Raw genomic sequence first — 71,199 nt, forward strand, 5'->3', positions numbered from 1 at the left:
TTCATTCTGGTCCAAGTGTTCAAGGCGGAATCGACTCATCATGAAGCTCGCCGTGTCCGTCCTCTTGTTGGCCGCTACCGTGGCCGTTATCCTCGGCTTCCACGGGTCCCAAGCCGCAGATGGCCCTACGGTAAGAATGCAGGTTGAGCCGTGTAGCGGAGAGGCTTGATTGGGTGAATGGGATTGCTTTTCAGGTGACGGATGTGGTTTTCTTTGATATGACGATCGGGGGTGAGCCCGTGGGTCGGATTGAGATCGGTTTGTTCGGCGGAAGCGTGCCCAAGACGGTGGAGAACTTCAAGCAATTGGCCATTGGACACAAGGAGGGACATTATAATGGATCCAAGTTCCATCGCGTCATCAAGGACTTTATGATCCAAGGCGGAGATTTCACGCGCGGCGATGGTAAGACCCTCGTGGACCACTTCTTAGCATTCATATTCTCTCGTTCGTTAGGCAGCATCAAGTCCTCAAGTTTACTCGGAATCTTGACTGGGTGTTTGTTTCAAGCAAGCATTTGTGATTAGCTTCAGTTCTGGAATCTAGAAGAGATGCTCAAGCCATGTTCCAAGAGAAACATACGCGAGACCAGCGTAGACGTTATTATTTGCTGATTAGTTTGTACAGATCTAAACCAAGAGATGTAAAACTAGCTCTCGCATCGTTTTGAAAACCGTACTACACAAACATGATGTTTTAAGATAAAGATATATTCCTGTTCAAACTAACTTGGCTCCCAAAACAGATGTGAGATTCGTCACCATTAATTGTTCGGTCAAAGATCTGGAACTTGACTAATTAGGTTGTCGTTTGTCCCACAACGTTTTAAGAGTTTTATTCAATGTATTACTTTTCATAGGGGTTGATTAGGCTAGCCCAAGTTTACAGCATAAGACCCGTTGAAGAATCGGGTCATACCATTAAAGTCTACATACAATCCCAGCACTCAACCGGAGACGGTTTGTGTCCCATTTTCAATGCTTGAGACTCACCGCTGTCGGTGATCAGCTGTAAAAAATTTCAAATACCGCTTACGTAATGCCAGGGAAGAAATCTTGGGTTGGGGTCAATCACCTCCCCTCTCAGTTGTCTAGATCTGTATGAAAGAACTGGATATAGGCTAAGTGTAACTAGACGGACCGGTTTGGGACTGTTGTTACCTGGGCCCGTCGCATTCATCCAGTTTCTCCTCTTGGATCTGCTTTAGGCACCGGTGGTCGATCCATCTATGGTGAGCGATTCGCCGACGAGAACTTCAAGCTCAAGCACAATGGCGCCGGATGGTTGTCCATGGCCAATGCCGGCAAGGATACCAATGGATCTCAATTCTTCATCACCACGGTTAAGACTCCCTGGTTGGACGGCCGTCACGTCGTGTTTGGCAAAGTGATCAAGGTAGGCAACATTGTCCGCATACTTTCACCCACTTGAACAACTTTCTTGTTTCTGTGACAGAGGCCTGATTTCTTTGGCATTCATTGCCTAGAAACAGGTCTTTGACTCGTGAGCTCTTTGAGGTCGGTTCAACATGATTTGGCATGAGGGTTGGTTACTACATGGTCTAGCAGTCTCTTTCCACCATCCTTGCTTTAAATCTTCGATTTCCGAGAGTTGATGCCAAAGCTTTGGCCCCTTTAACGGTTTTTAATTCAAAGAGTTGTGTCCTTGACACTTTTTGTATTCAAGTTTACTTGTGCAAGCAGTACGTTTAGGAAGCAACGAACCGAAAGGAAGAAGTTTATTCTTATTCTAATAAAAGAGCCACCAACTTTCGAAATTTGTCTTTTGAAAGACAAATTTCTTACCGAAGCATCTTTTGGTACGGGAGCATTATGCATACCTTAGATAATGTCAATTTCAACAAGGCAAAAATAGAACCACACCACAGTAAACTCCTGTACACACATTTACCAAGGTTCTTGCACCTTCTATACAATCGGTATAACAAAATCTAGTCAAACTCACTGTGATAACACTCGAGTCAACTATTTTGTCAGTCTTGACCATTTTCTTCTTTTATCAGTTGATTTTTGTATGATATTTATATAAACAGTTTTATACATTTTACAATCTGACATGACCAAGAGTCGCAATAAAGTTTGGTTATTTATTTAAAATTTGACGAAAGTGGTTTAAAATTGGTCATCATTGTAATTAAGTTGCAGTCTCCCATGCCACATGTAGACTTGTAATTGAGCTAAAGGGGGTCTTCCTGGAGGTGTTCAAGAGACGCTGAAAGGCCACGTCGCAATTTATTACATGCGGGAGTCTTTCCTGAAGGCCTAGACAAGGATGGATGAATGTTTCCGCTTGATAAAGTTAGTATAAGGCTCCCAGTAAACTTTCCCACTTTCTGTGTCAGGTCTGGCGACAGATCTATTTGAATACCGTATATCCATACAACTACCACCAACAAGAAGTTACATCTCCATTTCAGGGTATGGATGTCGTGAGAAAGATTGAAAACACACCCAAGGTTTCCGGAAAAGACACCCCTGCCTCTGATGTGGTGATTGCCGATTCCGGCACTTTGGATGTGCCAGAGCCTTTTGCTGTGACAAAGGACGACGCCAAGGAATAAGCCGACAACAACTCGCCCTTATTTGAAATTCAAATGTCTCATGAATTTTTCCAACCTTTTTTATGGTCAAATAAACAGGAGTTGGTTTTTTAACTTTATTCATTGGTCGTTTTGTTCATTTTCTACATCTTTACGCCTCAAGCGGCTCACCACTTCAAGTTCAAATTCATCCATTGGCTTGATATGATCCACCAGATCTTTGTGAGACAAGTTCCTCACAAGTTTCCCGTTGACTTTCTCGATCATGTCTCCTTGGCGCAATCCTCCCTTCTCAGCCGGTGAACCTGCAGACACTGCGTCCACGAAATGCCCGCGCAGACTGTTCATTGAGGCCACGTCAAAGCCCAAACTTCGATCGTCGCTCTCTTTCTCGGTGGGCCTCTTAATGGTGCATGTTCTCGTCGGTCCGGAAATGTACTCTTGGGTTTTATACTTCACACTCTCCGAGAGGTCGCCAATGTACCTGTTTATCATTAAGTTAGGTTATTTTTGATTTTGTTCATTGGTCAGCCCCTCCCAACCCGAAAAAAGTGATTTAAGCACGGGCAAACAAAGGACATCTGGAATAGAGCTGTTCAGAGGTTTTAGCAGCGCCCTCTGAAAAGATCGGAGGGCAGTAAAGGACTCTGGCATTTTAGTCTTTATGTTATTGGTGATTTGAATTTGCAATGGTTCCATAGGGTTTCTAAAACCGTGCTTGATAGCCATTAATGAACGTGAATGAAAGTTGGATTCAACTTGAAATATCAATCAGTCTTTTTACGCTTAAAAGCATTTTTTGAAAGCTTGCATTCAAACTTTTTTTCCTTTTTCTTAGTCGAAATATAATTAGGTACTATTTCACTGCTTCAGGAGCAATCAGTTCTTGAGATAAGATAAGATAGAGTTCAACAAAAATGGAGCTTTGTAAACCAGTCAATAGTGACACGGAAAGACCACATTTGGATTCTGCAATCTGATGAGTGAATGATGGTCGCAAAAATTTGGCTACGCTATCAAGCAAACAGTATAATATGCCTTGATTAAGTCTTATCAGAATGTTATAAGTGTTAGAAATTTCTCCATAGTAGGATTCGAAACGTTTCCGAGAAGAGTTAGTGACAGTTTCATTGTGTCATAATCCTCAAACAATGAGTTGTTTATCAAAATCACTTTGGTAAAGCCTGGCATGTTGAGTGTTTTTTTTTCTCTTGTTTCTACCTTGGTTTGTCCGGTTTGTCCGGTTTGTCCGCACCTAGATGATGCAGGGGGCGCCACCGCCGCCCAATGAAAGGGACAACAGATACATTCCCTCTCTAGATATAAAATCGTTGATATCAGTCATGACGAAAAGTGCGAAGCTGCTAGAGATAGTGTTTTAAAAAGCAGCGCTTTAATGCTAAAAGGCCTAATGCAGGGACTATCCAACGCCTGCTGAAAGCCGTCTCTAGGGAAGGCATAGAAATTAGAAATAGTGCAGAACATCCAATAACGGGTAGTAAAAGGGGGAATCAATTCTTGAGCATTGAAACCCGTGAATCCGACACCGAAATTCAGGGTTATGAAATGAGCTACAGTCCGATCTTTTGGTCAATGGTCTCCCATCAAACAATGTTTTTGACATCCACAGACCACTTCATACATGACTATGTGACGTCGGTTGGTAAGTTAATTTCCACAATAAAAAAATATTTGTTGCGAATGTTGAGGAATTTGAAGGAGTTAGGCGAGCTTAGGAATGGTGCCATTATGGCATGAAATGCCGGTCGCATATTTTGGCATAAATAATTCAATGACATATTCATAAACGTAGATCAGATGCATGACGGACGATTCAAGAATCTTTCGAAAATGGTTCACAGGAGTTAAGTTTTGAATACATTATTGGTGGAATCTTGAAACGGCCGCTTCCATGTCAATCTTTCAATTGGTTTGAGGGTACCCATCGCTTCTAATGTCTCTCAATAATGCACACAATTGTGCTTATAACCGCCCGAGGGAAAAGAAATATCGTATCAATCCCGCTCTTCTTTTTATAACAAAATCAAAAAGTCAAATTATAGGCAAAATAATGCTGGGCACTGTTAATCAAAAAGCTACCATCAATAATCACCCATTCATTCCGTTGAAAAGTCCACTGCCTCAATCGTTCATCCGTTTCTTTTGACCAAAAATAACATCAGATAATCGTAAATTGGCAATGGTCGATTTGACTCAAAAATCTGGCATCTATACGAACTAGGCAAATGACATTCCGTCATGGCACACTTGAATACAGGATTTTTTTTAAATATAATTCAATATCAGCAAGAAATGCATTAGTGGAAAAAGTGAACAAAAAATGGTTACACCTCAAATTGGAAGCGCTGAGAATCAGACACATATTCTTTACTTTCAAATGGTCAAAAAAAAAACGATTCACGACTAATGCGTAGCGGACCATGAAATCAAATTTCTCGGCTGATCAAAAATATAAGCAACAAGTCCGTAAGCCGTTAACAACATTGTCAACATAATGAATTAACGGTTAACGTTGAACAATTTGACGCCCACCTTTGGAGGAGGTGCGGACAGTGCTTTCCGGCAACAGACAAATTTTTGTTGATGCTCTTGTTACGTTCAATGATGAATTTCCATTTCCAATTTGTATGATACAGTGGTGGTTACACTTCTCACAGTATCTTGAAGAGCAACCTTCAACAAACGGTACAAAACAACAGACCTCTAATTTGCCTCAAGCACAAGAAGAGCAAAGCCCCTAGCCAAAACAAAAGCCATTTATTTGTTGTTGTCTTCATACTCTTTTTTTCAATTTTGGGGATGATTCTCTCGACACCAATGGATCAAAAAGCTCCCTGTTGTGGAAGAAATGTGACTTTATATGTCATGGAAATTGAGTGTTTCAAATGAGCCTAAAGCATTAAAGTCTACTTGAAGCTATTTATTTGATCATATCTTAGTCAGGCTTGTCAAACGCTATTCAACTACAATAAGTGTAGACAATGAATCATTTGCAATTACCTGTAGCTGATAAATTTAGGGATGGCCGCCGGATCGTCCACTTGGACCACGAGTTTATTGGTCATTGTTATTTTTAGAGAATTTCTTTTTGTTATGTGCAAAGACCTAATGAATATGGGATACTAAAACTGTCATGTTTTGAATTGGGCGTTTAAAGAATTCCCAGTGTTGCCGAGATGTCTCCGATGTTTCTTGGTCAATAAAAGTATATTTTTTTGGAACTTTCTCAATGTAAAATGTTCTCTCTTCACTTGCTCAGTGCTTATGTGGTTACTAAAAACCTTATCAAAAGAGATGTTAACATATTCTTTAACATAATCAAACCCAATCCATTACGGCAATCCTCGACCCAGGTTTTGTTCTGTGTTGATTAGAAACTTAAATCATATCACAAGCCTTTATCCTCGCCTCCATCCTCTTAAACCGAGATAAGATAGTAACATCGAGTTCAACCGCAAACAAAAGCCAATGTAATCGGCCTTTGTTTGGAACTACTCATACTCATGCCGCTTTCTATTCAAATCATACTCCCACTCTATTGCATTGTTGCTTGTTACAACAACACGTACGTTCAAGCATGAACACATTTCCTTCTCGATCAAGGATTGGATTTCTTGCATGCTCTTTCGGGAAGTTTCCGAATTCAGGCCGCCAACCACGAGGCCTGATCAAAGAGGCCTGACCGATGTTTGAAGCTGTCCATCAACGCGAGTGCGACCTCAAGTCAAGACATGCACGATATACATATATACACCCGAAAAGGGCCTGAAGGGCCTCCTGAGAGGCGTGTGTTTGTACATACAAAGGTCAGAATGGACGAGAAGGGCATTTCCTGGGTGCATTTAAGGTCCAATTTCCGGGAGGTCAATATCTTGCTCTGGGTCTTCTAGGCACTTGCAAACGTGAAATAGACCGAAACTGGAATGCCAAACGATGGCAAAAGTTGGGTCCGAGACAACTAACCTAGACGTCAAAGTGGGCCCTGAAGTTTGTTTAGGACCATATAATTTTCTGCCCACATTTATGATTTTTGTTTTTCATACTACCAGTTAGACCGAAGAGGAACTTTATTCTCATCAGATTGCGTGCAATGCCCTCACAAAATGCTGTCCAAACTTTCTCCCATGACTCTTGAAAAGGACCAAAGGGAGTGCTGGATAGGTCTGACATTGCTTGTTGAGAGTCGTTGTTTTTTCACTTTTATTGTAACATTCTATACGTCTCAATGGACAAATTTACTTTTATCGCCATTTTTCACCCGAAGATCCGTCTATTTTAGAAAGAAGGAACTTGATTATCGAGCTCTTGGAATTGAACCACCTACTAAATATTGAAAAAAACGGCACCTTCTCTTTGCCAAGTTTGTCAACCAACCATTTACGGACGAATTCATCTTTACCTTGCTAGTGACTTGCTTATCCCTACATTTGACACTCCTTCTGTGAAGGCATGGATAGTTCTGTGCTCGTGCTGGTCAAAACTGCTTATAAAATGCTTAAATGCACTTGATGCAATGGGCAAACTTGAGGTCTCCGCCTAAGGTGACGTAGGAACTATATTTGAAGTGCTAAATAAGTCCTTCATTCTCCATCACCTAGCACTGTTGTTGGCTTTCATTCTTGATGGACTCCAATTCGAATATCATCTATTGTAGAAGCTCGCCAAGGAAGTTTTTGATCGTACCGCTCCAACAACAGAGTCGTCGAAGGGTTTTGAAAGAAATGCAATAATTGATTTTGAAAGAGAATTGATGCCATAAGCGAAAGGTTGGCCAATTCCTAATATTCAGGTTAACTTTTGGTCTCACAAGGTCTCATTCATTTGCCAGAAATCTGCACCCCTACTGTTGTGCACAACTAATGTACCCTCAGTAGTGTGTCATGAAAGGTGTTATCCTTTGGAAATGACACCACCGGTTATAATACATAAAATCAATCATAGATTCATCCAAAAAATAACCATGGCCCCCATTGAAATTACGAGATTTGCATGGTTCCACTTGTCACGGGAGTCTTTGTTGTTATACTTCAAGAATATGTTTTTAGAAACATGAACGGGCCCTAAATATTCATGCAAGTATCTCTTCCGGGCCCTATCAGCTATATTGGAAATTTTTGCAAACCATTGCATATATCAAAATATTGAGAATCATATGCATCGATACGATTTGCCATACCTAATCTCAATGCTTAAATATAGAAAAAAAGCAATATGGGTTTTGAGGCAAAAAGGTTCAATTGGTTGCCCTCTGATATTGGAAGGAAATACATAGACTTTAATTCACTAGAGGCCTCTCATTTAACATAATTTTGGATAAAATTTCCCGCAGCGTTAAAGCATGTGCAAAAAAATCACTTGAAAATAGTTACTCCTCTCCTAGCCCTTTCGTGGAAGTGTCAGTTATTTATTATCTCTCGAGGATGAGTTTGGGAAGTTTCGGTGTAAATCCTAGCTTCACGTCTGCAGAATGGAAGCCAAAGTGTATCCAAAGCACACTTAGCCAATTGTTAGCATAGTAGGTGTGATGCTTTTCTAGGTGCATGAAAAATGATAACTCTCACCACGCATTTATCTATCGTTCTAGAAAAGGCCTGCTTTACTATTTACTACGTAAAGGGTGGAATAATGAGTTTTGGCGAGTTATCTTGACTTGTTCCTGACGCCAGATTGAGGCCCACTACCTGCCTGACAAAATGTATGTTGGGATGTGCATGAAAATGCTGTCAAAGGGCATGAGAAGAAGACAGTCAGTAATAGCTGAGATACAATAGAAGGGAATGCATGTGAGGTGCAAAGAGAACCAGAATCGCGTATCTAAAGAGAAACCCCGTGAAGAGTGTTAGTTTTCCGACGAGAATAGCGTTGACTTGGGCAAATACTTGTCCTTTGTACCCCAAGGTCTTTGATGTCGAGGAACAAATAAACAAACTTCCCCTGGAGGCCAAAGATTCTGCCTAATTCTGCTTTTGGAATCGTTTGATACAAGCATGTGAATCCGAGTGGTGGATGATGAGATTTTCTTTCAAGTGGGGTCGCTGGTTCAAATCCCATTTCCGTACGTTTTCCGAGCCAAATATTACGCTTAGCCTTATGTTTTGACGAGTGAATATTTTTGCATCTACATCTATTCTTATTTATTTCGGCCAGGTAAAATCCCGGTATCATAGGCATATTGATGATTGCAGGTTAGTGATTAGGTGATAAGGAATGAGTTCGAAACATCTCCAAGAAATAGTTATCCATTGCCTCTGAACTCGGAAAACTCTGTCATTGCAATTAATAACCAGGGCTGTTCAAATAGTGCAACTAAAATTGGCAAAAAACGAAAATCAAAATGCAATAGGAAGGGCACAAATGCAATAAAAAAGGTGGTAAAGAGGGAAAAAATGGATGGTTTTAAAGTTATTTACCTTTTTCAAAAGAGATATATTAGAAAAAGATGATGGAAGGGCAAAAAATGATGGGACAAAAGATGCAAAATACCATCAAAAATATTGCACATTCTTTTTCCAACTAGCATAGTTTTTGACTGCATGATTATAAAAGTCATATGTCTTCCCTGAAGTGTGCCAGGCACACAAAGAACTAAGGGTAAAATCTAGCTCATGGATGAAAATATTCATGTGAGCAACGGTGAATCTTTTTAGAATTTCGCTGCTGAACCTAACAAAGTGCTGCTGCTTAAGTAATGCAACAACTATTTTAAGCTAACAAGTATGCTTCCCATAGGAGAGGAAATTTTCCTTATATTTTGGTCATGTACTAGCAGTAGCAAAGTGTTGACAGCACAGCAGTTTGTTTTTGAAGGCTGTTAGGAAGTCAACTTAAAAAGTTGTGCAAAGAGCGAGAGAATCAAGCCGTTCAGGCAACATTGAGAGACAAACAGACAAGACCGGTCAAAGAAATGTCAAATCTGCTTCGACACTTTCACTTTTGAAAAAAAGAAAGGCAACATCGAAAAACCCAATCTTTGAGCCTAAAACAAAAATAGCCGACTACATAGAATACTTTAGAAAAACACCATCTTAGATATATCAATAATAAAAACATTTGGAACGAAGCAACTTCATGGAAACTTGAAACACGACTTTTTTTCCTTCTTTTTCTTTCATCGTTTTAATGCAAATCCCCTAATAATTCATTTAATGTTTCATTGCCTCAAAACCAGAAGTAATTCTTGTTACATGCTCTTGTTACACATAAGTATTCAACTATTTAAGACTCCAATACGTTGAGCACCTTAAGGAAAAATTCTGCAGTTTTTAATTGGTCATTCCTCTGAGTTAAGGCTTGGGCGTTACTCAGAATGAGCATCCGCTCACCACTTTGGCGAGTGTACTTTCATACCGATTAAGGTCCAAGCTCCTACTTCCGAGGAAAAGGACTTTAAAAAAACGGAAAATTACATCATTCATATTTATCACGTTGCTTTCCCAGAAAATCTATTCTGATCAATCGCGGACGTTTTTGTCGTTGGAAGTTTTTGTTTCGGAACTCGCTGCTCGGGCCTCTTTTTGTTATGTATTTTTTGTTCGATCGTTAATATTGGTCTTGAGTGCTCAACTTTCGAGACTTGACCTTTTTCTTAATTTTGTCTGTGATTTTGTCAATTTGGTCAAAAGCTTGTCCTGGGAATGAGGTTGCCTCCAAATTGACAAACCTTGAAGGCCGAACCTAGTTTAAGTGTAATTGAATCACGCTTTGAAAGTAATTGAGATTATAATTATTTTATTATTGAAATTTAAGATCATTTTAATTGGAATATCAGCCATTTAACAACGATCAAGTCCTCGAACGTTGGTTATTACCAGCTGCTACTCATTGGTTTGAAGTCAAACCTTGGACGTGAATAAAAATTATATATTTTTTTGCTTTGATAAAGCTGGGTTGTTTGGATAAATCAAGCTTCAACATTTGCTCGGCATTAAAACAACGATGTTGGAGATCGCCGTGATTTAAGTAACTCTATTACGCAATATGTTGAGAGGTTGAGATGAATTTGTTTGTATCATTCAATTTTAAATGAATGTATCATATGTAAATGACGTTAGGCTCAACCAGCCAATTCGCTTTGTAGGTTATCCAACTACAGGTTCTCCTTCACCGCCACTCACAAAGAAGAAGGCACAAAAAGAAGGCCAACTCAAAAGACCTTCCTCCTCATCTGGCTTGTGGTACCTTCCTGTCATCGTCTTGGCAGAGTTATTATGTGTGAGAGAAGGCAGTACTATCGACTTATTTATTCAGCAAACCTGAGTCTGACCCCTTGACCTTCTACTCAGCAGAAAACGACTCCATTGACAGATCAACTCGATTGTCTGTAGCTGATGGTTTTTAGTGGACCAAATGGTGCCAAGAGGACCTTCAGAGATAACTAAGTTTCGTCGATGTGCTCCTCGTTCAATTCGACACCTGTCGATCAAGATCGACTCACAAGGAGAATATATGAAATTAATAGCTTTTTTGGCCTTGGAATGTGCCCGTCCGAACCCCGAACCCTCGGTTGGAACAATTTTCTGCGTCTTTTGCGCTCCAAGTCAAGTTCGCCTCGCGAACAAAGGCCGCCCCTCGAAAAAAGGGCGAAGGAACGAACGGCTCTTCAGCGGTTTCCTCTCGTTCTCGTTGGTCGACCTCGATGATTGTGGTTTAGAACCTCAGTTGGAACCACTTCAGACAGTGAAAGACAATGGTTGAGTGAACACTTTTTTCTAAGGTGACTCCGGGTTTTGTTACTCAGCAAACATCTTCCCCGTCTTCTTGGCGATCCACATCATTTGCTTCGCCGACAATCTCTCTTGGTAAGCTATTACAAGTCATGTTGGAACATGGGACACGTTTCTTTTTACTTGAAGCTATCTTTTGGGGCGGGGATCTTAGGCTGGTGCCAAAATTCGATGCATTCTTTTTGACAGCGCCTTTAGCAAAAGCTTAAAGCACTTTTGGTGATTACACTTTGAAATAATAACATGACAAAACTCATATTTGGTTGAGAAGTACCATCCAATTTATTCAAATATTTGATTGAATTCCAATGAACTTGAGTACCAGACGAAAAATGTCGGTGTGGCAGACTTCTTTTTCGTAATTGCTTGTTGATTCAACAGCCATTAAGCCCTTGTTTCCCATCAATTGTCTCGTTTCTGATCCTTAAGTAAACTCCAGGAAAAGGCCTTGGAAAAGCTTGGGACCCTTTTATCATTGGTAATAGAATACTCAGGCTCTGTCCAGACTTTGCGTTTAAAGTCTAGCTCATTCCGTAAGTGAAGCTTCCTCTGATTTTCCAAGAATAAGTTTATGAGGTCTGCTTCAGATCATGCACCATAAGGTTCAATAATCGTGGAAATATCACTCCCTACGTGATTGTATTATGATTGGAAAAGAGTTATCCAAGGATCTTCTCCTGGTCCAAAAGGAACTCGAGAGGCAAAAAAGCACCAAGTAAAACGCTGTACCTTTTTGGTATTGAATTTCCATTCATGCTATTGAATTTCAAATGGATCTAGGAAGTGTATGGCTCTGTCCCATACAGAGAAATGTTATCTCATGCCAAAGACTATCATTGTTTGCTCATGGAGATTTGAGAGGTTCTATCATGTTCTTTGAGTGATGAATGTACGCCAAATCAATTCAAATCAAGTTGCTTTGGTTGGGCACAAAACATTCAACTGTCATCAGGATGAGCCATATATTTCGGTCAAGGTCAAGGCAGACGTTCTCAGAAAACCAGAATCTGATCATACGAATTGAATATGTGGATCGAGTTCCAATGAAGGAATCTAGGTATTGGAATCTCTGCTTGGAAGATAAAAATATTTGACCGAACGTAATCGGAGTGCTAAAGCCTGAGGGACAATAATTGTTCGGTGTGATATGATTAAGTTATTTTGTTGATCTTATACCCATAACTGGATCGATGGAACAGGGGAACAGACTTCAGTGTACCAAACTTGGCGTTCGGTACATCGCCGATCTTCTATATATCCCCTCAAAATTCAACATTGCCAAACTTTAAAAATCAGTGGGTCAGATTTGTAAGATTGAGGAAGGTTTCATGCAAGGAATCATTTTTCGTTATCGCTAGCAATTGATTTTGATGGGTTCTTCAGGTTACAAACCTAAAACAATTACCATGCGCATTACTCTGTTGACCAATGAATTTTAACAGTAGTCAAATCAGAAATCAACGAGGAAAATCAGTCTTCTCAACCCATGTCCGTTGTGTAAGACTGGCTGACACAAGCTAAGAACGCTCGCTCAAGTGTATACAAAGTCCGGTATAACTTCTCTACCACTAGTAGCAAGTAACAGCTTCATTATTCGGCAACTAACTAGACACTTTGACTTATTTTGGTTTGTGATTGAAGTGTTGCTAAGAATTTTCAAAAAATGTCACATTCCATCAACCTTACCTATATCAAGTGACAATCCTGTACAAAATATGATGCATCTGGGAAAATGAGGCGAATTATTCCCAGATCAAGATCGTCCTAAGAAGCTCTTAAAAGATGTTTTCAACGGTGAGGAGTGCTTAACAAGGTCATTTTATCGTTAAGTCTGGCTGAACAATTACGAATTCATTCCGTTATAGACACATGCACGGAATACTCCCGTAATCAACTCTTCCATGCCCCCTCATGAGAGTGTCTCCACTGTCTTGGCTTATGATCAGTTGTTGGCACTGAATATTTTGCCGTTTTCATATTTTTTTGACTTATCGAGTAATGATCAGAGTAAGAGCAAACAAAATTTCTTGATTTCAAAATGGTTCCTCATCAAAGTTCATTTATTGGCGAATAATTTGGTAAATCACAGTTAACTCAAAGTTTGGAGGGACTGGAGTTTTTTAATCTTGTCAGTGCCGTCTTAAGAAGTCCAAAGAGAAAAGGCCACCATCCTCTCCTGATCTGAATCTTAAGTAGATTACTATTTGTTCAATTCTCAAGAGGATGGTGGGACACAAAACGAATTGCTTCGTTGAAGTCTTGAAGACTGCACGCTTTGGAGCATGAGATGATATTGATCCTGAATTGATCTGTACAACTTTCGCCTCAGTTCCTGCTTGTTATTGGCAGTCGGAAAGCTTTGGCGGACGTTGTAGAACATAAAACTATTTTCGTGAGGGCTGGGAAGGCAATAAAAGAAAGATGTTTTATGTCACATGCCTCTAACAATTGAATGAGCTATTCCACGAAATCGAGACGTTTTCCTAGTAAGTAAGTATCTAGTAGTTAAAGATTCCCTACTATGTAGTTATTGGCGGTACCACTAGAACATAAAAGATTTTCCTCGAGGACTAGAAAAGCACAAAAAGAATGACAAATTACGTATGTTGCCTGCCTCGCGCAACTGAATGAGCTAAACCATAAAATCGAAACTTTTCCCAACAAAGGCATATTTTGTAGTTAAAGATTCCAATTCGTAATCTTCAAAGGGATATAAATGCTAGCCCTCTCATTCAATCTCAAGAATTTCAAAGTGTTTTTGGGATGATAGTTGGGTGGGGAGAAATGGAATTCCAGCTCTCGACAGCCCAATTCATTTGACGACCTCAAGAATGGCTGGCAATGAATATTTAATTAGACGAGTTTGTGGACCAGTACCCGTAGATGCTGGTATACTGATGTCGCACGACAAACGTCGCATTGTTCGTGATATCGCCTTTTGCTCGGATCTGGGTCAAGCCTTCTCTACCTCCCGATGAAAAAATATGTTTTAGTTTCATTCTAAAGGAGTCAACATAACTTGTCCTTTGCAAGCTATGACAAGGGGCATGAGGATGCCTTCTTTGTAAGAATGGAAGTACTGTTAGCGTTTGGTTATTCAAAGTAGATGTGTCTATCGAAAAAGTCGGACAAAAGGGTATGGATCTCTACAACAGCCTAATGTTGCATAACACACTTAAGCCAAGCCTCAATGTAAACTTTGAAGTAAAAGCCAAGATAGTACTGATGTGATCAAATAAATAATCACGGGAGGTTACGACCAGGGCTACCAATTCAAATTTTCAATGGCATATGGCACTACTGGGTGAATATCGGAAATCTGTTAGCTAGTCAAGTAACCCTGATTTTTCTTCCATCAAACCAGGATTGCTTTCTTGTTTAAAGCTAACCTTTTACTTTATGATGGGAAAGTTGGTGCTTTGAGTTTCCTAGCTTTTTGGCAATCCTGCTTTTGAAAATTCATTTGATCCCATCACTACAAGATACGCCTTCTTACTTGAGAAATGATTTGTCATCCAGTTAAAACTATATCGTCAACGCCCATATTCATTAATTTCTTTACAGTGCTTCAATTATTAACTATTTATATGCAATTCCGTGTCGCTTTTTTCTCTTACCAAACACCCTCCCACGTTTCGTCTGAAGAATATTCAATGATCCGAATGTGTCATTTACAGGCTAATCCATGATTGATCAATCGGGAGAAATGTGTTTCAATCTTACTCTAAATCTTCGAATCTGCATATCGCTTTTTAATAGTGTACAAGGAAAACTATTCAGTCTTGCTCGCTCGCCTGCATTCATTCGTGGAGGTGGCAAATTATCTGTCTATTAAATTGTCTTCGAATACTCTATTAGGCTGTGATTGATCCGATTTGGAAACTTGGAAATGTCTCTTTGGGGTTTCCTTGGATGTACTTTCCCCTCTATGCTGTGTTGATCATTTCCAACAATTCTGCCCTGTTTTTCACTTGTGGAAGCAAATATAGTAAAAGCTGATTGATTTTATCGCTTGATTTCACTCTCTACAAGTTACCAAGGCCTTGGTTTACTTACTTAGATGATCTGAGCAATCACTTCCATTGAATCTCTATGTAAATGATTTCACATCACTCGTCATTATTTTTTACACGACTCTGATTTCTTGGTACGTTTATGTTGAGTTCAAAACAATTTGTACCGTTGGCAACTCTAATTGTAGGAAACAATACCAGTTGAAAAGAATTCTTCTAAAACTAGTATATAAAATAAATTCTGCCATTTCACATGATTTGTTACGCCTAAAGATGAATGAATCTGCCTGACTTGAACAGCGCCATCAAACAAATTGTCAATGACTTATTGGAAGGCTGGTCTTAATGGGTTCTAAATTTTCCCTTGTTCTATTCTGGTACATTTGGCGGCGTCAAATATGTTCCCGGTACATCCGTCCATGGCTCAATGAAGCAAAATATGTACTACATGGTCTAGGATTAAGACCACACTCTGGTCCCATCTTCCTGACAGTAAATCCTCGTGCCTTCACATCGATTGCAAGTACAAGATTGCGTTGTCCCATTTTATGCTTGCACTTCATCCATGTCGCCTAGCATTGACTTGATTAGCGAAGGCTGCGGCAAAGAATAATGGAGCCTCTAATAGAGAATTGTGAGTGAGTGCGTGCGTGCGTGATGGTGTGCGTGACCTTGGCCTTTTCCTTCATCGAGTCCTCCACTCCCAAAGTCTCAAGATGAGACATTGTTAAGGATAATTTTTCACATCGACGTTCTTCACAAAGTGATTAACGGAGGTTGTCTTCGAAACGTGGTGTCTTTTAGCAGGCTTCTAATTGGCGCGGGTCTTCATTAGCGGCTTTTTTATACTTGATTCCAACAAGTGCCAAATAACATCTCGTTTAAAGAAGAACACTTGAGTAAATAATATTTATGTCCGATTGCCGGTGTTTTCGTTGGAAACAAGAGATTATGGCTTTAGTCTTAGGAAATTAAATGCAATTATATGCTACAAAGCAATCAATTCTAGTCATATTTGTTGTGACGTCACGTTCAAGTCAATTGTTTTATGCTTCTGTACATTTCATTCTTTTATTTTTTCATCCGTGTATGATCAATGACCAAGAGTCACAATAAAGGTTTTAAAAAATTGTATAACACCTGTTATTTCAGACTTATTTTGAGCAAGTAAACAAGTAAGTTGAGCTTGAAGTATTTAAGGTCGAGCTAAAACAGGGTTTATGTACGTACCAATAGCATCCCTATTGTGTGAGTTGTAAGGAATTTGTATTCCAGCCCTATTGAAATTTGAATGTTATGGCATTCTTTCTACTGGTGCGTACAGAGCGCAAATACATCCCGATTCTCCATGTTCTAGTGGCGGAAATTTATGCGTGTTGGCATTGCAATAAGATTTGGGAGTGGAATTCTTTGATAAGAACGCTCCCGGAGCGAGAAAAGACAATTTCGTGCCGATCGCTTCTTAAAAATCTAAAAAGAAGGAAAATGCAGGCAAGTGTAAAAAGAACAAAGGACTGAGTAAGAATTGAGCATCACATTTGAAGTAGTAGAGCGTGAAAGAAATCTTGGCTTTAAAGATAGCAACATTTTTCCCAAAAAAGAGTATTATCTCATCTCTAGAATAGAAAAAAATGAACCTGCATAAAACAAAGCACAAACGGCTTTAAAAGAATGTAAGAAAATGGACTCATCATTTCAAAAAAATGATCCCTATGTATGAGCCTGGTCCTAGACAGGATGTTGCAGAAATTAAAAAGACGGTTCCCATTCGAGATTTAAAGGGCAAATCATTGGAGAAAAAGGGACGAGAACACAAGCACTAGATTCGTAAGAGCCTCTTTTATAACACCACAAAATAATACAAGACCTTTAAAACCTAGAAGAACGTTTCGTAGTATCTTGTTCCAAGCGTCCGTTGATCATAGTATCGATTTTTTACAGCCAGCGTACAACTAAATGTCACTTCTATGGTCTGTAGTCAATTTAAAGCGGAGATCAGTTGGTGAAATCGATCCCTTACTTCAAGAAACTGGCTCTTAAGCAAAAACAATTGAGGGAGTCGATGTTTCCGGGACCTTGTCAAAATTCGACAGCTGCTCTTTCTGGTTCCTAAAACAAGAAACGTCAAGCAACAATTCCTATTCTAGGAAAATTGAGAAAGAAACGTGGCTGCCAAAGCATTATTTTCTACTTAACCTTGATACTAGTTCGGTTTCTCTCGTGTTTATTTTTTTATATCCACCATATTGCGTTTGACAACGAATATTGAACAAAATTGAATGTAACAGCAATGGAATAACCATAAAGTTGACAATCATCAATGAGTAATTTGAATTATAGCTAATGCCAAAGAGTTGATCAAATCATGGAGCAAACTCACGATTACATAAATATGGTAAGTACAGATCAAATGGTTGCTCGATTGGTTTGGATTTGCCATGAAAATTGGATCGGTTAGTGTCAAACTGTTTCATTTTATGGTCTTTTTGGTGGTGCTTTTGTATTCCAAAAAACGTCAAGAAACTGCAGAAGCTAAACAAAGTTATTGGTGTCGTGACAAGTTTTCCAATTACTAAGAGTTTTATCGAAACACTTATCGGGGCAATTAAAATCCAAATGCTGTTCCGTTTGGAAGTACCGTGGTACTTTAGTGGCCGACCCAGTATTTTGACAAAATATAGGTCTTCTGATCATCGTCAATTAATATGAAAACCATCTGTTCAGAGTCCTTGATTTAGAAATGGTTTTGAATCCAAAATCTCACATACTTTTCTCGAACACATTCATATCTGGCATTGAACAAAGAATCATTTCCCATAAATTGCCACTTAATGGTGGACCCATTGAATTTGATTTTCGACTTTCTCATTCCATTCTTTACGTCCTTGGCATAAATACAGTCCAGTACAGTCAAAGTTGTTAATCTAGACATCGCACACGTGGGTTTCTACAAGAGAGACCGTTTTGCTTCGACAACGATAATGACACGAGAGGGAATTAGATTGTCTGGGTGTCTTGTCCTCGTATTTTGCTTACGAGCATGGTCACTACTTTACATCGGCGACCAAGATGTATAAAGCCTTTACATTAATCCAAGACAACCATTCCTTGATTGAGCCAGACAAGAGAAATCCAAGTTCTGAGGGATGTGGTGGAAACAGGATAGTCACACCATGTTTTGAATGGCTTTGTTCGACTGTTTATCCAAAGTGATGCGTCTCCTTGTCATACTACAGAGGAACACTTGGTGATGGATCCACGGATGAAATGCTGAAACTATTTGGGCCAGAGACTTCTTTCAAGAGCACATCCCTTGCACAGTCATTTTGAATGCACCAGATATACCACCAGGAATAAACATGGAGACCATCAATCTAGAGTACAGGAAAAAAGGAGCCCAGGGAAATTTTCTCTCTGCCACAATTGGACCAAGAAACAAACGAGCAACCGCACCTTCCAAAGGAACATCTTCATCGAAGGAGAATGTCAGTCTTGTGCAAACCCCGAGGACGGATAACTTTCGGCTACTTATCAATCAATTATGACCAAGAATAATATTTGGCATATGAAAGTAGGCCCAATTTCCTCATTGAATGGAGAAAGAGCGATTAGTTGGTGCGATGGATGCTAGGTTCGGGTTAACGACTAAAAATGCGTCATGCATAGATGAGGCTTTGCTTCAGCTTTTTAATAAGAGGATTGAGCATACCGTGCGCTTTCAAGCGTCTTGAAGATCAATGAAAAAGTTCATTTATCTCCTTAAAGGAGGGAGCGTAATAGATTGAAAGTTTGAAAATAATAAGGACCAGATCCCACCAATGAATAAAGTGGAACCTAACATTTAGTGGAATTCAATTGCAGCAGACTATTATAAAGTGCTCTTTACATAGATTTTGAGAGCTCAAGGATTTTGGACAATAGATTCAAATTGTCTAGATTGCGACGAAATTCGCCAGACATATCTGGTCAATTGATGTCACAAATGTGCATACATAATATCAATATATTAAATATTCTGGTCTCTCAAAGCATCAATTCTTTTGTTTTCAATGGACAACAAATGTTCACGATAAAGAAAAAAGTCTCTGACCATGTTCGTTGTGTTGATCCCAAGGCAATTCAGAGGAAATTGCCCTTTCTCTCTCTGTCAAAGAAGCCTTGGTAAGCTTCCAGAAAGCTTCAAGATGGTATGGGAGTACTTTTACGGGAGTACTTCTCATATTGCAAAGGATGCGGTGGGCAACTCATAATTGCCCTAACACCCAAATCTACACCATCGAATTTGAGACCTGAATATTTCTCTCTTTGCCCATTGATATTCTCATTGTCACAATTTCGTTTGAAGACAAGCTTTGTTCCAAAGTAATTCGAATTCAATGGCAAACTATGGTTTCAAAACTACCCTCGTTACCACGGAGGACCAAGCTCTATTTTGCTTGAATATCAGTTGGTCGTCGAAATTCCACATGTGTGTTGCAAAGTCCTCTCATTTGCATCCCCATCGAAAAAGCCTTAAGTGACCAAAGGGATTCGGTTTCCCAAGATTCAACCAAAAACTGCTGGCGAGGATAGTACCAGACTTTGGTTCGAAAGGCCATTGTCTGAAACAATTAACAGAGAGAATTGTTCTCACACTTACAAGAGCTGCAGTGGTTTCAACTAGCTGGCCCAAAAAAACAGAATGTTTTTTGGCTACAAATGTAACAGTACATCTCATTTTGCAAACCTAGCTCTGATGAGATATGGTTCAAATAATCCATCTTTCCCAAGTTGAAGACAGCTAGTTATAAAGTACTCAATGATTAAAATGCCAGGGAAGGAAGATGCAGATGCTATGGATCTCTCTTGTTCCAAGTTCAAAGAAATTCAATGTCCCTATTTCTCATTTGCCACCTGTACGGTATAGCGTGAGTAGTAAGCAGATGTAGTCAAAGAAGTGGATCCCCTGGCAATAAAGAAGCACTAGGTCGTTTTGACACTTTACTACGTCGTAAGTGATGCATCATGCCTCATTTTCCACAAAGTTTGAGGTATTTAGATCGAAAGAAATTACTCGTGCCAAGCGAGACCTGCAGTTGGATTGGATCCCCTCTCCCTCTTCATGTTATGATGAGGGGAAGAGGGGTCTATTTGGTCGGCAGTCCTGTTCATGTCGTATTGAAGATGGTGGGATTTTTGTGCAGTAATGAGATTGTTCCTCGCTTTATTCCGGATCTGCCGAGCTTCCTGCTTCCACTGAAGACTATGATGAGTGTTTGAGATGGCTCACGAGGCTCGAGACTCGAGACTGAGTCTTTTTTTTGACTCAAGTCTTTAATGAGAAATTTTTAATAGTTTAGATCTTTAACAAGTCCTTTTTTTGCAAAAAAAGTTTGAAATGACTTTAGCTGTACAAGAAAATTTGCCTTCTATTTTGAATCTCTCTTTAATGATGATTTATGGCACCATAAGCAATCTTATAAACGCGGTACATATTTAGTTGTACGAATATACTTGGAGATTTTAATCGTCAATTTCAAATCTAATGAATTATTTCTTTTCCATTTTCCAATAGAAACTTTCTTTCAACCATGTGTTTCTATCGCTTGAAAAGGCTCTTCCGACCCGAGTCACTTTTCCAAGACTCGTTTGCAGCCCTAACCTAGGTGTATTGACGCGTACGCTACATTAATAATGCTTGTTTTCTCATCATTTCGTCTTGGGCTTCCAACCAGATTCAGGGGTTTGGCTTCTATTGGTTTTGTAATTCTTCGGTGTTATTTATGACCTAACTGTTGTAATTTGTGATGTTTTTTGGGTGCATAGCTATGAAAATGATTGCCTGGGAAGCTTAATTGTCACGAGAATGTTTGAGGGCTTTCAGTTCATTCTAATTCCTCAGAAGCGAGGACATTTCGTAAGCATGATTGGGGGAAGTAGAAAGATCCTCATGACATAACATACGTACTTTAAAACAGATGTTAATCGCAGAAGTTGCCGAAATGTTTGACAAAGATGGAGTTACGACCTCCCAATAAGTTCTGTAAGAACTTTTTTACACCCTGTTCAAAATTCATCACACCTCTAGGTAGACAACGAGAGTGGCCAATACTAGATCTCATCAAGATGCCAAGGTTTTTAGAATAGCTATGGACCACGAAAAGCTTTGCCTCAGGGGAGACTACATGATCACAATGCGTCAGACCTCGGGCCCGAGTTGCATTGTCTGCTGAACCCTCTTGATTAATTTTAACTAGAGAGATGATGATGGTTTTTGGCTCTGCATTTGTTGTGGCAAATATTGAGTAATTCTCATCCTTCGAAATCAGTACTAAACGCACTGTAGAGCACAAATATAGTAAAGCAAGGTTCAATATATTGGAACTTCTGGAACTACAATCTTCGAATAATCAATCAACATGGCATCACTGATCGTGTTTAAACAATGGCTGTTGCTTTATTTGGAATGAAATAACATAAATTGTATAAGCTCATGACATTTGAAAGTGCTTGAAGATTCCAAAATCCATTTTTCTGGCTATATCTAAACAAGAAAATGATATCTTTTACGCACAAGTGACTATTTGAAAATAGTTCGGTTCTTCAAAACTCCATTAACTTTGAACAAGTTATGAAGTACTTTATGGGGACGTTTAGGCAAGCTTCCTTTGTTTGCTGGTATCAGTGTCAGCGATGCAAGTTTGGAGCTTCAAACATGTTTTTGAGAAGCTGACCCTTCTTTCACATTACTATATGATGAATGGTCAGTTTCGTTAAAACCAGTTTGAAACGCAAATTTTGCATCATTGGCATTGGCGGGCAAGTTTGTTTGCTGGTACCAGCGCTTGCCTAAATGTCCGAATAGTCGGTAGAAAAGGGACCTCTTTAAAGCAGATTTAGATTTTCCATTGGGGTCTTTCATTTAACGTCTCACTTAGTCTTTTAGGATGATCTTGGTATTCATTGACTTTTAGTACGTCATAGGTCCGATATTTTTTAGGGTTTCCGTAATCCTGGGGATTTCCAAATTTGCAAATGATTATTCGGATATGGGCTACAGTACAGTAGTTTTGAATTTATGCTTTTCTTACAGTAAGTAAGGTACAACCTTTATCGCAATGGAATGGTTGTCATTAGTTCCCAAAAATCGGGTTTTAACGCAAAATCTTATGGAAAGAAACAGAGACCGGACCAAGTTATCTAAAGAAAGATTAAGTCATCGATTTGTCGTTCTTTGAGATTTATGATGTTCAATAAATCAAGGCTGGATTAAGAGAACGTCGTCCTCGGTTCAAATGTCTCGCTTTCAAATAAAACATACGATTGGGATGGACCAAAATTCTATGGAAGCGAATCATCTGTATTCACGTTTTTTTACTTTAATTAAACTGATTTAGAAATTCCTGACCTCAAATGTGAAACGTTTTCCCGAACATACGTGCTCTTTTGATAATGATATTTGATAACACTGGTGATCCAATGAGATTTTGTTCATTACTCATATTTGGAATAAACATACCGCACCTACCTGGTCTGTTTTGACATTTCATAAACCCAAAGCCCCGGATGATCCATCCATTCAAGTCTAGCTTTCTTTTCTGAGCAAACGTTTTTAAAACTCAGGTCCCCAATCAGCCTAAAGATCACTCTGTTTGCCCTTTAATTTGTTAAATGACACAAAAAAGGATCCTAAGGCCAGTTCGTACAACCGAAACATTTTATGTTCAACGTATCCATTACATATACGTTTCTTCTTCTTTATTCTTAAAAGAATTAGCAATTAGGATAATGAAAAAAACTGGTGATAACTACAGAAAAATAGGGGGTTTCTACTTTGTTCCAAAAAAATTAATTTCATCTAATCTCCAACATTGAAATTCCAAATAAAAACAATTGAGCCAAATTCCTGCATTTTAAAACCGGCCTCTAACCACAACCTTAGTTCAGATGTTCCATGTTGGAATAATCCTTTGGAAAAGGGAATGGGCAATCTCAGGACCAGACGGTATAAAGTAGTGTAATCTATACCGTGTGATTGATAGGTCCCTTTAGTCTAGGAATTAGATGAAAGAGTAAAAACCGCAACGAAGCACCCTCAATACGTACCGACCAATAATAAGAACCGACTGGAGATCCTTTGTCTTTGTAAGAGTCTTTTCTTTATCAGATTTAGACCTACCGTTTATGTTGCCCCAAGGCTTTTGTGTCCCATAAAATGTACTACAAGCTATAAATCAAAATACACACTACAGGTTTATAGAGCGTGTTGGTAGTGCAAGTTGATTCTAAAGGCTGTAAAATGGGAAAGAATCGTCCAAACACGCGAATGCCACTGAGGATTCATCTCCATGTTCCAGTTTTATATCGAGATGCAAGTTATTTCAAGAGGCAATATTACTTTTGTCTTCTGGAAAGATTTGGGATCCGCAAAAATGGTCAAATATTCCAAATGCATAACTGTCCCACGTCAACTATGAGCTCGACTTTAGTCTAAGAATGAAGGGTCAATCTACGTAGGTTTAAAGTACGTTCACTTTCTTCTCCTTTTTTGGGTTGCTACGTGACAATATTCATTTTCGTAAGTACCTTTAGACTCAAACTTACTTACGATTTGAAGTTCTCATGCTTAAAAACAAGCCAAAGGAAAAAGCAAAGAGTCTGTTTGTGTCAAATCCCTCCCACTTTGTCACCAAAAGTTTCTTTCGCTTCTTAGGCAAGTTTTAATCGCGAGGAATCCACGATTACTAGACAAAGTTTTATTCAACCGATTTGGAATAATCTCACTAATCGGAGCGAGAGGATTCCGATGCAAATGCCTCGATTCTCACTTCACGTCCTAAGTGTTCTCTTGGTGCTTGAAAGATGCTGGCGGTTGTAAATCTTAGACCCCCATGTCGATCCATTCAGCTGATTAATGGACCCAGAGCAAAGACATTAGTGTCCCAGTTCACTGCAGCAGCAGCATAAACGAGCTTGGGGTATGATCTCCAGACAACCTAGGCAAACACGTTTCAAGGTTTCCCACCACCGAGTTCAACAAATTTTACACCCAATTCATTCCAGTTGATCTATGCTCTCAGGTTCGTGGCCCATGGGTCCTTACCAAGCCAAAAGGAACTGACGGCTCAGAATAGACGACAGACGCTTGCCCTATTCCACAGCTTTTCGAGGAGCTCCATTTTCCCACTTAAAAAGTTCCATTAAATTCTAGGAGATACGCGTAGAAGATGTATAGCTTAGTGTTAGGCGTTTCGCGCTGACTTGTCCCCCCCGCCCGTCTATATGGGCCCAATTGTGCCAACAAATGACAATGTACGCGTAAGAAGAGCCTCTCAACAAATCATTTCTCCGGTCTACGCCAAAAGCGTGTCCGCAAACTCCACTCCATACTTGCGTACAAGCATGGAATTGCTTGAGCGAACTTTTCCCGGAGTGACGATGTTTTAAAGCGTTGGCTGTTTCGTCCCGGAAGTCGCTTTCAAGATATAAATTTTAGGCGTTTGGTTGTTGGTCCCGCTTTCAAGTGGGACGGTTGTTACGTTTTCCGGTCCCAAGCAAGACTCAAATGGTGTCGGTCATCAACAGCCCTGGCCAAATGTGGCCTTGACCGATGCATTGTCGATTTTTTCCGGGATATGGACGTCAAGGGCAGGAACCAGATTAGAGCCTTTTAGGCTCGTTGGGAGACTGATTTATGTGAGTCCCGGTGGGGCGAGTTTTTTTTTAATGGACCGAAGCCTGGAGTAGAATGAATGAATGAAGAATGTGGTCCCAAAGCGGACCAGAATGCACTTCTAAGTCATTAAGTCTGACGTGAGTTTGTCGAAATTGCATATTTGGTTATTGGTACCTTATATAATGGCCAAACTGTTATCTTCATTTGAAACTGAACCATCATTTAAACGCTGGAAAGGACAGGTTTGCGTTGAAATTGAAAAATGCTGATGGCAAGTTCGCCAAATGTGCCTGTTGAAACGTCAACCCAACCATGAGTATTTCCATGTAAGTTCTTTACCCAAACCCTATATTTCAAATGTGCGAATAGACATTCTTGTGTTTTGGGCATCTGGTCTACACTTCCTCTCTGTTTTGACGTTTCACTTCACTACCATTGATTTCTCCACTAATGGAAGTGGCAAAAAAATATTCCCAATGTAACGAGACGAAGTGGCAGGGAGAAAGTTTTCTCCAGCAGAGTGTCGGATTACCCGACCAAATCTCATTGCCCTAGAACTCCCAAGATTCGCAAGGCCATTTCCGGATATTCCCAGAAAATACATCTTGAATCCCTTAACAGAAAGATTCAATGAACGAAAAATGAATGATATGCCCCTAACTAGTTCGTTTGTAGGCTGTTATCAGTGCCAGTAGTGCAAGTTTGGGGTTCCAAATGCATTTTGAGAGGATTACCCTTCTTTCACGGTGGTATAAAGAAAAATCAGCTTCGTTAATAAAAATGATATTAATTTGCATCTTTGGGAGTGGCTGACAAGCACGTTTGTCTATTGGTGATGGAGCTTGCCTAAACATCCGAGTTGACTTGACAGTGTATTTAGAATGTAGTTAGGTAACTTTCAACTATGCCCTCAAGACTTTTAAAGACGGGTTTTGATATCCGTAAATAAAGAAGTATAATTTCTGTTTTGGAATGAAGGTCAGTTGTCGATCAAAAAACTATAAAATGACACTTAAAACACATTTAATGCCATATCAGACTAAAAGCGCAGAAAATAAAAATCATTAGATATGTTAGTTGCACCTTCAGTAGAAATTTCATGGACATACATAAAGCTGCTGCTTAGCTATTACAAGTTGAGTGTTCAATAAAAACTTGGCTGTTTTGAGTCTTATTTGAATTCTAATTGTATTAACATCTTACGACCAATAGCTTTCAAAATTCCTTTTTCCATCCAATTTAGGCAACTGCTCAAATTAACCATGTGAAGGAAAGAAAAATCAAGGGAAAATAAAGTGGGTTAACCAGGTTTGGGGTATTTTATTAAAATATTCATATGTTAAGCCAAGGCATTAGTAGAGTGACAGAACCATCCCAAAACGGACGTCTTTTGAGTTTTGTACCATCATTCCCTCCATACTTTTTTTGTTACAATACTCAACTCAGTCACGTGATGAAAACATTGACCTGGTTTGGCCTCGAATCACAAAATAGAAATGTCAAGCATTGATATTTGAATAATGCTTTATTTCAGCGAGCTAACTTTTTATACCAAAATCCAGCGGGCCATAACGGTTTTGTTCCCGATGCTAAAATTGGTAATGGAGATGCAGCTATGAAGCTCACTCAAGCTTGTGAACATTCAGAAGTCTCGAATAAGTACGCGAAGACATTGAACATTGAAAAGGCTTAGCTGTAGTTCATTGATCCATTGGGATGTTTACTGCGACCAGTCTTAGTAGTAAGGAGGCATTCGAAAACACTGTAAAACCGATGTCATTGGAATTTGATTTCAATTAACCACTGACAAAATTGATCCCACAATGTTAAATAAATAGATTAGTATTAGGCAATGCAAAAACAATGTGTAGCTGCGTTATTGCTGCAAGGACGAACAACAAAAGAGCAGTAGGGCTGCAATTTTATTGAGTTACGACGCAAATTTTCTTGTAAAGTAAAGTAATGAAGGGCCTCCACAATAATAGGCTCAGAAAGATTTAAAATATGAATGTTAGACTTGGGGAAAATCGAATATCTTTTTTTTTCCAAACAATCAGGGTGAATTGAAATAAATGACGAAATCCACGATAGTAGGTAAGGGTTTTCCCGATTGGGGTTCTGGCCAATCTAATGATGAAATGGCGTTGGACGCACCCTCTGATGAGGTCTATATCGACCAGATCGTTTGCAAGCGTTAAGAGTCGGAAATTCATCCATGCGTCTTTATATTGTTTGTTATAACATACTTTAAAAAAGTGTCATTTTAATAGCATGTGTTTTTGAAAGGAGCTGGAGTGATCTGATGTTCTCCTGCGAGTCTCAAAGTAAGTTGAATTGCTGAATAGTGATCAAACGAAATACAAGGTGCCTCTTTAAATACCCGATACTCGTTTCACGATCACGCGACCTTTAATCAATGTTTCTTTAAGTATTCCTTTCCGGTACTGGGAATGGAATCCCCATCACTTCGAGAAGACAAACATGTGTCTTATTTAGATCTAAGTTTGTGCAACAACACATGTGTTTCTATTTGGTTTTATGCTTTTTGTGAGTTGGGTTGGCATAAAGTGTCAGAGTTATATAACATAATTCTATTGAAATAAGTGGCGTGTCTTCACATCACCTTTTCTCAGTAAGAAAAAAAGAACGCAAGGTTTGCCTTACAGAAATGATTAATTGTTGGCATTTCTTCTAGTGTTGCAAGCCTAAATTTGCATTGTATAAGAGCTTTTGGAAGATAAGACAAACCATCACGAAGGGAAAAAAACTCATTTCATCTTTAGTTCTTCCCTTTTCCATCTTCATTACGGAAATGTCAAATTCAGATTTTGGTCCGTTTTGACTTAAAATTTACCTTGCACCATACGGGAATCAAATGCACATTTATAGAAATATATTACTTCAAAGTCGGTCATATATGCAGATTTAGGAAAGTATCTTGCTGTCAAGTTTACTATTCATTTATGTATACTTAATATACATGATTTGCTGTAGCAAATTTTCTTATGCTAATTTTTTTTTAATGCTAAATTTTAATTTGTAAATTGGTCAAGTCGCTAATAATTAGCGAAAATAGTTTGTAGCTAACTATCGTAGATTTATTTCAATAAAGGTTGACAATATTCCAACCCTCGTTTTGAAGGAAGTACACACAGTACACTCGCCTAATGTAAAGCCTTATGTCCCATCAAGTTCCAGTATTAGACCCAATACGCTATTCTAATGACGAAACCTGACACAAGAGAAACGAGAATGTGTCTTCGTCTCGTCTCCTTGACATCCACTGGTTTCTAATAAACCCTGGTAAAAAAAATATCCCATTATTTTGTCTCCAGGAACTTACACACAATAAGTTCGCATTCCTTGAGCAACATTTTCCGTTTTTCCAATCTCCGTGGGTTCTGATGAAAATGACCACGAAGACCAGGAAATTGCTTTACGTCCAAAGCAAATTGGCATTTGGTTCGTCAGATAACGATCCAGGATAATGTTTGACTGTTTTAGTATTATATTTTGTTCCGGGCTGAGATTGAAAAGTTTGGATAGTATTGGGAATTTTTCCTTTGTTGACATTGATCCTGAAAACTCGTGCCAATTCATAGGGGAACCCTCGGGAAACTAAATCGTTGGCTTTCTATTCTGATTTCTAGCTTGATTTAAGTTCGTATTGAAAGGACTTGAAAAGCCCATGTCAAGCTTTCAAGAAACAGCGACTGGCTTAATAGACGATCCTTATCCAGGGGTGAACATTTTGATTCCTCGGATTTGACGTCATCATAAAATCTAGCTCATTTAGTGTGTGCGCTCAATCATGCACTTCCTATTCTAATGTATACCGTTCTGGCTCCATTTTAGGTTCCGTTTCCGCTCCAACGATCATTCAATCATCATGTTCCAAACAGGTGGCAAAGCCTCGAAGAAGGACCCTCGCTCTTGGCCGTTGGAACTTGCAGTACCAGAAGATTCTCTCTCAAAGAGGGGCTTGGAAACCGGTCTGTGCTCAAGATTAGATCTCTTCTAACCTTATTACAAGATGATGGAGAGTCACAGCAGTGGAGCAAAGAAGCACTCAACGGAGGCCAAGAATATTGATCCCAAAATTACCCTGATCCAAAAGTCAGATCCGCTTGAAGCTGAGCCCACTCGATTTCAATCGTTGGTGGTGTACGACGATCCTGATCGCCATCAGAGTCATTTCGGAAGTGGTTTTAGGACCGAAATCCAATTGATTGAGCCTCAAGGGTCCCCACGGGCTAGCGGGATTCACTTGACAGACGTTCCCAATGGAAAGGTTCACCACTCAACGAGCTCCAAAGCGAGTCCTGACAGCACAACGCCCTGCTCACTTGGCCTCCCGAAATGTCTCAAGTTCCAAAAGATGCGCTTCAATGATGAGAGGGTCCCCGCCAATAATCGTCTCTTAGGCCAAACGAGTTGCTCCAAACGCTGCTCGCCGTGCTTGTCACGTTTCGACAACATGAGTGGCTCTCGGCTATTCCTGCTCCAAGCCATTGTGGTCTGGTCGTTATTGTGTTTACCCGGTAATTTGGTCACGATTGTTCTCCATCTTCGTGTGGGGCCCGCGGCATCCAACGACGTGGACATGATTTCAATGACATCCGATGTGGGCTATGCTTCCACCAACTACTCGGCTCTTCCAACCAATGAACTGATTCAACAAGACTATGATGATGGCCAAGACCAAGACTATGAGGTGGAAAACGACTCAGGTGAAGATAATAATCCGCATCCTTGGATGACAGAGGTGAGTACCTATGAGATAAGAACTACTTGGTAGGGAATGGAGAAAGGCTGCAGTATGGACAGTGTGCTTCTTGTTTGAATTTGTCATCTACCGTGGCCTTCTGAGTCTCTTTTTTGATAAGACCTTCTGTTTTGAAGTGCATTGAAATGTCTGAAACCTTCAAAGATATCGTGGCTTTTTATGCATGAGTCGTGAGAAGATGCATGATTGATCAAAGGTTGAGTCAAACATCGAATACATTAATAGGCCTCTTGAGTTTGGAGAAGGTGAACAAATATTGGAGTTGTTTTGAGAAGGCTTGGGTAAATATATGGTAGAAATAGGAAAGGACATGCAAAGGGTATCATTTATTTAATGAGGCAATGTGGCAGCCTGTGGTAAATATTTCAAAAACTGTTTTGTTGGAGTAAAGAGGGAACTGATAGCCAGATATGAGGAAAATGATTACTTGAAATCAAAGCATATCTATCTTATTCCAGGCCGTGAAGCACTTTAAAGCACTATAGGTTTGTCTGAATATCAGCAAAAAAGGGAATTATGACAAAATACGGCCAGAAATCAAGCAACAAAAGGTCTATTTTGTATGTAATGAGGGCATTAAAATCTTTGCATGCTTTTCCACTCCTTGACCTTATACGCAAATGACAATGGAAAGTCTCACCAAAATAAGGCAAAGGAATTGTCGGCCTTTTTAGATGAAACTTTGTGACCTTTGATGTACGTAGAGGTGAAGGCTACTTCATCTCATAAACATGAAGCAAATGCTTCACAGTATTTTTGGACGAAATTCAAGCTAATGTAGTAACCTTTCTTCAATTTTGCCCCAAAATGTCTGGAAAACCCTTTACCTTAACCATTTTGCTAATCATTCACATCAAGCATAAATATCTGTGAAATGGATTTATAATTTATAATTATAATTTATAATTGGTAAAAATCAACCAAGGTCTTTTTATATGGGTTGTTTTTTTGTACACTTTTTCCAACTGCTACTGGGAATTTGATCAAGTACAAGTAAATCAGGACTATGATTGTCCCATTTGTTAAGGCATAAACTTTACATAACACTTGGTCTACCCTCAAGTTTGAGTTGGCAGACTAACCCTAGCCTTTTTGGATGCAGGGTTGATGAGGTTACTAATAAAAATATTAAGGTCTGACCTCAAAGGCAAGATAAGGACGTGCTATGGTAGTACTTGGAATAATGTCTGATGTTACGCCATTCTAAATGACACTTTATCTGAAGAACCTTTGAAATATATCTTTATTTTGTTGGAAACCTTTAATGCCGCTAAAAAAACGCACAAAAACACTGTTTTAGACGGAATAAAAGGAATGAGCACTCATGTAAATTACCTTTTAGGGTTTACCTTTTCCTCTATTTTCGTATTTTTGGGAAAGGACCGTAAAGTGAATTTATCAATAGTTTGTAGAACCATGCAATATAAAGATATCGACATGTACGTAGTTTCGAAAACCTACACAAGTTCTGACTGTAATGCATTGTTATTTAAGATATTGAGGTTGGAGTTGGTCCATTCAATCACAATTCACAACCAGAAAGCACATCAAATGTTTTCCATTAGTTGGTACCATTTATCCGATAACAAGTAGGGGGTTTCTTGATTCATTTGGCCACAATAGCCTCTTATGTGGATGGTTGTTGGATCAAGAGCTCGAATATAGTACCGATTTGTGCGTTGTTCGTTTTTTGGAGGCAAACCACAGTCCTTCTTTTATATGGATTACCTACCATTTGATGATGGGTGTCCCAATGTAGGGATATTTCCGGTCTATATCATAGACATCATTAAATGTGACTCACCCGAGATAAAGACTTCAGGTTCACCCATTCAAAGTGGCAACTTATCTTGCATCCACTTGAATATCACAAAGATTGCAATCCGCTAGAACCATGGATAGCGAAATGGAAAGCGGATGCTCTACCAATACACAACGGTTTTTGCTATATCTATTTTAGAACTGTTAATTGCTCAAAAACTACTTATCTCATCCTGAAAAAAGCAAAAAACAACCAATGCCAGAGAATTCAAAAGGAGGCTATATGCCCGCGTGTAGCGAACTCAAGGACCCTTTCCGCCATCCATTAAATCATAAGAGGTCCGATTTGGTCTGTTAGCCAGAAAATAATTTGCTAGGAATTCGTCGTGGTCGTTCTTTCTCCTTGGCGGAAGTTCGTAATTATTTCGGAACATTAGGTTTCAAAGAAGCCAGCTGTACTCTTTGGAAGATCTAGAATGGTTCCATGCCAACACAAACCATTGGTTCCGTCAAGACCAGATTCCATTGAGGCGATTTCTGATTTGCCCCGATGCTTTGGTCCATTTTGGCCCTCTCTGACGGACAAGGCCACAAGGCTGGCATATCCTCAATTCATTATCAAGGTTCTCATTTACAAAGTTGTTGACTCAAGCGAACGAGCCATTCAATTTCCTGCCTATTTACACACAGACTTTACTTAATGCACTACAAATTATTAATAGAATTGCCTCTCGTTCAGTATATATTGGTTCCTTTTCCAGGTTGGGATATCGGATCCATTCGGAAACCTCACCTTGATGTCGTGGCTCATGTCCGTGGACTCAACTATCCAGAGGAATTTATCTCTTTGCTTGTGCGCAAGCCGATCCCAATTGGGTTCATGCTCGACAAGCTTGCTCAAGATTTTCAAGACCGTCCATTTTGGATCGGACCATGCCCTCTTCTGCACTCGAGTGTCAAAACTTGGCTTTCCAGAGTTGTGTATGGACGACGAGAACGATTATGAGTGGCTCCGCTCTCTGTGTCCGCACTCGATCGGAGATTCGTTTTCCAATGTGAACGTCACGGGTTCGAGCGGGGGTCGATTGCCTTGCTTTGAGCTCCACGCAGAGTACAACTCCTTCCTGGATTCCTCCAAATACTGGCTCGAAGGAGTGGGCATCTGTGTGGTGGGTGTGTTTGGCCTTTGTGGAAATGTCTTGACCATCATCGTCCTACGGAAGTCGGAAACCAACCGACCATTTAACAGGCTTCTCATGTGTCTGGCCATCGCCGACAGCTTATTGATCTTCGTGTCCATTGGTGAGACGGCCATTGTGGGCACGTTTATGACCACCCATCCCACGTGGTACAAACTGTGCTACCCTTACTTGGTCCATCCCCTGAAGGGAATTGTCCAAACAGCGACCATCTTCATGATTGTGGCTGTATCGGCAGAGCGATACAAGGCAGTTTGTCATCCTCTTAGGTAAGGACGATGGGAACATAAAGTACGAATCGTCATTTTTCTTCAACCTAGGTTGACGGTGATTTGAGGCTCAATCTTGTTTTTAGAGAGTAGGGAGAGAGAGACAGGTCCCTCAAGTGGTTTTTTAGATTGGATGCGAGGAGGGAAGGCATTCAATACCGCTTTGAAGTTGGTTCATGTCTTTAAGCTTTTGATCAAGAGGACTACTTAACTTTTTGTCAAAAAGAGGGCAGACATGGTAGTTGGGGCATTTGTTATTGCAACGTCAATTGAAAATGGAGTTTAACTCCTGGTGATTGGGATAGATGTTCCACCCAAAAGTTTTCGATATGCAACCAACAAATACTTGGGCAATACACATCAAAAGATTCCCGAAATTAGGAGTACTTTGAAAGCTAGGCACACACATGTAATAAAGTTTATCAGTGCCGTCATCCAATGTTCAAACTTTTTGATTGTCTCATTGAGTTGGTGAGTTATCCGGAACTTTCCTCCTAAACTCTCGGAAATGAGAGCTCAAACCCTCCTCTTATGGGTGGAGCTCCAAATCGATCTCAAACTATATAATGTGTAGGAATCTCATGGCCGTGACGATTGGATTTTGAATGGGGAATATCTTTTCCCTTGTCACAGTCGGTCTTTGATTCGTCTTTCAGCCACCGCCACGCCCCATTCAAGTTCGTGCTCATGGTCATTTTCACATCCATTGGTCTGGAGTTCCCGCGGTTCTTCCAATTCCGTTTGGTCAACAACGGAACGCACACGGATTTCTGGACCACCAAGCTCATGGAGGATCCCACTTACATTCAATTCAGCAGCTACTGGGACGAGATGATCACGACAGGAGCCGTCCCTTTGGCGGCCTTGATCTATTTCAACCTCTGCATGATCCTCAAAATCAGGGCTTCCAACAAGTTCAGTCATCGGTTTGTGGGTCGCCGGGACTCCCCACAGATCGACACAACCCTGGAGAATACTCAGACCGTGATCGGTGGTCAGGAGTACTTTGAAGGACCCTCGGGCACGGAGATGATGAACATCCGTGATCCTAATGCAATGCCTTCGCCGCGCTTTTTTGCTCAACAAAGACGGTCGGTAATGCGGCGAAGCTTCTTTGGCAAGACCTTGAGCAACTCCAATGAACGCGATCGGAGACCTTCCGTCCAAGGTGATCCGTTCGATAGTGTCAACAATATCCGGAGCTTGAGTGTCCGCAAGAGTCGTCGAACCAACGCACATCACTTCCAGAAGCGGAGGGAGAAGTCCACGATGATCCTCGTGTTGATTGTGCTCATTTTTATCGCTTGCCATTGCTATCGATTGGCATTGAAGGTGTATGAGTTTGTGAACCCGCATAATAACACGGCTGAGCATTTCACGGCCTGTCTCAATCAGCAGCGCTATCACATCCCCATGATCTTTTACGTGCTGGGACACATTCACCATCTAGTTTTGGTCTTGAATTCCTCCACCAATTTTATCATCTACTGTTGTGTGGGAAAGGAATTTAGGACGAGATTGGTGGCACTCTTTTGCTCGCCCAAGCGATAAACTTTCCACGAGGAATTTCTCATCAGACAGAGGATAAAATGTCAAAATGTATTTTACAAGCTCTAAATATACATCTATTGCCGTTGTGTTTCGTAAAGAAAACGTTCATTTCTGACTTGGGCTTTCAGTGGGACTATGTAGGTACTCACTGTGAGGATAAATCATTCATGAACGCTCCAAAACAGGAACTACTTGACCATCGAATATTTATTGCCTATTGCTTTTCTCACATTAGCTTCAGGCTTATCCCCTCAAGCCTCATGCGTAATGGCTGCTTTTCCACCTCTGAAGGTCAAAACTTGGATTGTGGGTCAATCGTCTATAAGGAGAAGAAAGGGAACGTGTACCAATTGGGTACATCTCTGAATACCACTGTATTTTCTCGGGCCTACACCACACAAATGGCATTGAGGGACATTCCCTAAATATTCTAGTAATCAGGACAAAAGACCATCACATACATACATATCAATCAGCCAAACCTGGACAACATTTGTTGAAAGCAAGCAATCACCAATTACCAAGAAGTCGCAGTTTTTGTACATCCTCGATTAGAATCTTGGGCCATGGGTACAAGGGTTAAACAAGATAAGAACGGCAACTGGAGTACTCTATGCTAAGTAATTACGTGACTGCAAAAAAATAAAGGGTTGTGAAGGCATGTCATCGTGTTATGAGCAAAGGAAATCAAGAGCGCAGGCGACTTTGAAGCTCCTGATGGCTTTGTCGACAAGTAACAGGTTCCATTGCTATATATACTGTCAAGAAACATGAAGGTTCGTTGGGTACTTACAGCACATTGCCAAGCCCTGCCACTGCCATGGTGTCAATTGCAATTCTCCAACAGAGGGATTTGATGTATTTGGCATCTGCCTTATTAATGTTCCACGGTAATCGTTGTGCCACCCATAGGGTTATCTTGAGAGTTGCCAAGAGGAAAAGTGTCTTTTTACTGAAATGCTAAGGATATCTAAACGAACCTTTAGTTGCCCTTCCCTATGCATGACCACTACTTATCGATAAGACCGTTGCCTAATGGTCAAAAATGATTTTCCAAGTTTCGTAAAGAAAATCAAAATGTTTGTTCAGGTCTCCTTTTCACGGTTATTTATTGCTTTAGATAATTCACAAGCAGTTGCTTGTATTTGACAGGCTTGCCATCAATTCACTACATTTTTGTGTCCTTTTCATTAAATTTCAAATACTCGCAGAAACACCCCTGTTTTGTTTTTTTTTGAAAAAATAAAACCTATACATTTCCTGATTTACTCAAAAATTATCAAAAAGATATTCAATCCCTTAAAATTCTACATGAGGAAAAAGAGAGGTAAATTCGATGGATTTTACAAAATTGCCAAGATCTAGGTGTCACAAAAAGGTAAAAAAGAGGCAAGATACTAAAGTATCCAGAAACGAAAGCAATACAGATTAAAAGGCAAAGAGAACAGCAAATACTCATAAATGTTAGAATGACATCAACGCGCACAAACCCTGCTTTAAGTTTCAACCTTTTTCTAATGATCACTAACATTCGCCTTAAAAAAGTGTTTTTTCGAACATGAAATGCCGGATCTAAAAATGGAAGTACGTCAGGTAATGTTCATCGACTAATTAGATTATCTTATTATTTACTGCATTTCATCTCAATGAAAATCAAATGAATTACATTTTGCCGTAAGGTACCTAATTTGATTGCTTGGAAATACCCTAAAATTACTTTTAAAAGAACTGAGTGCTAAGATATTATATTCAAAAAAAGATTGCAATGTTGGATATGTTTATTTTACAAAAAAAGATATTTACGTTCCATTTGAAAAGAACGACTCTGTAGGACTTGCATGCTCCAAAGAAATGACTGGAACACTGATTGAAGAGCATGCTACCGCAAAGTGCTTTGTTATCTGATCCTTGTGCAATTTCGACAATTGTCCCAAAAATCAGCCAAAGTTTTTCTCCTCAAAGCTATTGTTGAGGAAAGTCTAGCTAGCATTGATACTGCATTTTCTTCTCGTAATCACTCATGGCATCCTGCACAATATGAATCGAGGGCATTCCCCAAGGTTCTCAAATCCAAGAGGTTTCTAAGCGTTCTAGTCCTTACTTCGTACAGTAAGTACGTGTACGTTCTAGTGCGATAACTAGTTCTCATACATGTATATACGTACACACAGTAAATCGGTGTTCCCATTTTCCATGGCGTGTTCAGACTGGGAAGGACCGAGGACCAGACGTCATGATCGATGTCTTTACTTTTGCGCCATAGTTGGCATGCAACTCTTCTGGTCTTTGGGTCTTTTTGGTGATTGGTGGGACACGACCCAGTCAAGGTGATTGAGTGATACGAGAAACCAAAGCCAACCAGGACGACATTTTTTGTTATGTTGTAGCAAGGTGAAGCAAAAAAGAGTTACATGAATATACAGAGAATAGGAAAATGATTCTTAAGAATTGCTAGTGATGGAGGCTAGTAATATATCATTTACAAATTTGATAAATATAGTTATTATATTACGCCGATTCTTCCGATATGCTTTCATCCTGGAACCTGACAAATTAACTGTGTTGGGGTATTTGCAATGAAGTCATCCTCCATCTTTGCTCCCATTATTAATTTCATTATCGTGCAACAGAACTGTAGTTTTTATGAAACTGTTATAAGATCTGTCGTCTACTAGTCCCGGTTTTGGGCATGAGTTTCAATTTAAAAGTGGGTTTTCAATCCAAGAGTAACATGATTTACTTCTTTTTAGCTTACTCTATGTTTTAGGTTTTTTCAACTAGTGCTAAAAATGACATATTATTCTCTGCCGGTTTCTATGATTAAATATCAACATCTTGAGAATATTCTAAATTTGTTAAAAAACTGGGTCAGAAAGTATCCTTATGTGGTCTTTTAGATTCCTTTTTCTGAATATGTTTTGAATCAAAATTGAAATTTTGCCTTGTGGGTAGGTACGTAATTGATTTTTGATTTGAATGAAATGAGTGCTTCGATTCAAAACACAGGTCAAAATTCATGCTATGGGAGTCCTAAAACGGCAAAAAATACCAAACTTACTACGTAGTCCTAGCCACCTAGGGCTGCTCAAACGAAATATTGAAAATAAGCGGCAAATATCTGCAAATTGAAATTCATATTTGGGCCTTTTCGGTACATGTATAATAAGTTCTTGCATTTTTCATGTGTGAAGCCTTGGGAAAATTTGCATATTTCCCCCAGATCTATCTATAACTTTTTTCCTTAATCTTGAACTGCTTGGGATCTCATTCCTAGGATCGGTGAGGCAGTCCACCAAAAGCAAATTTTGGCAACTTTCAACGCATTTTCATTTGCATAATTGGCTACATCTGTTTGTACCTTTTGCACATCCTTATTCATTAATCCGAGTAATAATTTTCCACGGAAGAAGTTTTAATTACTTTGGAGCTATTGTTCTGTAACGGCAAGTTATACCTCACCAATAAATCTTGAACATTTATATTTCGTCAATTTACAATGTTATCTGACTTTGGTGTTTGATGTTGATGATGCTATGGACTTTGAGCTCCTTAATTGTTGTCAATAATTGGACATGATGTACAACTTTATCTTATCCCACGTTGCATACTTAACTTGGCAAAATTTGAATATAGATTTTATCGATGAATTGCTGCCTTATTAAGATTAGGTTTCATCAGGGCTAATATCTGTATCCAGACAACGTTTTGATATCCATACCTTTTTTTAATATTTTGAACGGCATCATTGTAAATGTCAAAGGAAAAGTTGTGATCGAAATTCAAGCGCAGCACGAGCCTCATTTATTGGAAAGAACCTGGGAATCAGCCGCCAAGTTGTCCACGATAACCAGAACGATCACTGAGGTCGCATGTTAGGTTTCAAAAGAGAACTTAACATTGTCAGGTACATCCCCCACCCTCTTATTGGAAATTAGGTAGTTTGTCCTTCAGTCCGTCATGTTGTCAACCCTAGACAATTTTTCATTAATGAATTGGATGAATTGCTTTCCACACTTTATTTCATTGAGTAAGAACTTGGATCGGGCAAATCATTTGACATTGTTGCATTGATGATGAGCTGAATCTTCTTCCTAGCCCTCGACATGGAGCAAAGGTATTTTATGGTCCTTCGAACATTGGTGTCCTTCACACCTATGGTGACTCTGATTGATTTGTCTTGATTCGACGTTTAAAGGCATTAATCATAGCCAGGATCCACACTGATTTCTCAGCCTTTGAACCTCTTTCTAATATCATTGACAAATTGCCGTTAAAGTCACTCTAATTTGGCCAAAGAGTATGAAAATGTGGTTAAAGAGTTTCTATTGGACCATCTACTCCAAAATAATCAAATCCCAAGCCAACAGTATGGTTTTCAGTCTAAAATGAGTCAGCGACCCAACTCATGGAACACTTGGACAATTTACCTCTAAGCTTATTTGGCAGGTTCACTGGTCATTGAGAAGCATCCGAGATTCTAACTTGAGATCTCGTTCAACATGACGAGAAGGTCATTCAAGAACGAACAAGCACTTACAAAGTTATGAATACAGAAATGAATTTATAAAGGGCGACATCAATTTCCTGATTTTCATTTGAGGAAATAGCAGTTTTGCTCTGCTGATGTTATTATCCTCAGAAAACAGTAGAGAATTGTGGCATTAAATGGCTCAGAACTATGAAGTGACAATGAAAACAATCATATTTATTGTTTTCGATATGAATAGTCAAAACGACCAACGACATGGATTATTTCATTAAACTACGCCTACGTACAATCAGTTTCTGCTGAATCAAATTCTTTTTGTTTGTTTTTTGGAAAATTACATTTGGAAAAGCAACGAGAAATTAGAAAGGAACAAGCAAACAGAACTCAACCCGTATTGTTGTAGGCGTGTGGATCTTCTCTAAACATTTGATCCTGACGCAAAAATGGATATCTTTCAGCAATCAAAACGTTCGCTTAGGACACTTATGGATGGGATTGCAGAGCGGCGTCACGTGTGTAAAAATTTCAGCCTACAGGTTGATCATTTTCTCTGCAGATTGACTTCTTTCCCAGAACAAGCCCTAATTGAAGAAGGCTGTTATTAAGCCTGATATAAAAGGAGGTCCTAGCAAAGATTGTGCGCATACTTACATTGAGATCCAGTGTCAAAGCATCATGATTTGCAACAATCGGCTTTTCGTCGTGGGGGTGTTCCTCCTGGCTTTGTCTATTGAGCAAGGCCATTGTTTCTTTTGGGGTACACGATGGGAGCGAAGTTTCTTTGTTCCGGCGATTGCCACCACCAATGGCGATGATGATTGCCGAGTTGAGGCCACTGGGACCAATGCCCCTACTCGAGTCCAAGGTGATTTCAGACACGATCAAGACTTCCTCTCGGTAAGAGTTTGATGGCTAATGTTGTTGCATTTAGGCCCTAATTAGAAATGCCAACTAACTCTTCCAGAATGTGGGCCTTAACAATACGTTTCGCGTTTGCCAAGTTTTGGAGCGAAGAAGATTCGGATGGTTTGGTGGCAACACACGGACCAGTTACAACTACTTGACCGGAACAGTTGGTTCCCTCCTAAGAGCAATCATTGCCTGAGACCAGACAGTCTGAAGAATTGCCAAGTATTGATTCAAAGACCTATTTGGTCTGCATGGCTTCAACGTTAATTAAAGAAACATTTCCAATGGAGATGAATTGAATGAAATAAAAGGTTGCTGACATCAAAACTCGTCGTATTTTTGTGATTTTAGTGTTTCGTAGTTTGATTCTGTACACCATTTTCGTGTTTTGTTGGTTAATTTTTGTCATGTTTTGTTTAACCTGGATTCTCGAGGGCTTGATGGTGCTCTCAAAATGCACATTAAGCCTCGATGGTCACTAGAATTGACCCTCAATCCTGGGTTGGGACAAACATCTTGGATGCTTTTGAAGGCGTACAGTATCAGATGCCTTTTATACCTTCGCTGAACACTGTACAGTCCCAACTTTTCTAGTCTCTCCCTATATGAGAGCTCTCTCATTCCTGTGATGTTACTAGTGAAACATCTTTGGACTTGCTCGACCTTTTGCAAACCTGCGGAACTCATTGGTGCCCAAATGGGTGAAGCACATTCAAGATTTGGCTGAAAAATCGACTTGCACAGAATTAACATCGTGATGCTATCTCTTGACTTAAACGTGCGATATATCCAACCACACATTTGAAAAGCTTTATCCCCTTCAACTGGATATGCTCATAGAACTTTCCATTATTTTGGAGGAGTACACCTAAATCTTTCATAGATGAGACATGCTCAATATCTTTACCTCTGTTATCTACGAGTGGAGTATTTAAAGGCGTTGACCCAAAGGTCATTGAGCGGACTTGTATTCCATTCAGCCATGTCACTCTCAGTCAGGGCGGCTTTACACAGGGATGGAAAATAAAGATTGAATCCGGTTTGGGTATTGAAGGAGAACTAGTTTATTACTAGAGAACACATGTATGGTATGTCTAAAAATATGAAACGAACAAACAAATTAACTCCATTTGAAACAAAGTGAGTTTTCATTTCAGATTACAGATAAAAACATTTCCCAGAAAAAAAACGAAGAACTGGCTCCAATGAAAACTAAGGTAAAAGACATAGCTTTGTCAATTGGCATGGTTTCTAAGTCTGCGCGTCGTCGTTAATCGTTTCTCAATTATTTTGCGCGGTAGTTTTAGCACTTTTTGTGATCTGCATATTTTGTTGTTTGGTTTAATCACAAGCAAAGGCAATAATTCACTTGTCATTCTGTGCTACCCATTTTCCCTTTGTCCAGTGATTATTGCTTGATGAAGTCCAAGTACCGGAAATGTTTAGAGTGTGAACCATAACGCCTGGGAAACAACTTGAACGGCAGAATTGGTTAATGACGCATGTTTGTCTTGTGAGAATTGGCTGAAATCTGGCGTTGCAATTTAGCATCCAATGCTTTTCATTTGATCTACTTTACAGTGAGTATAAATACCTACAATCTTATTGACACTACCATCAGTTTATCTGCATCCACCAGCAAACCAACACCACCACTGTTATTACTAAAACACATCCTGATCCTTCACCATGAACTCAATGACTTTATTTGCTCTTTTCACTGTGGCCGTCTTGGTCTAATTGAGTTCAAATTGACATTCTTGTTCAGCCAAATCTTGAATATGCCTCTCCCATTTGGGCTCCAACGAGTTCAGCAGGTTTGCGAAAGGTCGAACAAGTCCAACGATGTTTCACTAGGAACATCACAGGAATGAGAGAGCTGTCGTATTGGGAAAGACTAGAAAAGTTGGGACTGTACAGTGTTCAGCGAAGGTACGAAAGGTATCTGATACTGTACGTCTTCAAAAGCATCCATGAGGTTTGTCCCAACCCCGGATTTAGGGTCATTTGTAGTGATCGTAGGGGCTTAACGTGCGTTTGGGGAGCACCTTCAAGCCCTCGAGAATCCAGATTAATAAGAACAATAAAGTCCGCCTCTCTTCTTTCCCGAGCTCCTTCATTGTTCAATTTGCTCCCTTCAAATATGCGTAGGGCTTATGTAGGCGTTGATCCAGTAGCAGGATTTAAGTCAGACTTGGACAAGAAAATTCCTGATCAACCTTATATAATTTCAAGGGTTAGCCAGATCAACCAACACCAAGTCGTTGGTCGATCAAATGATATATATAAATAAATAAATAGCTCATCTTGAACTGCTGGGATTCCAATCCCAGCAGCGGTAAGGAAGTCCGCAAAAAAAGAATCCCATCCATCAGTAACCTTAAAGTTCTGAAATGTGTATATAAAGATTAAAGAAACATACTGTAATGAGTACTGTTATTCGTACAGAAAAGAAAATGTATATTTGAAAACAACGTTTTTAGACTCTTTCTTTCTTTTTCCTTTATGATAATTAGCGAACCTAAAAAATATAAATCAAAAGTAATTAACTTCGTTTTACTCAAACTGGTCTTTGATCATCAGAATTAGATATATTATACAAATACCAATACAAAACGTATAAGAAATAAAATAGTGAGGACAGTTTTCTCCCCATCTCTAGATTGGAGTAGCCCTGGATTCCTTGTGCTAAAATGATAAAGCAAAATTGTATGCTGGCATCATAGTTGCGATTAATTTCAAGTCACTTGCAAAACATTTACATGTAAAACGTTTGTTTTAAAGTGAGTTTGTCAAAACGTTATGTGGTAACAATGAGTAGGTTCAAGGTTTAAGTTTTATAGTAGCATTAGCGCTATAACTTTGACCATATCCCTTTGAGTGGTTTTCTGCCCCAATATGGGGTTATGTGACGAGATTTGTCGTTCCTATGAATTGCTTATTTTGAACTAAGCGATTGATTTCAGACGAAATTTTCGTCTCGGTCCCATGTCCATTTCTTTATAAGTTCGTGGTTTAGCTAACGTTTTTTGTTATGCCACGGTATTTAGATCTTGAATATTTCAAACAGAGCCTCATGGCCTTCGCGTTGTGTGAAATTTTCTCCTTTGTCACATTTGATTTTATCATCATCACTATACTGAAAACTGTACTCAATATAGACCATAGTGTTTGAGTGGTACTTACCAATAAACCAATATTTGTACACATAAACTGTGTCCCGAAATTGACTTCCTCTTCTTTTATTTGCTCTGAAACTGTCAGGAAAGGTCCCATGAGTTAGGCTAATATTTACTTAGGTAGCCACATCAAACTCAATTTCTGTTGCAATTGGTCGCACTTTGATATGACTTTTCTTGAGTTTCAGCTGAAATCAGTCTCCACGTTTTTTAACGATTTTGTTCAGAGCATCGAGATTAATTTCGCACTTCAAAGTAAGTAACTCCTTGTGGCAGTATTCTCATAGGCTTTTGAATGGAGACAAGTCTGGAGAGTTGCTCGGCCATATGACTGAATATTCTCTGAAACGAAGAAAAGTTCCAATCCGTCCTCCCAAAGGCCAACAGCTATGGCTTTGACATGGAAAATCATTTCCATACCAAGGCTACGTAGACATCAAACAAGGTCTAAAACCGAAGGCCCGAAATGACTAAGTATTCTGGTGTAAATAAAATCTTCATCATAAAACCGATAAGTAAGGTGGCTACGTTTCATTAGTTTGTTCAAAGTTGTAAAATAGAATCCGTTGCCAAAGAGCTGATGTTGAAAACGTGTTAATTCAAGAGAGGAACTCAATTTCTGGACACACTGCAGTAGCTGCTTTCAAAATCGTAATGCATTCCCTTTACTATTTTATGATCATTGGTTTGTTGTTACAAGTATGGTTACCATAACCAAAATCGAAGTTTCGGCGACGATTTTGACCACAGAGCTTTCAGACATTTATTATTAATTAGTATAGTGAACCACAAACCAATATGAAATTTTTATTTCATAGTATGCCCTCAAAATTGATGCACATGTTCAAATGAACTTGTCTCCATGCATTGATAGGATTACAAAAGGATAACTGGTTATTAAAGACTAGACTATAGTAAACCTACAAACATTGTCTGTCATGAAAGGCATGCCGCCAAAAGAGAAAAATATGGAGTTGTGCAGAAAAGAGTCATTCTAAAGACTAGCAAGTTTCGAGTCTTTTCGCGATTTTTGTGACATTTTGTTTTGCTTGAATGATCGTTTTATGAACCAAATCCGGATTAACCATTCGTAAGATTTTTGAAATTTTATCAATTGTTTCCATTTGGAATCTTTGACATGCCAACGTCACAAATGCTGATATTAAGAAGTAGCATCTCCTTGATGAAATAACATCAACTACAAATAAGGAAGTGCTTTAAGTCATTCTTTTATTGGCATAAACTAAGGAATCAGTCTTTTCATACTAAATAGTGGTTTTGATCTTCCACTTAAAAAGGCTAGTGGGACCGAGCTCTAGTTTTTGTTCCAAGGATCAAAAGACTCGTAAGACTCAAGCCATTAATTTGTGACTCGTTTACAAACTTGACATGTTATATGCTAATTATCAAAATGACACATCCATTGAAGAAAGAAAGAAATAACATTGTACCGCAACTTGACCAACTTTTGACGTCTACAAACTGACGTTGTTCTCAATTTGACAAATACCCATTACCTGCAATCGAGTCATGTCCAAAAAGAAACTTGTAGCAAATGAGTAGGTCGAATGTACATTACGTTGAGCAGAATGTAAATACCTTCCATTTTTGTACAACTATAGCACTCTATAAACTTATATAAAGCCTCCCCCTTTCCACGAAGGACATATATAAAGGCATGTTTTTGTCGTTTGGCGATTTTAGAAACACTCAAAGGAAAAGGGGATCAAATGATAGTAGAGCGTAATTCAAAGGCAAATCATGCACAAAAGCACTTTCTCACTCACTATTTTTTGTCAAATTCCAGCAATAGAATTATATCTGGCGCCATGGATCCCTTTGTATAACAACTGATCACTTTGAAAAACATGTTAAAACTATTTGAAAAAGTCAAAATATTGATGACATTACTTCCCTCTAACACAAATTTTATGAAAATATTGCAAGTTTAATCAAATATCAGTCTACTTTTGTACTACAAATTATATAAATGTTGGTTCAACTTTTGCTAATAGTTTCTTAGTTTTTGGTCTATTTATATATTTAGGGTGTTTAACCTTATTCTATCTTTCCATTTTACTTTATCATGTGCGTCGGGAGTTATTGTTCCTTCACAGATCACTATATTCAGTCCACGAATAATTACGTTTCTGATCAAAATATTTCTCTTTGGCAGTAATTTTATCATGTCCACCGTCTCCGGAAAGACATCACTTGCTCGTAAGGGTTAACTATTAAGTGTTTAATCCTATTTACATCGACAATCCAGAAAAAATTATACAAAGAGGCAAGTTGCCCAAACACTAAATTGTATACTGCCATTTATATTAGTCAAGGTAATCCCCTCTAAGCAATTGCTTTCATTCTGACCATGTCCAGCGCTAGAGGCGACACTTAAACGTCACGAAGCGATCCTCCAAGCCGCATTGCCGCATTGCTACAAGCAAATTTATAACTGATCCAACGTACGTTAGACCAAAGTTCCGTAATCCAGCGCTTTGTATTGGACCACATGCTTAGAATGCAATGTTTCCGGAGAAAGACGTCACGTGTTTTTCAAGCCAACGACTTCATTCTTGCCAGGCATGTCCATCATTTGCGTTGATGATAATTTTAACCCAGTGATCGTAAGGTTCTTTCTTTTGACATTTTATTTAGCGACTCTGGAACACTCACGAATGAACTTCAGCAACAATGTCTGAATATGTTAAACATGATGTGAGTGAGATCCTTAGGCTACCCAAATAAAATATTTGGTTGGTTTTCATGAAGCTCCTCGATTAGTTAAGTGATAGAGCACTGATTAGTTTGGTCCGGTCAGATTTTCTATCCTTTGAAGTTCGCAGATTTCAAGCCGGACTAGGCTCGTCTACCTGTAGGGTTGTCCGGATATTTTTGACGTTAATTTTGGTGTGATTTTTTAAGAGCTTTTCTAACTGCTACTGGGAATGAAATCCAGCACTATTGAATTGAAAGGTTGCAATTCGTCCAATTTACACCTTTTAATTTTTGTATGATATTTGGCCTGCCAATGAATAACTTTGAGCAACGTATCACTGAAAAATACGGTTAAGCATCGAAATAGCACTGATAAAGTTCACTTTCTATGTATCCTTGGTTAGTAAAAGCTGTATATAATTTCTTTGTTCCTAAACCAAATCAGAGTATCAGGTCTTGATGGCAAAGTGGCCTCATAATCAAGAAAAAGAAATCAAATACTTTCGGACCTGTTTCAAAACAAACAATTTCATGTTCTAAGAACCAAAATGAATGGTTCATATGAAAAGTTAATGTAAATGGATATTATTAAAGCTGTTCACAAACTTAATAAGTGAGCCTGAAGAACATATTCCTACTTTCTTCAGCACTTAACACCATTTCCAGGAGGGTGCACGAAAACTGTGTTCACATTTTGACCAATCGGTGTCTAGAAACCACGACTTCATGTCTATTTATGTCCTAAAACAACGTTTCATTAGAGCAAACAACACAAAGTCTGTTCCTTATGGGCTAGATTCAGGTATTTTTTGGTTTTTCTCCATGATGTCATAAGTTACCAGATGTTCGTTATAGTAATGGTTTTCCTCGTGGCATCTTGGAAGTCTTAGGGGAAATAGAGAGACATGTTACGTTGGATGTTTGGCTGTTAGTTGAGCGAATTGGCGGTACTCTTTTATGCGAGGGGTATGTCAAGTCAATTTGTCTTGATATTTTGTCTCACCTTTGCAAAATAATCCACACGAAATTTTCCAACATCATGCAAGAAATGCCTTACAAGTAATCTCATTCTCTTGAATCGAGTTTCCCAGCCGAAACCTACATGAACCCAAAAAGTGTCCTTGGAGAAGCTATTTGGCAAAGGAGAAAGACAGGCGGTGGCCATGGCAATAAATGTCCTTCAAGGCTCTTTCGGGCACATTCGCTTGTCAAGGACATTTGACGCTGATGATTGGTTTCCTTTCCATAACATTTGCAGACACATGATGAATATCTTAACCATGAGACATTTTTACTTAGCTTCGACATGGGCTTCTTCTCAATGTCATTTTTTTGCTTAGAAAATTCCAATTGAAAAAATTGCCCTCCCAATTGTACGCATATGCCTAACGATATATTCTGATAAGGAATGGATTGCACATTGTAATACTCGACATAAGTGGTCAACATTTTTGTTGAGAGTCTTGTAAAAAAAACTTTGATCTATCCCATGAATAGACATGATTATTTGTTGATGTGTATTACTTTAGGCTTATCGGTTCGATGGAACTCAAACATTACATGTGCTCCCTTAGGAAAGAGGATTGTATATCATAACAGAATGCATCAGGAGGAAATCTATGATTACATTATAGATCCATCTCAATGCGTCACACGAATTATTTTGACGACCTTGAAAGTAAGGGGGATTTGGACAGCTTTTAGCTTCATTGTTTAATAAATAAGAATTTCATAACACATTGCAAGAAATTGGTTTTGGCTTGAATGCCACAGGTAAAAAGATGCATTAATTTGCCTCTAATGATGATATTCTTGATCATAATCATACCAACTTCTATTTCCGGGAATAGCAACAATACTCGAAATCTTAATTAATGGAATGAGCAAGGCAGAAAAGCGATGGAAAAACCCGAGATGCCCACAAGTCAATCGACCAGTGATTGAGTAGTGGATTTCTAGAGATCCACGTGACCCATAACGAATGAATTGAGTTTTAATGGAATACCTTGACTTATTCCTGCCAACAAAAAATGGGCCAGAAAATACGAAAGTATGTTACCATCTTGAGTATAAGTACTTAACTTAAGCTTGTCAATCATTTTCTTTCGAGCGTTTCTTTGGTCAGTCCTTGACACAGTAACCAATGGATACCTAGAAAGACTTCCATGTACAAGCACATTGAATAATAGCTTTTAGTTATTATAAGTCAATCTATTTCATGCGGCAATGCCAGAGGTAATGACAGGTGAGTTGATTATCATTTATCAGTTTCATTATGGCAAATAGGGAACGATATAACGTAATACAAGAGGTGAGCAAAGGATATCTACAAGATGGAATACATGTACCACCACATCTGAAACACAGTGATCCTCAGTAGATGCTTCTTGGCATCTTGGAGCCTCCCACCGATCTGGAAATCACTTGATGGCTCGAGACCTCTCTAATTTTGTAGCTGCTCTCGTTTCCATTGCCTCCGTAGGTGGAAAAACTGGAGGTCGTCGCTCCATCTCCAAGGTCTTGACCATAACGAGTCCGCTCGGTTAATGAGGTCCGAGGACTGGGCGAGGATGAGAATCGATTGGCCGAACTGGACGAACCTCGACGTTCTTGAATCTCGTAGCTAGACCTGGGTTTGTTGTACCCATAAGAAGTCGCTTTAGGGACAGGGTTGCCGTACAGAGAGGGAATGCTTATATCCGATGGAGAGTCCTAGAACGATAAAAGGTGACTTATCCACGGCTCAAATTGTAGGGTGATCTTGAGCAAAAATGCAAAACTTCCTGATGAGAAAGGATGTTTTTTTATCCGAATTGCCTCTATTGTTCTTTTCTCAGTAAGAGAAGTGAATTGGGAGAAGAAATATATTTGCCCACGTGATACAGCCTCGAGTCTTTTGTGACCATGCAATAAAAGGACAAAAATGAGGAGCCCCATTATTAGCAAAAACAATACCGCTCCGCTCCGCTTGAAAGCCTTTGCGAACTTATTTCATTGCCTCAATTATGAATGCTCCTCAATTGTTGGAAATTCATCCGTGCAGTTCACTAAATGCCGAAAATGCATCCAGAGATGCAACTACGAAACAACGTAAATTAAAGCAACGCCTCGAAAATGTTCACGATCACGCAAGTGAGGGGAAAAGTAGCGAAAGGAATAATCCGTCTTTGACCAATGGTAGTGTATTATGATGAATTAACCATACCTCCAAAGTGGGTCGCTTTCCAGCTCGAATATCTTTGAGTTTATCACTGGATATGAGGGAGTCCAAATTCGACTTCAAATCTGATCGCAATTCCTGTAACAAAAACGACGCCAGCACCACTCAAAAAGGCTCCGTTCTTTGGCGAATTGACCAATCAAGATCCCAATGAAAGTATATTGTGGTCGATTAACTTCTTTAAATATAACCATCACCCCTTCCTATGCCCAAATATTCCAAATTGCAATGAAAGAGGCTCTTCTTACCCGTCTATTTGGTGAGGAGAACTTCCTGGCGTCCGCAAGATCTTGAGGGTCAATCGACGGTTTCCTCCAAATCTCTTTGTCCTTGTCCGAGTGAATGACCATCTTCCGCTCGAGGTCAATTCCCAATTTGCCTGAGGACGGACATTACAAGTAAGGCTCACAACAAACTCCGGCGAATATCTCTACCAAAGGTGGGCGTTCAACGGTTAAAGGGTAATGAAATGAATATCAACAAACATTATTCTATATTTGCATTGGGGATTATGGCCTATTCTAAAAGATTGATATGAGTAACTCCCTCAAACTTCAACACACAGCATAATATTTTTACCAGCATTGAAGTTATTACCAAAATATAGAATTATAATAAAAAAATGTACAAAAAAGGGAAAAAACGGGTGGTCACACCTACACTCGAAAATTAAAGATGGGCAGTCGCATTATAATTAGTCAACGAATGATATACCAGAATCCAATCAACCACTAGCTAACGAATTAAGGCTGTATTTACAGGAGCTTATTTTTCAAATGTCAAAAAGTCAGTAAGGAGTGCTGATTGTTGCACCGAGTTGCATTGAATTAAGTTGCTTAATACATCGTTTCATTAACTTTTCGTCTTTTCATAAGTTGAAGTTTCCAATATCAGCCAATTGGTAATCAGTTAATTCAAGCAATAATCGAGCTTTCACTTTATGTGCCATCTTTACGACTTTTTTTTTCTTATTTATTTGATCTTTGATTTGATTCAAATCATTCAATTTGCTTTTAAAAAAAGCTTTAAAAATCAATGATGAACCATTATCCAACCATTTCTCACCAAGAATGCCCACCTTTGATTTCTACTCTAAAAAAGGTAACGCAGAGAGCCAGGAATTCTCTAACCCAGTGGCCGAGAATTACGTAGTTGTGTCAACAGAGAAACAGTTCCACAGCCACATTTCGTGGTAAAAATTCCCAAGTCGATTCACTTCAATGATTACCTGTGGTCACTTGGGCTCTCTTGGAAGTGCTGTTCTTTCGACTTCCGCCATTGCTCAAGCTGGATCGGTAATCATTTCTGTTGCCATCGTACTGGTCCTCGGCATCCACCCATTCTGGAGCCATTTCGAACACGAGCTCTTGGCTTCTTTTGTCCTCTTGATTGTTGTAGCCATAATTGGGCAGCGGCATAATGACGAACTATCAACGTCAATAGCTCAGGTCAAGACGTCAAATGGATGAACTGAAACACCACTTTCGAGTATGTAACACCATCAATCTAATATGAGTAGTTATTACATCCATCGTGATGCATTTGAGTCGCTCAAGATAAGGCAACATAATGCCTTTCATAGGATCCTTCTCGAAGTAGGATCACTGTTGGTGTGTCCGTCGTAAAACAAATTTATTCCGACGACTTGCAAAAATATGTTCGTCATTTATATTTAAATCGATCGCACAACGTGGAAATTTACCCACCGTTCTCTCCTAATCTCTCGATATTGACTCGTTTGGTGTGTTGCTATGGCTGGAAGCTTGATTTGATAGCGAGCCAGGTCTTGTGTCAATATTCGACCATTTCCCGTTTGATGAACGTCAGTCCTTGAAGGTATCTTTACTACTACCCTTGCCGTCCCCTTGGGTGTTTTATTACAATGAGGAAAAGGAGTATTGTTTTGTTGGTGGACTCTTCGAGGGGTATTCATATACTCATTTGTTCTGGTTCAAAAGGAATAGCTATTTAGTTAATGAGTACCACTTTCTAAACGTTAAAAATGAGGTTCCCGTTCTGATGCTATCTTTTTGAAAGAAAACAACGAGGGCTTGCCCAATCAATAATAAATACCCTGCCTCCATTTGTGTTCACAGGTTTTTGAGGACAATTTCTTACTTAGCACTTGTGAAAACCCAATGAGGTGCTCACTGGTGAGTGGAAAAGCAATTTTCCAGCCAAATGTGAACGTAGCCCAATGATTGGAAGCTCTTAACATTTGTTTTCGGATATTTTTTTTACCAATCAAGGGAGAAAAGTTTCAGCCATTAAAATCAGTTTTCGGAGAGTTTCAGAATAGAAAAGTATAAATAAGATCCTGAGCCCTTGAAAACTTACGGAAAGATACTTTTTTGTGTTGCATTTATTTTGCCTAACAACATGAAAGTGATAGGTGTTGGCTATAGGCACAAAAGGCCTCCGCAATTCCTCGTTGCGATGTTCGCCTCTTACTTGTGTACAAGGGGCAACAAAAGAAATTGAACAAAAAAACATTCATATTTTTTTTGATATTATTGGGCTTACAGAAAGTCAATGCACCTTGCAAAGATACAACAGGCGCCTTTCTTTTTTGATTGCCCCTTGACAACATAGCATTTGATGTATTGAAGCGACAGGAATGTGTTTTTTTAGAAATCAAAAGTCAGATTATAATCCCAACATAGGTTGTTAGGGTCCTGTTGATGCGACCTTTGAATCGAAATTTAGTTGACTTGAAATAAAACTGTTCTATTTCTTTTGGAAAACCCTGCACTTCAATAACAATTTAAAAAGTCATGCTAAAACGCACTCCCGGCAAGATACTCTTAAATCAATATAAATCCTTTATTTTCATTGACCAGGGATCAAGTTTGGTTTGACAAGCTGTGCCATTGTGACTTCAATTTACCAAGAAACATGTCAAGCTTTTGACTGATATAATGGAAAAACTGTTTCAAGGTTTGAACCTTGAACCTTGCAGACGTGCAGCATGACAAGGGTTTCTATGTAAAAAATATATTTTATGTGTTTATTGAGATGCATGGCTAAATGGTCCTTGTCCTAATTTCCTGGCAGGCTTTCCAAAATGAATGAGACCATAGATAGAGGCTCCCATAATTCCATTAAACCTTAAGAGTCAGATCAAAGCCATGATGCTAGAGGTTGTCTTCTTACCTTAAGTGCACGATTGACGAACCTCACCAATTGTGATCTTGGTCCAATACTCGAATATGATCAAGACAAGCGTAGGTTTTGGTGTGCTAAGCCATCGTCCTTCGTAAGTTTTTACATCGAACTCCCTCCAACACCCACATGTCAAGAGCACAGATGTTGCTTAAGGATCAGATACGTTGACCGAGCAACTACCAACTCATGGCCATTTTTGTACGGTACTAGCCTGAAAACATACATAATTTGACTCCTTATTTGTGCACAATGCTAGATGCAGCTAAGTAACTTTCAACTATGCAATAAAGACTCTAAAAAGACCTCTTAGGAGCAGCTTTCGTGCACTATAAAGTGTGATAGATCACTTTAAACACGCTAGACATCAGTGCGATAAATCAAAATCTTTTTACGGTACTTTGGCGACAAATCATCAACATATTGAATACATTTTTGATCTCATGAACTCAGACGATTTTACTGGTCGCTTTATGAGATGCTAAGTTTGCTAAAAATGCCTCTGGGAATTAAATTGACGGTTAAGCAGCCAAACTGGCTTGTTTTTATATAAAATATTTGATAGGTCCCAGGGTTTATGGAATCAAATAAAGAAATTGTTTTGTGTCAGATGATGTAAACCCCTTACAAAAGCTGAATTATGGAGATGAAAATGACCAAAACTCAATATGAAGGCTAGAAATCTTCAGTTTTAGCCCTTTGGGTCTATAATACCAATTATGGTACCAATTCGGTTTGACTTTCATCTCCTTATTCAGAAAGATTTTGTTTGGTGGTCAGTCGTATCAACGTCATTGATGATTCCAAATTAGAAACATGAAAATCAAGTGATTCCTGAGGTTGCTACCAAATTTGACCTTTTAGGGTATCAAAGGGGTTGTTGGTTACAACGATTGAGCACTTGGGTGAGTGAGGTTGGGTCCATAACAAACCACAAAAGTACCGTCCTTGAATGCCAACTTTGATTATAATATAGGAGGAGGCAAATACGGGTCATATTTTGAGTTTTTATAGTGTTTTTCCATGCTACATATCTAAATGGGTTGTCTAACTTGGGATTAACGCGTCTTTAGAGAGCAATTTATTTATATTCTTGATTGTCCTTAGATCATTTTGACGTTTTATAAGTGCTACCAAGAAGGGGATTTGATACAGGATGCGTAATAAGTTCTGCGATCCGGAAATAATATATATTACACTTGGGAAGGTATTATGCAATAGCTTACTCTACGAAAAATTGAGACTAAAGAACATTTAATCAAAGTACAAAAAGCGTCTTCAATGTAATTTCCTCTGTTTTTGATGACAGCTCTTACATGTCGAGGGTTGTCTCTCTACTACGGCGTGCAACATTATACATAGAGTTAGTTTAGTTGTGTGATGGACTTTCTTCATTAATCAGTAGTGTGTTTTACTCTTGGACAACCCTTGGATAACCTTTGGACTATCAGTATCACTTCCCACTTCTGTGCACAATTTAATTGCCCTTAATACTTTGTTTTTTGGGATTTCACAGGGCTTTTCATCTCCTTGTTGCATGTCTCCCAAACAAAGATTGCCAATCAGTTTGATTGTCTTTCAAGTCCATTGATATGTTTTCATAAAAACGAGCACAATTTTTTGGAGGACTGATTGAGAGGTCTCAGGCACAAATTAAAGATCGAAAATGGAATAACTTGAGTCAATTTGAGTTATCAATCGTCTTAGAAAGTTGAATTGCAGACCTTGTTACATGCCTTGTAAAATATTAGAGTCAATACATTAATTCATTTGTTCTAGCCTGATAGGGTGGTGTATTGGAAAAAAATGAAAAAAATGATTTGAATATAAAAAGAAGCACAACTTGAAGAATCTGACCACTTATTTTTTCCTGTCCTTATACATCTTTGAAGATACACTTTTCATCACAAAATATTACATTTTCACTTTTTTACTTGTCGGCACTCAAACCGAGCCTTGCCCTTCAAGTTTTCAAAGTGGTTGGCTGGGAGCTGAATTCGCATCTTGGTTATCGCTGTTTGGGTTGAACCAATCCGCATGAAAATGGGTCTGAGTGAGTGCGTGTGCGTCGTTTATAAACGTGAATGTGTGAGACAGAGTGGGGGAGATTGTCTCTTTTCAAGCGTGACGTCATCCTGATTTCAAATTTAGAGAGTGGGGTTCGTTCGTTCGAAGGCCTCGGGCCGTTCGTTGGCCTACAAAAACAACCAGGGCCTACGCAAAAAGTACATGGACACGTTGAGTACTCGCAGATAAATCATTGCTTGTGTGGACGCAGAGAATATTGGAAACACTCGTCCGAGGGCTAGCTAGCATGACTATGTAAACGAGTGCATTTTCCTCCTGTCATCGGTTCGATCGCGTGAGTGGAAATGAAGTAATTGTGTAGGCTTAGAATTTATTCTATACAATGTTAATTGTATTGACATATCAGTGGAGAATGTAAAAAAACATGACATACTATGCACGATTGACATTCAATACAAGTCTAGACAGTCATATCATTTATTTCTACCTTGATTATCATGGTCGGAAAATGCAGTTTTTGAACGTGTTCACCTTTTCTGTGTTCAATCAACATTTTTTTTTGGACTATTTTCTTGTACCATTTTACATAATATATCTTGTGACACTCATACAAAGTCCAAACTTGATTTGTCCTTGTTTTTTTGACCCAACGGTCTCATTCAGCATTGGCTACTTAACAAACATTAATTCACATTTGTTCCACGTGTTTGCTTTTCTTATCCTTGCACAAAGCTTTCCCAATTGCTGCAAATGCATATTTCGAAATATTTAGCTCGACGGAAGAAAGCAGCAGTATAGTCCATATACCGACCAAAAAGCTCCATCATTCAGGGACTCATCGTGCCTCGGAAACATTCATCTATTTCAATTACAGGCTTCATTACTCACATTATGACTCCATAGATGATGGCATGGTCGATAGTATTTGCCCATGTATTTAGAAGAATTAATAATTATTTCAAATGGTTTATTGGTATTAAACCTTTTTTAAGGAAGTCCGCTAATCAAATTAGAAATGAATAAGACACTGGTTTTAAATACTTTTGAAATGCACTTGATTGCATTTCTAGGTTTTTAAATCCAATCAACTAAGATTATGAAATTACAGTACTTTCAAACCGAACGTAATTCAATCACATTCAATTGCATTCCTTTGTTGATGTTCAGCCAATTTAGAAATAGGTTGACAAAAGCAAAATAATGATCGAGTTGGAAGAGTTAGCAGTGGGCCAAGTCAAGACCTATTTGATCAATTCATTAAAAAAGGTATGAATGAAAGATCAAAATGTAGTTATCATTTGTAATTGAAATAGTTCATTTACATTGGCTGAAATGTAAATTTTTACTATTACCATTGTTTTGATTTCGAATGCAATCAATCACATATATAAAAAGTAACTAGGAAATGTAATTGGTATTGCAAATACATCACATGTCTACTTTTAAAACAACTCTTGGGATTGGTTTTACTTCCTCACGCGATTATAAAAGGACAAAGAACGAAACCCCAGTCTGCCACTTTATCTTAGTTATTCCCAACAAAAGACCAAAACAGTTATTCTCTTTCGCCCAAACGAGTCCATGTACAAAAAGTTTACATTTTGAGAAGAAACAAGATCATGGAGATTGTTTGGCAGGTTAGAGTGCTGATGTTGGCAAATCTCTCTGAATTTAGAGTCGCTTTAACGTACATACTACGTCAATCGTGCCAAAGCCAAGCCGAGGAAAAAGACCCAGCCAAAATCGTTAGTGGAAATCAGGTCGTAAAACCAGCGAAGAAAAACTGTTCCATTACTCAAAGTGCGTCTAATATGTTCGAAATAACGTGAAATGATGTACTGCTGACGAAATACGAGGAGTGTGTTGCTTCTTTTGAACGGTCATAAGCGGTAATTTAAGTCAGAAAAGCAAGAGAAGCTGATTAATTCAGTGACCGGTTCTCAAGAAAGAAACCTGATTATGCAAAACTTATGTTTGATTGAGCAGAGCTCGATTCATGAACCACAAAAGAGATGATTTTTAACCACCAATTTGACCTTTTCGCAACATGCACTGGCGTAATTTTGAGGGTTATCTTGACTTACAATCAACAACTTATTATTGCATTAAACATTTACTGATCCCTTCACCTTATTTCTATAGTCCTTGTCATTGAGAGAAGGAAGCGCCCTCTTCTTCGTCTAGGTGCGGACAAACAAACATAGAAATAAAAAAAAACACGCTTTAAGATGCCAGACTTTATCCAGAGATTATAACAATGAAAAAAAAAATTCAAGTACTGTGGCACAATTAATAAGCCATAAGCTCTCTGGGAAACGTTTCAAATCCTCTATGGGTAAGATTCCGAACAATTATGACATGTAAATAGTTATTTTCCCGGAGTATGTATACTATACGGTTGATAATATGCCAACACTTCTGCAATCGTCATTTCTAACATTTTTTTTAAACTTTGGACAACCATTTTTAAGACTATTTAATGGAAAATGATCATGTTGAAAAGTCGCTGGTATGTTGTAAGTACACAATATATAGCTCTTTGTTTGTCTCTATTTGGATACCAAAAGTACTTGTACTTATACCCGTGCACGATTGGTAAGTCCTCTCAGAAGGGTTGGTGATGAATTTAAGGTGTTTGAATAGGTCAGTTGTAAGTTGTTCAACGAAATATACCTTGCTAAAGTCAGGTATCTCAGAGTGTATTTGTGTATTTCTCAATTTGTTTGTCCACAACAAGAGGATGGAGAGGAGAATGAAAGGTCTATTCATTTTTTCTATTTCAAATTCCATTCAGAAATCTGCAACCGGTTAAAAGAATTTTCATATGGGTGCCAAAGCGGGTTCTCCCACATATTCTAAGTTTAAGTTTAACATCTTTTTTTTTTCACTACTCCGAGTGTTGTACTATGTCGTTTTCAAAGGCATTTTAATGAAACGATTGAGAACATGTTTATTTTCTAGTTCGAAAAAAATCAACGACTTCAGTCGCTCATTTCATATTGAGTAAATTTTGAAAGCCCAGCGCCATCAAAGCTTACACATTAACAATCAGCCATTGAATTCTTTGAAATAGCTATGGCGGCTTTAGGAGGGCTTGTCTTTAGGCAATCCCAAGTTTGCAACCTTTTCATTCAAGGAATTCAATAGAACCAAAAAGACATTGAAATTGACCAGGGAAAAAGGCAACCTTGAGGACCAAGAACCTTATTGCCTAGACCTCTGTTGTTGTGACTATAAGCGGGAAATAGCCTGGGAGACTTGCATTTTGCATGGAATTGTTTTCAAGATCCTTCAAAATGGCCTGAATCTTTCAAAGCTTGTTGTGCCCTTGACTAATCTCAGAAGATCTCAAACCACAACATTTAGAGATGGTGAGGGACTCCCCTGATTCCATTTGGGCCATGGATGAGTCTATCTATGAGTGCTCTATTCCAATCCAGAAATGGAGGGAATATCAGCTCATCAAGGGTTCCAACAGCCTTAAAAATACTAAGGTAGTTGTGAGTGAGAGAAAGTTCATGTTAATTGCCTTCTTGGATTCAAGGGGATGATTTACCAAGCATAACCCATGGATGCATGAGCGGCAGTTGAAAGACTGATTTGGTACAAGTGTGCAAGTAGTTAATTTTGGAGGTAAAGGGTACATGCAATAATTACCAGCAGAGGAACTGCTCAAAGGCTGCTGATATTGTAGCAGAAGAACAGAACAACAGATTTGTTATGAACCTCCTTTCTTTTCTTTCAAGTGATCCCATTTTCAGATGGGTAATGTCATAGTTTGGTTGATAATGCATAAAGGTTTCCCTGGGAAAAGCCAAATGGAGAATCAAACTGGTTACCTCTCTCAAGAACTCTCAAGTGTTGCTGTTTTTGGAGTAGATTGACTTTTCCTAAATTGTTTGGTTTAATTCATTTTCTATCTCTTTCAATGACGCAGGATTGACACAAAGATAAAAATAACTTGGCTTTATTTGCAAGATACCTATGCAATGCCTGCTTTAAAATGTTATGTCCTCTTGTATTGGGTTTAGCTCAACATGACTATTGTTTTAGTTGCATGCTAGTTGTATGGAACCGAGCTCAGGGAATAAGGTAAGACCCTCTCTCTCGCTCGCATTCGAGAGGGAAAGATACTTATTGGACCAATTTAGAGGCTGAGAAGCGAATTTCCTGGTTCACTTTCAGTAGGGGCCGGCCATACATGATCGTCCTTGCTTGGAAGTACATATGGAGGGGATAAAAAGGGAAGCAACGAAGAATGCTCTAAAGTGGGCCGTTTCACCGAATGTGGAAGGTATGGTTAAATATGAGATCTACTCTACATCTTCATTATCCTCGAAACACAACGATGCAAACATTTGTCTTCATTCTTACGCATCGACTCCTCACTCGAATATACCTAGTATTGATCCACTTCCTGATAGCACCGCCATCCCTCAATTAGGATGGCAAATCACGCTTTACAAGCCCATCATGTGTTCAGTTGTGAACTGTATGAAGACAGATCAACTATTAAGGGATGGATATCCCACAAGAGGACCCTCCGAACAGAGCTGCCTGTTATTTTAGGAGGGTCAAGGACAAACTAAGGCCCTGATCACTCGGTCTCTTTCCTTTCTCACTCCATCAATTTGAGAGCCTTCGAGTGTTTCTGAAGTTGCGCTCCTAGATGGCGCTAGAAATTGAACAATCAGGAAAGTCATTTCACATAAAACTAGCTTTGGTCTATCGAAAATTCCCAAATTCCTTGAAATGGGAAAGGTTCCGTCAATCCTTTTAGGTGATCTTCGCTAGGTGTGTAAGGAAAATACAACAATGATAAACAAACATTTGGTTCGAAAAAAACTTGAAATTTCGAGGCTCAAGCTCAGCTGGAAAGCAGTTTTCAATTCAGAATGTAACCTCAACCACAACATTGATTTTTAACCTGAACCCACCGGGTATGCAATTAAGTTTTCCGTTTTGTTAATGCTGGGGTTATATAACATTTATTTTGGCGTTTCAAAAACGTCTGTGAAAAAACAATGCAAAAAAAAACATTCATTGTTATCACACAAAGAAAGAACAAGTGCCCCAGAACCCAGAATGGGACGAAATAGATGTATATACTGTAAACATTGTAAAAGACCTATGATCCAATGAGAAATATCTCGCAATAAATAGTTTTTTTTTTATTCGTTTTGAATCTCATAACTCGGCTGCCACAATTGCAACAAAACAGGCAACTATTTTGAACACCTAATTAGGCAAGTCTCCCAACATTAAATATCAGCAATTGCAACCATCTTATCGAAAATAAAGTGTCAACAGCCACTTCCTAGAACCAGATTCAGGAATAGTTTCACATTTGCCTGGTCAAAAATGGGCACGTCGTCTTCACTTGATCAGGAGATTGCCATGAATAGTAATTGGATATATCTTCCTATGCCTATTTTCAGCCAAACGTTGTGTTCAAAACAGTGATATGATCAATATGCGAACACGAAAACTAGGTTTCTTGAGAGACGGGTCTGTTTCTTCCGTTAGATGAGGCTTGCCAATTCATGGGATGAGATGGATGAGATGGTAAAGACTAGTTATGTAATCGTTTCATGGCGACTGGAAGAGTAAGAGGAAATCCCGACCGAATTGGAATGCATTTTGGGGAAGCAAGTTCAGGCCAGAATTGAAACCTGACACAAGTTCCCTGAAACGCAGGAAACCCAGTCTATAGAATGATAATAAGCAACGTGCAGCACAGAAACACATGTATAATACTTGTTTCCACGAAAACCATACGGTGAATAAATTTTTGCACAAATTGATTTTGAAAACAGAGCACACACTAGTTTTAAAATTTCAGCCTTTTGCCAACAATCTGAGACTGGAACAAAGGGGAAAATAACTTACCCAAATGTTGATACTAATATTTGATCTGTTGGTCTATGAATTTATCTTGTTTTCAGATTAAAGAATTTTGTTCTTGTCACTGTTTTATGCATAGCAGTATTTTGCTTTCCTTCTCAAATAGATTGATGAAACGGTGGTTCTATCTCGTATTTTTTAAGATCTGTCGAAATATGGAGTGAAATTGATCTTGTATGCTTGAGCTTTTTGTCTCACTTTCAAGGAATACGTTTCATCCAATTAAACATCGCATCACGACATCTAGTTACAGATGTATTTGTTCTCTAATGTGTATTTTTCATAGCACGGAGAGCCAACGGAGAGTTTTATCACCACAGTGATATTCCCTAGTCACGCGTGTAGGTTGTGAACAACGTCGTGTAATAACATCTAAAAAATATAGTGCACAGAAAAAATCAATGAGGAGCGTCAAGCATGTCAATATGGTTGTCTAAAAGAGTTGTGTCTCTCATCTTATTCCACATTTGTGCCATCTACTGGGTTCATTGCCAGACATTGATTGGCCCGAAAGGTCCTCCGGGAGAACCCGGCAGAGTTTATAACGGGTCTCAAGGTCCACCGGGTATACCTGGGGAAAAAGGCCGACCAGGATTACCTGGGAACCCAGGTGGGATCGGAATCCCAGGCAGATCTGGGTTTCCGGGATTTGACCCAGAAGTCAGACTACATGACTTGATAGAGCGGATTTTGATCCTCCAGTTTATGAAATACACGGACGCCGAATTTAATGCAGGATTGAGGGAGGATGATACCTACTACCAACTCCAATAGCCTTCGTCGAGCACTTACTTGCATGTGCCTGATTTATACCTGTGTCGCATTGGCCCAAACCCCCACAACCGCTCCCTTAATAGACACAAATGATGATGTTACAGAAACAACAAATCAGTCTCTAGACAAAAAGGATACAGTAAGCCAAACCTCACCATCAACAACCACAACAACATTTGATCCATTTGAAGACGAGAACGAAAATATTACTGAACCGGTTTGTCTGCCTGGAGAGAAGGGAGATCGTGGACCGGACAGCGAATGCTGGAATGGCAGTCCAGGTCGTCCAGGATACCCAGGCGAATCTGGAGAACCTGGAGAACCTGGACGACAAGGCCTGCCCGGTGTCCCGGGACCCATGGGCCCACCGGGTAAAACTTCTATTCCAAAATAATTTTCCTGGATTTTCTCTACTCTACCTGTTGGCTTTTCACTTAGGTTCATTTTATGTGGGGTCCATCCGAGACGAGGCTGAAAACGTCAATGCCTTTAAAAGATCGATAGAAGAGAGGTTCAATATCTCATTGGATTTGGGTAAGCTGATTCAGTTGGGTTCGTTGTCGAGCAAATTCATCTAATTCAACCTTTTAGACTTGGAGGATTACGAGAGTTTACTATTTGGTGAGGTTGTAAATACAACTGAGAGATTGTTTCGCGAGCTCTTTTCCCAATATATACTCAACTGGACAGAAGAACCTCTTGAGCCTTTGAGTTCACTCGATGAAGGCTATCCAAACAATCCGTCAGAGGGTAAGTAGAATGATCAAAATATGCCCTCACATTGGTCCACATACTTTATCTCACTTCTTTCCAAATTAGGCGACTACAGTCTCGTCTCTGGTGATTGTTCAGTAAAATGCGGCCAAGGGGTCATGGCAGTTCAGACCGTGAATTGCCAAAATGTTGAAAGGAAAGAGAACGCCCAATGTCAGCATTCGAGGACCGTTTTGCAACCTTGTACGGGACCCTTGTCTCATTGTCCATCGGGTAATATACGGAACAAATAGAAGAAAAAAAAGTTCCATGGAGGATATATCAATTTCAGTTTTGTCCTATTTTTTATAGAAAAACAATACGGGCAATGGACTCCCTGGTCATCTTGTTCCCAGACTTGTACGGACAATTTCCAAAACATGCCTCGTCAAAGGAGATCTCGCACGTGTGAACCCAATTGTGCCATGGGGTTCTTGGAAGATCGACCTTGTGTGTTGCCCCTATGTCCTCCAGGTAGAAACCTTTGCCCGCATGTCCTGGTTTATTTACCCTTTGCCAAGAACAATGATCTTATCAACATTTCAGTGTGCCCAAAATACACTCGCCGAGGATTTGAGAAACATGATGATTTGAGGGTTCAGCTTTCCTTCGGAATGCAAGAGGGCAAAGTCAACTTTGGACGCTTGCTTCGACAGGAACTAGAGTTAGTTACCTTAGATGGAGACTACGTTACCACTCTAGTTTGGAATTATTCCGATTTTAAGAGCCCGCCATCTCCGCCCTGGCAAAATCACCTTTCAAGACCAACTTTTGGGAACTTCTTTGATTTCAAGACCGTGTCTGACCTTAAATTGCGGAGCGTCTACATCCCAAAAATTCGTGTGATTTCTGAAGTGGATTTGCCCCAAAGTGAGTTTGTATTCGATAATTTCTTGACCAATTACAAGCGAGTGTCCACAGTGGTCCAAGAATGTCAAGGAGAGCCTCTCCTGGAATGCAACTTTTGGGAATGCAAGAATGGCGATGAGATCCATGTGGATGACTTATGCACAGAGACTTGGGAATGCAAAGATGGGTCAGATGAGGACCCAAAGCTTTGCAAGGGGGGCTCTGGACTCGTTTTGACACTGCTGTCCGTCGGATTGACTTTGTACTGCCTCTTGGGATTCGGCGTTTGGATCACCCTGAAACTCATTGTCAGGGTTGAAACGGAAACAAACGAAATTGAGTTGTCCAATGACCAGGAAAACATCTACCCATTAGCTCGAGCATTACACGCTTTGGTCAAAAGCGCCGGACCTAAAGGAGAGATAGAAGGATCCGATTCCATCATTAAAGGTCTGTACTTGGAATCACGGGAAAATGAAAAGCTTCAGGACTTCTTTTGGATCATCAAAAACCTACCGACTTGGAACTACAAGGCCGTGAATCAGATTGTTCTCAAGACTTATTATTTTGAACTTGGTCAGCAGTGCACTGACAATCCTGACGATACCAGGGCTATTGGGTTTGCTATTAACCATTGGAAAACGCAATGTGATCCAAAAATATTGAAATGGGTTCTTTCCATCGTAGAACAAGGAAAACTGTCACTCCTCAAAATGAAGCTTCGACAAGTTCTCCACAAGAAAATGATCAAATACCCCTTCCTGCAAACCCACATATCGCAAAATTTCTTTGTCCATTCCATCCCACCTCTCATCAAGATAACACTGTTCTACTTTGATGTCTTAAAAGACTTTGGGATCATCTGCATTCTTCACTACATCTCGGAGGAGCTGTTCCAGCACCACTTTGCTGCCATTGGGAACATCAACCTGGACGCCATCAGAGGCTTTCTCATGTGCATCCTGTTTGGAAGCCAGGTTGGAATCCTCGTATTATCTGCCACAAAACTGAAAGAAATGGCACTTTATGGAGACGCGACTCCGTTTCCAAAATTGGCCCGAATCTTGTCATTATTGTTTCCTGTTCATTTTGCCTTACTGGAACGTGCCAAAACGACCTTCGACTTGCGTCAAGAGCAAGAAAAATGCCGCTTAGACATGACCCACTTATTGGAGACGCCTGAAGAATTAAACGAAGCTCAAAAGGAGCGTACTAAAGCGATGAAGTGGAGAAGAATCAAGATGAAGTCCTTGGAACACCGCTCCAAATCGATCCAAGTCCATTATAACCGAATTCAAATCATTGAGACTGTTGTTGAGCGAGTGCCACAGATCCTGATTCAAATGACCTTATTTCTCGCGAGCCAAGAGTACCCAAGGCTAAAGGCCTTTTTCGCCAACATTATTCAATACCAGATTGGGATCTCCGGTCAAGCCTTGTTCACCGTGGCCTTATTGTCCTCGCTGGTTGGCGTCATCAACACCGTGCGGCATGTGAAGAATGAGAAGCGATTCCCAGTGGCACCTTCAATGGTTGGAACTTTGATCCAGATGCTCGCTATTTGTTCCCTTTTGGGTCCAAAGATGTTTCTCATCTCCAGTGCTCTTTTACATGCTCCTTATGCGTTCCCTTTGGTTCTTTTGATCGCCATGGGCTTGATTCTCGTCTATCAGAAACTGATGTTTGGCACATTTACTGTGTTCAGCTTTACCAATTTGGTGTCCTTAGTTTCCTTTGCCTTTTATCGAGGAAGTCCCGACATTCAGAATCATTCCAAAGATTCGTCCGAGATTCCAGTGATGGACCGTTATGGAGGAATTCCAAATACGATCCTTTTGAGTGTTTTAGATTATGGCTTAATTTATGGGCCAGTGGCTTTTTTGACCAATGAGTACATTTTCAAGGTTTATCGTCCCACATACTTCTCAAATTATTTTCAACATGCTTCAATTGTCTTTGCTGCAGGTTTGTTGGCGTATTGTATCCTTGTATTTGCGTTTTACTACTTTGGACATAATTGGAAATTGGCCTTCAGAAATCACCCTAAAGTGATCTCTTACAGTAATCGCATTATTAAAGCTGCGTCACACACTTAAATCAAAGACATCGTAGTCAAATTGGTCAAGATATTTGTTTTGTGTTTGTGTGAAATGAAGATATGTCAAGTTGTGTGATCAATGGGCAATCGCGGAACATTATTTCTCATTTGGTATTTAGACAAATTATGGCAAAAACGTCTCCCAAATAACGCAGCATTTATCAATTTATTGTTCTGTCTCTCTGTCCCCTGTTTCTTTTTGTCGATTTATTATGTATTAATAATGAGGTATATAAGAAGTTAGACATCAGAAAATAATACTTGCTACCAAACCTCGAACATTGATCTGACCCAAGTTGAGCAGAATGGGTGCAATGATATATCTTCCGGCTGGAAAACCAAATGGGAAGTCGACAATCACAAAAATCATCTGATACAACTATGAGGTACTTAGTTCTTCCCTTTTCCTCATAATTGAGAAATTTACCAAGATTGCACTTAAAGATGCTGCTTATAACCCGAGAAAGTTCAAACCTGATAAACAAAAAATATTCATTTTACAGTGTTTTTGCAATGTATAGTTTGCATTGCCGCACTGGTCTTACGTCCAGTCTTTTGGTTCTTTACTACATTAAATAATGGAACATAAGGTGCTCCTTGTTTTCCACTTTATGAATTATTATATATCGCTTCTTGACCCACAGCCATGGTATTGATATAAATTATTTGGCTGGATTTTATTTAAAAGGAAAAATATATGATATTCTTCATCTGAATTGGACATTATCGCGCAACCTCTCATTTTAATCATTTTTCGCAACGATAAAAAGACTGGGATTTCCCTTCAAAATGTTTAAGCTCATTATTTGTGCACGAATCTTTCATCAATTGAACAGGTGTATAAACATAAGCATTGGGGTTTAGGCCATTTTCTTGTTTGCATTGCATTAAGATGATTTCTTGGGGTTCTTGAACTTACAGAACATTTGTAGGATCGACGATAAAAAATCATCTAATTGTCTGACACTTTGATCGATCTTGAAATCATTTTTCAGTATACGGTTTTTTAAGGTATTTTGGAAGAATGGGTGGCAACATTCCATATCTTCCGCAGAAAAAGGTGATAAAAATTGAAAGCATTTTGAGAATGCTTAAAAAAAGCCGTTTTGTAACTTTCGTTTAACACCTCTCAAAGGTTACTTTTTTCAGGGTTTTAGTTGATCTATTTGATCCATTATATATGACAATCATTGTGTAGGAACTTGACCTCAAAAAAGCGAAAACTTACAAATAAGATTGAACACTTGCAGTCCCTTCTCCATTCTCCAACTTTAAAAAACATATGTTTACCGAAAAGGGAACATTTTTTTCGAGGTTGAGTCACCAGGCATCCAGGCCATGAATTTAGTCACAGCGAATTTACCACCAAATATTATTTCAAAAATAATTAACTTACGCTTTTCCAGGGATGCCAGAATTTGACCGTGAGTTACTACCATTCACAAACATGTTTCGCAACAATCAATTAATTTCCCTCAAATTTCAAAACAAGCCCCCAAAGAAAAATCACTTTTCAATAAAAAGAATATAAGAAAAATTCAACATTGAAGAGTTTCTGATGAACGTAAAAAGCCGATAATTTGTTTGTTCGGAATTCTTTTCACCCATTTTTCAATGCATCCTTTTTCTAAAAACTGTCAATCTAAGAGTAAAACAAGGATTAAAAAGAAATCAACGAGAGAATCAATAAAAAAAAATTATTAGGGTGTTACTAAAAAGTTGTCCAGAGTTAAAAACATTTTGATTAATCCAAGCTCGATAGAATTCGATAATCCTGCTCGGTATTTACATCTAGATTCGTATAAGAAGGATATCATTTAGAGCAGGATGATTTTTGTACCACTTCTGAAGAGATTATATTGTTTTCGGGGTCATGAAAAACATTTGCAATTGCTTCAAACTACTCATTTACACGTACATGAAACTTGGAGAGTGCAATGGGTTTAAAATGGCTTCCCAAATATTTTTTACAATTTTGTTTGTTTGTTTTCACATTCGCCCATGGTATGGCAAATAAACCCCACACCCACATAAATAGAATGTGCATTTCGCACATGTGTCGCACAGTATTCCTTTTCTTTATTAAAGAGTTTGTGCTGGGATCGGTTCATTATTTATTGAAGTAGATTGGATCATTTTTCGCAATAAACAGTTTTCAAATTCAGTTATACGGATAGTTCAATTTCATTGGAGGAAGCATTTTCTACTGGCAGACTAGATCAACAACAGTGCATTTGCAAGGTCTGGGATATCTTCTTACTTCCATTCATTTGCCACCCCCAGCCTACTAGCTCCACTTCCAAAGGCCTGTTTGCCAAAAGGAGGGTACGTACTACGTTGTGCCAATGAGTCGTCTATTTCATTTCAAATTTTGCACTCTTCTTCCCTACTTGCAATGAACTTTCGAATCGAGTAGATAACATACCAAGAGAGAGAACTTCACCAAATGTTTCAATGTTTTAGCGCATATGTTTTGTTTGACACACTAGGAATAAATCTCGCACCTTCAGGGTAACAGTAACAAAATTAGTAATAGTAAGGAATGGAAGTAGTAGTTTGTTCTATTTTTTGAAAAAAGTACTGTTATTGCATTGTGTTCCTTAAATGATGCCATTAGAGCGACCAAAGGACTTACGCAACAATAAGTCTCTTTCCTTTTTACAACCTCTAATTACTTTTTGGTTCGTTTTCTTTTCTTTTGGGTCTGGTTCCAGGACAACTCGACCCAACGAAGGGCTCGACCCGGGACAGCTCGACCCAATGGACAACTCGAACCAGTGGACAACTCGACACAGCGGACAACACGACCCAGGGCAACACGACCCAAGATAACTCAACTAAGCGGACAACTCGACCCATTGGACAACTCGACCCAGCGGACAACTCAGCCCAGTATGGAAATTTAGCCCAACATGTTGGCTTACAAAAAGCTCATGCTTATGAAGCAAAATTGAAATTGTGAAGTAAAACATGTCAAAATGTGAAAAGTTTTACACAATTCATCACTTGAACTTTGAATGCAAGTTATGCTTACATCAATCATGGTGTGTAAATCAAGTTTGATAATGGCTTAATCAAAATAGATTTCTTTTATTTAATACTTTACTGATGCTAACATCTCTGCATGTAAATTGAAAGTTCACTCATCAAGCTTTAGTTTTGTTCCAAAATCATGCTTTTTAGTCAATTTGTTGTGTTTAATGATTGTACTTAGTTGAGTTGTCTCTTGGGTCACGTTGTCCTGGGTCGAGTTGTCCGCTGGACCGAGTTTCCGCTGGGTCGAGTTGTCCGGTCACCATTAGTACTTCAATTGATATCCAGAGTGAACTTGCAAATATATAAACTCAGTCATGAGGAGGCTATCAATCGGAAAATCATGCTGGAGTTACATTAAAAAGGAATTGCAAAAAGAACCCCCATTCTATACTTTGATAAGGACTAGCGGTGGAATGAGTTCCTCACTTTGCCCCACAAGAACGAACGGTGGAATTCAAATTGTGCAAAATATTTTGCATAGAACAGAGCACCACAGAGCACCTTTTCAAAACATGAAGGCTAATAACCTCTTGGGTTCAAGCTTCCTCCAATTTTTCATCACGGGCATGATTCCACCTATTAGTTCCCCGCACTTATGTCAAGGCGTACTTAAGGACAATAGCAATTGTTATTTCGAGGAAAATTTATAAATTCTCATATCCTTTTGGATTGGTTTGAACCATATGAAGTTTATTGCCGTATCGTATCAAACCCCACCGCGGAGTGCTAGAGATATTGACTACAAAAGAAAACGTAAAATTTGCATTATCTAAACCGTTCATTTTACTCAAATTAGCAACTTCTGTGACTAGCAGGTCTGGGCAAATGGCGTGAATTTATCACATTCTGGCGCAAAATTTGGCTTAGGAAAGTTATAAAATGTAGCCAAAGTAATGTTTCAATGAGAACATGGCATGCAAAAACAAGAAAATTAGATCGTTACAATTAAAGGCCAGCCACATTTATAACATATCATGTTAGCTAATATGTTTAACAATTACGAATTTCCGTCTGAAATTTGTTCAGCTGATCTAGAAAATTGGAATTTTATCTTGTGATTACCACATGACTAAACCCGCTTCTTTGGAGTTCCCTACGCGAGGTTTTGGACCCAAATGTGATTGAGTTGTTTTTTAGTCAGTTGTTTGTATGGTGTACACTTTTTGGATAGAATAAATGGTTTTGGCGATACCAAATGAAAACGACCGATGTGAGTCCATCTTTTAATTTGACGGTGATTCACAATTTGCCAACCACAGTTTCAAACGCAACGAAATTAACATATTTGGTTTATTTTTGTGCTTGTGTCACTAATAAAAAGCATTTAGTCTTTGTGAATAAAACGGTCGTTACAATTTGGAAAAAGTATTCAATATTTAGCTCTCCAAATTAATCCTCATTGGCTTCGCTTTGAAGACAAAGGTATCATTCGAATCTACTTGGTCATCTGTTCAACCTTTTCTTCGTCATGATATCAGTAAAGGTGTCTCGAGACATGGAGTACTCCATGCTCGAGACTAGTGCTGAAAGCTTAACACCAAAATCTAGGTGAACGGTTGCTCTGACAGAAATGTGATTTTCCGCCTTCTTTTTAAAAGCCTTGACATCAAAAAATATGCAAAAGTACAAGCAAGGGCCTGGATATTTGACTATTATAATTTTGATATCTTCGATCCAAAGCATTATCATATTTTTATGCTTCTTTTTCAAATAGTTTTGGTAAAGTAAATGACCATCCTTTTCCCTCTTTTTTATAATTTTTATGGTACATACAAAGTATACTAAACGCAGTGGCAAAGGGAACAGTCTCTTTTTCATTTACGAGTTTGAGTGGCACAACTGTTTGAAAACCGCATCACGTGTTTCCTCTTTACCAGAAATTTGCACGAATAAAGCGAATAGCCAAACATTGGATGGTTGTATTTTGTTCAAAAGAGCCAAGTCGCAATGCTTAACCCATCCTTGTGTTGTTGTCAAAAAGTGATCATCCCAAGTAAGCTTTTCAGCTCTACTCATTTTGGGTAAAATGATCTTAATTGTGTTCATTCCTAACGTTGCAGTGTTGGCTCTACTATTGTTCCTTTTAATGTTGACATCCGTACTAAAATGGGAGCAAACGAGTCTGAGCCTAAAGACTTCGCACTTGGACAAGTCAACTTTTGAACCTTTGCTAAACCGTACAAGATTGTCACAACTTGAAAAGGACAAAATTCGGATCAAGAAAGTGTGCTCAAAGATATCTAAAACCCATCCACATCTCTTTCATTCCGAGGATTTACGTCATTTCATTATCGATCGAGACACAAATTTGGCGCTGAAATTCGTACCAAAAGTGAGCAGTGATGTGTTTTTACTCACGTTTTTTATTGAACATATTTTTAGGGTATGTTGTGTCTCCATTGAACTGTTATTCACCATATAAACTTAAGTTCCATTTCACATCTTGGAAAATTCTCGCTCAAAACACACATTGTCATTGTTGAGCTTTGTCACACTCGTGTCGATTACTTTCTAAACGTAATTGCTCACAATTACAACTGCTTTCTCAAGCTTTTATTAATAAATATATACTTTCCAAATTGTAATTCAATTAGTTTTTTTCGGCTTTTGCACACGTATACAATTGTTTCAAGAAACCCGCATCAAATTTCCTTTTTTTCTAAAAAAAAATGGTTTTCTTGCAAGAAATATGTTGCCATTGATCTAAAGTAGAAAATGCTCTGCTGTGGAACATTGTTCAAACGGAATTTAAAATGGGTGACCCAACGAAGAAGCTGAAGTATAATTCAACCAAAGAATTCAAGAAGTCTTACTTTGCATCATAAACATACATGCAGAAAGTGCTTAAAAGCTAAGGTTGTACATGATGTGTTAGAATGTTATCTGTAATCATGTGCGCTAAGTTGTTGTTATCAATATCGATTCAAAAAGCTGCAAATTTAATCAATCATTGTTCCATTTTAGGTCTGGACTTCTTTGCCTAAGTTAACCAATTAATTTTGTCAATTTCTCTATACTCCACAATGTGAATCTTGCTAACAAATCTCGTCTACCGTACATCCGCCTTGGCCATTGCCTAAGTTAACCAATTAATTTTGTCAATTTCTCTATACTCCACAATGTGAATCTTGCTAACAAATCTCGTCGATTTTGTACAGTCGTAATGACATTCCCATGAATTGGTTGGGCTGACACGTGCAAGATCTTGTCTCTGGTTTCAATCAATCAATCAAGAACCAGAGTTCACACGAATCTTTCTCTCTCAACTTGACACTTGTAGGCCATCAGAGTGGGGACTGTAAATGATGCTTTTGAAACGAGAGAGACCAATCGAGGGTTGCTTTGATTTCAAAAATGAGATCCTGACTTAGATAAATATCCTTGGATTTGCATGACTCAGGATAATGATAAAGCTAAACTGGTTATTTGAATTACGTCATTTTTGCAGTGTGGATCGACAACTTTGTTGAAAATATTGGCCCAATGGCACGGAATAAATTTTGAGCGGAAGCAAGTGGTTCGTCAGTTTCAGGAGATTGCCC

At 39.0% G+C, this 71,199-nt stretch overlaps 6 protein-coding genes across 11 annotated transcripts in view; 4 read left to right on the plus strand and 2 right to left on the minus strand.

Moving 5' to 3' along the window:
- LOC131880277 (peptidyl-prolyl cis-trans isomerase 5-like) overlaps nt 1-2,679 on the plus strand; it is a gene marked incomplete at its 5' end in the record, with an annotated part of 2,695 nt that extends 16 nt beyond the window's left edge. The window contains 4 exon segments of the mRNA XM_059226862.1: nt 1-130; nt 195-405; nt 1,208-1,395; nt 2,438-2,679. The exon segment at nt 1-130 is cut by the window's left edge and continues 16 nt beyond it. Coding sequence (XP_059082845.1) covers nt 1-130; nt 195-405; nt 1,208-1,395; nt 2,438-2,581 — 673 coding nt within the window.
- LOC131880278 (Na(+)/H(+) exchange regulatory cofactor NHE-RF3-like) lies at nt 2,663-5,742 on the minus strand. The gene is made up of 2 exons (XM_059226863.1): nt 5,582-5,742; nt 2,663-3,044 (listed from the first exon to the last, which is right to left on the minus strand). Exons 1-2 carry the CDS (start codon nt 5,644-5,646, stop codon nt 2,681-2,683), a joined length of 429 nt encoding a protein of 142 aa, XP_059082846.1. The 5' UTR covers nt 5,647-5,742; the 3' UTR covers nt 2,663-2,680.
- A 5,241-nt stretch (nt 5,743-10,983) lies between these two features.
- LOC131881142 (uncharacterized) lies at nt 10,984-34,914 on the plus strand. The gene is made up of 4 exons (XM_059227917.1): nt 10,984-11,379; nt 28,828-29,737; nt 32,281-32,987; nt 33,644-34,914. Exons 2-4 carry the CDS (start codon nt 29,006-29,008, stop codon nt 34,536-34,538), a joined length of 2,334 nt encoding a protein of 777 aa, XP_059083900.1. The 5' UTR covers nt 10,984-11,379; nt 28,828-29,005; the 3' UTR covers nt 34,539-34,914.
- A 4,734-nt stretch (nt 34,915-39,648) lies between these two features.
- Nucleotides 39,649-40,263, plus strand: LOC131880452 (uncharacterized). Its single transcript, XM_059227093.1, has 2 exons — nt 39,649-39,924; nt 39,992-40,263. Exons 1-2 carry the CDS (start codon nt 39,703-39,705, stop codon nt 40,130-40,132), a joined length of 363 nt encoding a protein of 120 aa, XP_059083076.1. The 5' UTR covers nt 39,649-39,702; the 3' UTR covers nt 40,133-40,263.
- A 7,766-nt stretch (nt 40,264-48,029) lies between these two features.
- On the minus strand, nt 48,030-52,361 carry LOC131880344 (uncharacterized). The gene is made up of 5 exons (XM_059226949.1): nt 52,207-52,361; nt 50,282-50,523; nt 49,302-49,432; nt 49,039-49,131; nt 48,030-48,545 (listed from the first exon to the last, which is right to left on the minus strand). Exons 2-5 carry the CDS (start codon nt 50,469-50,471, stop codon nt 48,207-48,209), a joined length of 753 nt encoding a protein of 250 aa, XP_059082932.1. The 5' UTR covers nt 50,472-50,523; nt 52,207-52,361; the 3' UTR covers nt 48,030-48,206.
- Nucleotides 52,362-60,463: 8,102 nt separating this feature from the next.
- The window catches only part of LOC131880067 (uncharacterized), a 14,249-nt gene continuing 3,513 nt past the window's right edge, over nt 60,464-71,199 (plus strand). For 3 of the 6 annotated variants that reach the window (XM_059226571.1, XM_059226570.1, XM_059226574.1), the window contains exons 1-7: nt 60,464-61,292; nt 61,360-61,455; nt 61,513-61,671; nt 61,741-61,908; nt 61,987-62,148; nt 62,221-64,055; nt 71,106-71,199. The exon at nt 71,106-71,199 is cut by the window's right edge. In XM_059226571.1, coding sequence (XP_059082554.1) covers nt 60,896-61,292; nt 61,360-61,455; nt 61,513-61,671; nt 61,741-61,908; nt 61,987-62,148; nt 62,221-64,055; nt 71,106-71,199 — 2,911 coding nt within the window. In that variant the 5' untranslated portion in view covers nt 60,464-60,895. Of the gene's footprint in view, nt 61,293-61,359; nt 61,456-61,512; nt 61,672-61,740; nt 61,909-61,986; nt 62,149-62,220; nt 64,056-67,335; nt 67,514-71,105 lie in introns of all 6 variants that reach the window. The other 3 variants (XM_059226572.1, XM_059226573.1, XM_059226575.1) reach the window with 2 other exon arrangements.

The sequence above is a fragment of the Tigriopus californicus genome, chromosome 5, assembly GCF_007210705.1.
Source record: "Tigriopus californicus strain San Diego chromosome 5, Tcal_SD_v2.1, whole genome shotgun sequence".
NCBI classification, from domain to species: domain Eukaryota; kingdom Metazoa; phylum Arthropoda; class Copepoda; order Harpacticoida; family Harpacticidae; genus Tigriopus; species Tigriopus californicus.

Excerpts from the sequence above, each read along its gene's own strand:
- LOC131880452 (XM_059227093.1), top strand. The coding sequence starts at position 39,703 with ATGATTTGCAACAATCGGCTTTTCGTCGTGGGGGTGTTCCTCCTGGCT. Across the intron at positions 39,925-39,991 it reads ACGATCAAGACTTCCTCTCG|AATGTGGGCCTTAACAATAC; the intron begins GTAAGAGTTTGA and ends TAACTCTTCCAG.
- LOC131881142 (XM_059227917.1), top strand. The coding sequence starts at position 29,006 with ATGATGGAGAGTCACAGCAGTGGAGCAAAGAAGCACTCAACGGAGGCC. Across the intron at positions 29,738-32,280 it reads CGCATCCTTGGATGACAGAG|GTTGGGATATCGGATCCATT; the intron begins GTGAGTACCTAT and ends TTCCTTTTCCAG. Across the intron at positions 32,988-33,643 it reads GCAGTTTGTCATCCTCTTAG|CCACCGCCACGCCCCATTCA; the intron begins GTAAGGACGATG and ends TTCGTCTTTCAG.
- LOC131880278 (XM_059226863.1), bottom strand. The coding sequence starts at position 5,646 with ATGACCAATAAACTCGTGGTCCAAGTGGACGATCCGGCGGCCATCCCT. Across the intron at positions 3,045-5,581 it reads CCTAAATTTATCAGCTACAG|GTACATTGGCGACCTCTCGG; the intron begins GTAATTGCAAAT and ends AATGATAAACAG.
- LOC131880344 (XM_059226949.1), bottom strand. The coding sequence starts at position 50,471 with ATGCCGCTGCCCAATTATGGCTACAACAATCAAGAGGACAAAAGAAGC. Across the intron at positions 49,132-49,301 it reads TCTCCTCACCAAATAGACGG|GAATTGCGATCAGATTTGAA; the intron begins GTAAGAAGAGCC and ends TTTTTGTTACAG. Across the intron at positions 48,546-49,038 it reads GAAAGCGACCCACTTTGGAG|GACTCTCCATCGGATATAAG; the intron begins GTATGGTTAATT and ends TTATCGTTCTAG.